General features: G+C 33.6%; 4 protein-coding genes across 5 annotated transcripts; 2 read left to right on the top strand and 2 right to left on the bottom strand.

Moving 5' to 3' along the window:
• Positions 1-15,920: 15,920 nt before the first annotated feature.
• On the top strand, positions 15,921-18,033 carry LOC111012980 (auxin-responsive protein IAA4). The gene is made up of 4 exons (XM_022287290.2): positions 15,921-16,262; positions 16,372-16,577; positions 16,693-16,792; positions 17,552-18,033. Exons 1-4 carry the CDS (start codon positions 16,075-16,077, stop codon positions 17,628-17,630), a joined length of 573 nt encoding a protein of 190 aa, XP_022142982.1. The 5' UTR covers positions 15,921-16,074; the 3' UTR covers positions 17,631-18,033.
• A 2,374-nt stretch (positions 18,034-20,407) lies between these two features.
• SWP (RNA polymerase II transcription mediator) lies at positions 20,408-40,749 on the top strand. Its single transcript, XM_022287549.2, has 8 exons — positions 20,408-20,818; positions 26,953-28,017; positions 28,776-28,873; positions 34,703-34,877; positions 35,006-36,023; positions 36,147-37,153; positions 37,685-38,766; positions 39,403-40,749. The coding sequence occupies exons 1-8, from the start codon at positions 20,606-20,608 to the stop codon at positions 40,205-40,207; spliced, it is 5,463 nt and encodes a 1,820-aa protein (XP_022143241.1). The 5' UTR covers positions 20,408-20,605; the 3' UTR covers positions 40,208-40,749.
• Positions 40,750-41,292: 543 nt separating this feature from the next.
• LOC111013109 (Tetratricopeptide repeat (TPR)-like superfamily protein) lies at positions 41,293-43,949 on the bottom strand. The gene has a single exon (XM_022287482.2). The coding sequence runs from the start codon at positions 43,647-43,649 to the stop codon at positions 41,694-41,696; it is 1,956 nt and encodes a 651-aa protein (XP_022143174.1). The 5' UTR covers positions 43,650-43,949; the 3' UTR covers positions 41,293-41,693.
• Positions 43,950-44,588: 639 nt separating this feature from the next.
• On the bottom strand, positions 44,589-48,720 carry BZO2H3 (bZIP transcription factor family protein). Of its 2 annotated transcripts, none has more exons than XM_022287485.2 (6): positions 48,214-48,720; positions 46,571-46,649; positions 46,157-46,337; positions 45,601-45,676; positions 45,379-45,504; positions 44,589-45,183 (listed from the first exon to the last, which is right to left on the bottom strand). In XM_022287485.2, the coding sequence occupies exons 1-6, from the start codon at positions 48,649-48,651 to the stop codon at positions 44,800-44,802; spliced, it is 1,284 nt and encodes a 427-aa protein (XP_022143177.1). In that variant the 5' UTR covers positions 48,652-48,720; the 3' UTR covers positions 44,589-44,799. The 2 variants fall into 2 exon arrangements, with proteins under 2 accessions (XP_022143177.1, XP_022143176.1); XM_022287484.2 differs by having other exon boundaries at positions 46,157-46,379; positions 48,214-48,719.
• Between the last annotated feature and the right edge of the window lie 5,847 nt (positions 48,721-54,567).

The following is a 54,567-nucleotide window of genomic DNA, read 5'->3' as shown; positions in this document are numbered from 1 at the left end:
AACCGTCAACCAATTCTCAGTCCTAATTAATATGTTTGGACCTTGAGTATGCTACATAGAGTACATACCACTCAAAATAAAAATAGATTTTGTTAATTGGTGGGTCAAATTTTATTCATGAACGGATATAATTTTAGTTGTATTTTTTTAATACAACAACATGTGTAGATGTACTTCAAACTCAATAAAAGTAAAATTGAGAATTTTATAAAATTAAGGATTAAATTAAAAATTGACTCATATATTAAACATTATCTTACTTAGCCTAAAAAATATTAGCTCGTTGCGACTCAAATAAAAAATTATCATGCACGGTAACAATGGTAATAGCATAAGAAAAATTAAAACTAAGAATAGGTTAAAATTTTGCACAAAAAAAAAATGATGTTAAGTTCAAAATTAGAAAGTTAGCCCTCCATTCTTCCATATGCAACAAAAAATAATGCTATTTTTCAAAATTTTTACTTTTTTCTTCTGGACCAAAAAGTTTTTCAAAAAAAAAAAGGGAATGTGTGCTTGTGTATGTTGTGCTCTCGCCTCACGCGAATCGCATGATTGCGTCAGAGATATTTTGGACGGCGGAGATGATGCCACGTGAGCAGTTTGTTGGATTGGAGAGTTTGGGGGCTTTTTGGGAAATGATGTCACGAGTGACGTCGTTTTGGGGAATGATTGTGGGGAAGACAATAGCAAAGGCCTGTTGGAAACTCCCCTTTCTAGATTTGTTTGTTAATCTCCAACACTGTATTATTTGTCTATTATTTTCATTGCCGTTTAAGATTTTTAAATTAAAAATTAATTAATTAATTCGTAGTTTTAGTATTTACTAATTGAGATATTTTAATTTAAGATTCTTGACAAGAAATTTCATAAACTCGAAATAAATGAACTATTTGTATTTTAGGTATGAGTGTTATAATCTCTAATATACAATCTAATAGTGTTTACTCAAACACAAATTTTGATTTGAGGGCTGACTTGTTGTTGAATGAATAAGATTGACATATTCGACTTCTTGCTTGTTAAATACTTCGATTATGTAGTTTGATGAAGTTATTTGACTTGCAGCTATACGAGGTTCTCTAGCTATGCAGCTTGATAGAGTATTTGACTTGTAGCTTGTGGATGATTCTTGTAGATGATTCTGAATACTTGTAGATGTTTCTAAATACTCTGATGACTCTAAATCTTTTGAATGACCCAAATGTTGTCACTCCCTCTATTCATAGTCTTAGTGAGTTTTATATGAACCTTCTTCTCGTGGGTTTAATGAGTTTAGGATCAACCTCTACATGAACCGATCTAATTAGCCGATGCTATTATAGGTCATAAAAAAGACACATGCCATAAAATATAAAATTTAATTTTATATATATATATATAAAGTATAAAGACTAAAACAAAGTATTAAAAAAATATCTTTAAAAGTTGGAGGACGGAAGAAAAAAAGGAGGGAAATCAATTTTTACCTTAAACGTTATCGAAGTTATATCAATCTTCACCATTTCATCAAATTGGGCTATAAACTTGAACTTAGATGAGTATTACAATTTTTACCATTTATTCCATTTTTGCTAATTCGTCCACTAATTTAAAAAATAATAATAATAATAAAAGACTCCAAAAAAAAACCAACTAATAATCAAATTTCGCACAAAATTAAGCTGATTAGTGGACAAAATAGATTAATAAATAGCTCTATCAAAACTTGCAGCTTTAAACAAAAAAAAATCATTCCAAAAGAAAAACATTTGAAAGTTTACAGGATAAAAATTGCCCCACTTTTTAGAATTAGATGAAAATTGCAACACTTATACAACTTTGAAATTAAATCGGATGAAATAGTAAGTTTGTAGTAAAAATTTGATCCTTTCTCAAAGAAAAACATTTGAAAGATAAAAAATAATGTGTAAATAAATGCCCATTACATATTAATAAAGAAAGAAAAAGTAATTAAAAATGTTGGGAATTTGGGTTTTTTTTTTTTTTTTTTTTGTTAAATAATGAGAAGATATTGATGATATGATAAGTAGGCATTGGGGTTCCTTTAAAGAAGAGAGGATAAGGTTTAAAAATGTTTGGGGGAAGAAGAAGAAGAAGATGATGATGGGATAACCTCTGCAAATCCACAAGCTGCCATTACCATCTTGTCAATTCTTTTACTCTCACCCACCATTAATGGTCACCATTCAAGGAACCTAAATCTCTCTCTTTAAATAAAGATATTCCATTTAACAAGCATGGGTCCATCTCCCTTTTCCCTCTCCACAAAATGGGAAAAAATATATCTTAATTTCACATATCAAAATTTTTCCTTTTTAGGTGTAATACGATCAAAATTACACATCAACGGGATGATCAAGAGAAAATCATTGACGTACATAAGTAAATGATAACATCTCTATTGACATGAAATGATATTTTGAGTGAAACTAAAAGTAAAGTTGAAAGTCATGCCCTAACTAACATAATTAACTATATCGAATCATTAGGCATCGAACAAATAAATTGTGGGTCTTGGAAGATATATAATCATGGTGTGATTTGTGGTTGAGCTTTATCAAACAGGCGGTAGATTCTAGGGAGGAGGAGAATTGGACCGAGAAATGATTATTTGAGGAGACGATGTTCAAGGAAGGAAATGTTAGTAATGCGGCCAAAGTCCATTCACATAAGACATTTTTTTGTTTGAAACTAAAAATAAAATCATGAGCGTTAATGTGTAAACATAACTATATTATCATCTTGACGATCAATCACCCTTGTTGAACTAAAAAAAATATTTCAATGCCACATCAAATACTCATTGATAGATGGAAGGTTTTTAAAAAAAAAAATAAAGTTTTAATACCTTGACCAATTAAATTTTACTTTTTTTTTTTTATTATGCTCAAGTTCCCACTAGAGACAATAGTTAAAAGTTTTAAAAGAAAAAAAATTGAAAATATCGAAAATATTGGAGACTGGTTTTTAAATTTAACCATATATGACTAGTAATTCCCAAGGATGGATAAATTAAAATGAAAACTTCAAATCAATTTAATATTTGCTAGATTAGTGAACAGAAGTAGGTAATAAAAGGAAACATTCGTAAATATAAAAATAACTTAATTTTTAAATAAACATGTTCATTCTCATCAAATGAAAATAGGGAAATTGGGATTTTTGATCCCTTTCAATAACCACTTTGGACTTTTGATCCCCTTTTGATTTTTACCTATTTAATGACCCTTCCACCTCAGATTTCTGATTCATCCCCTTATTTTGCTTTGTAAAATTACCAAGTTACCCTCAATTTAAAAAAAGAAATCAAACCCAGTCCTCCCCTCCTTTCCCTCACTGTCTCGGTCGTTCCCCTCCCTCATCCACTATCTTGTTGTCCATCCCAGTCTTCATCCCGGTCTCTCCCTCACAACCAGAAAGTTCATCTCCGTCGTTTCTTCTTCGTCTCCCTCACTTCGTCTCTATCAGAGCTTTCCCCCTTCCCTAATTGAGGTAATTTTTCTTTCGAACTCGCGATCTTATTGTGAATGATTTTCTACCTTTTTTTTCTTCGTTCTTTGCGTGGGTGTGAATGATTTCAACCTTCGGCTCTATTTGAAGTAGCCAAGGTTATTATGAAGTTTGATTTATTGTTGCTTCCATTGTTTTGTTTTAATTTTTGACTTTCTGGATACCCCGAGATGGTATCCATAAAGACCATCCTTCTGGAATCCATCTCGGGCCTCATCCCGGTTCGAAATAGACCGGGATGAAGACCGAGATGGTATCCAGAAAGACCATCCTTCTGGAATCCATCTTGGGACTCATCCCGGTTCGAAATGGACCGGGACGAGGCCCGAGATGGAATCCAGAAAGTCCATCCTTCTGGAATGGACTTTCAGGGTTTCATCCTGGTCCTAAATCCACCGGGCTTAAAGCCGAGATGGAACCCTGAAAGTCAAAAATTAAAACAAAACAATGGAAGCAACAATAAATCAAACTTCATAATAACCTTGGCTACTTCAGATAGAGCCGAAGGTTGAAATCATTCACAATAAGATCGCGAGTTCGAAAGAAAAATTACCTCAATTAGGGAAGGGGGAAAGCTCTGATAGAGACGAAGTGAGGGAGACGAAGAAGAAACGACGGAGATGAACTTTCTGGTTGTGAGGGAGAGACCGGGATGAAGACTGGGATGGACAATGAGATAGTGAATGAGGGAGGGGAAGGACCGAGACAGGGAGGGAAAGGAGGGGAGGGCTGGGTTTGATTTCTTTTTTTAAATTGAGGGTAACTTGGTAATTTTACAAAGCAAAATAAGGGAAGGGGTCAGAAATCTGAGCTGGAAGGGTCATAAATAGGTAAAAGTCAAAAGGGGGTCAAAAGTCCAAAGTGGTTATTGAAAGGGGTCAAAAATCCCAATTTCCCATGAAAATAACGGAGAAGAATTATTTTTCATCGTCTAATTTTTTTAATGTTTTACAATATTGTATCTTTATTCTAATTTTGCAATTCTCCTGATTAATTATGTGTGGGGCCATCCCTATAAGAATAATTATCAACTCACCTATAATTTTTTTTCTATTTCAAATTGAATTATTGTCTTCATCAACATGAACCTTATTAATATTACTCATTACATTCTCACAAATCATAGGGCTAATAAATGAATTTTTGAAATAATTAATATTGTAAACCTTAAATTATAAATTTGTTATAATAGAAATTCCCTCAAATTGTAGTAGGTGTTCTTTGAAGGTGCCTTAATAATTATGGGACAAATGCTTCTACTTTAATTTAATTTAATTATGTTTTATAATTATAGTACATTTAATGAATGTGTCCTTCGTCATATGAATTGAATTAATTTATCTTTTTTTTACTAAAATTGTTCAACATTTTCACAGTCTCCCTTTTAACCAAATAAAAAATATATATAATGATAATAAAATTTAATCTAGTCCCGTGTATACATAACATAAACACGTCTTCTGTTTATATAAAATAAAAACCAAAAAAAAATCTTTTTTTTCTTTACATAATTAATTAATATTTCAATCTATACTAAAATATATATACATGTGTGTCAAAGTCTAAGCATTGTTGAACTTGTTAAGACATTAATGGTATCCCTAATATTGGAAGTTCGAGTTTCTATCCATCTCACTAAAAAGAAATAAGAAAAATTAGGTATTGAGTTCTTAGAAGATGTGAATTTTTGTTAAATGATTAATGAAAAATTAATCGTAAATAATTAAAAAAAAATTATGCAAAGACATCTACTCAAATGGTTAAGACAAGACATGTATTGCATGAAAAAAATGTCATGTATTCGAACATTCACCCTACATTTTATTGTACTAATCAAATAAAATAGAATATTTGAACGGAGTGTATCAAAATAAAATTTTAAATTAAATATAAGTGTAATAAACAAACAGGACATTATTTCTCAACAAAAAAAAATTATTATTGTTGTTGTTTAAAAAAAACAAAGAGTTTCACCTTGGGAAACACAATTCTCAATTATTGATATTAGCACGAATTAAAAAAAATTTAAATAGGAATGCAGATTAAATTGTGTATATATATATATATATATATATATATATATATATTCATCTAAATAATATTTTTATTAAAAAGTAATATAAATAACATTTTTTGTTAACTAAATATCAAAATGATTTTGGAAAATTTACTTTTAATTGGTAAAAATGACTTTTTACCATTCTAAAAATATTATGCTAATTAAACTCATTAGTAAAGCACTTGAGCAATGTTTGGTAATTACTAAAATCATCTTTTATATATATAAGAACGAGAATATAATAGACTTTGAGACTTCATAAATTATAGTAAAATTTTAATATTATCTTCAAAGAAAATTTTGAATTTTTTAAAAATCATTTCTAAATTTAATTATCTAAGTTCAAATTCAATTTTATTCTATAAACTAAACTACCTCGTATTTGTATTTTGTTTTTTTAATATTACCTTTAAGTTTCAAATGTTTTGTTGTAGTGCTCAATTTTCAAACATTTTATTTTAGCCATTGTTGGGGCATATATATATGTGTCTAATGCTACAAATTAGGAAATTTCAAAGATATATTATGTACAATAGAACTTATGCATTGGAAATAATTTACTTGGTGAACTTTACTCTTCATTTAATTTTAAACTCTAGATTTTTTTTTAAATATGTACGTGCCAGAGAACTCAACAATAAGGTCGATTTGATAATTGTAATTTACATGGTGTACTTTCCTCTTAATTTCATTTTAAACTCTAGATTTTTTTTTTTAAATACGTGCAAGAGAACCCACACTAGGGTTGGGAACCTAAACCTATACTTTTTTAATATTTAATTTTAAAAGTTAAAATCAGTAAAGATGTTTTTTTTTCTCTTTTCTCTTCTCAATAAAAAATTACCAAATATTGTTCTGATTATTTTCATTTTATATCGAAAACATGGAAAAACGTTACCAACCAAACTCTAAGAAAATCGAAAATTACTTATAACTACATCAAGGTCAAATCGAGAAAGAAGACTCATTTCCAAGTCTCAAATCCTTCTATAAGAGACACTTTTCTCCAGTGCATGCGTTAGCGAGTTCTTTCCTCTTTTCGTACGCAGTAAATATTCCACTTTCAAATTATGAGATACAAATCTTATCTCCTAGCTAGAGAGATGAACAATTCAACATCTTCAAACTTTCAAATATTTTATCTTAACAAACCTGTATACCATGTCGTGACACAACGTACAATACCACATACCTAGGAATCTTCCAAGATATTTACACACGATGGGACTTAAAATTAGTTATATAACCGACACAATATAAAATAAAATTATAAATACCATTTTTCTTCAAAAGTAAAAATAAATTTAACCATACGGTTATATTATTAACGGTCAGTCTCACCGACTTAAGGCTGTTGGATCCTGGAAAATTCATTCATTAAATGACATGTCGGTTAGTGGGACCCACCTTATAGTCAAAAGTCAAACTTCGGAGACATTCGTGCGAAACAGATGCAAGATCGGGAATCTAAATGGAACGCAACCATTTATTTTTTCAATATTTTATCCAATGTATTTAGTTTTTATTAAAATATTATTTTTGTCTCTATAATTTTACTTTGATCCATGATTTTCAAAATATTCTAAAAAAAAAATATAATTAATCATTAAATAGAAGTAGGCACTTGGGCAATAGAAGACAAATTTTTCTCTTCAAGAAGGCCACTGAGGCAGAGGGAAAACTTGGATGACCAACAAAAGAATAACGCAATGTAAGACTTTTTTTTTTTTTTCAAGAAAATCCACCACTTGATTCAGTTCACGGCTTTCAAAATGTTCATTTTAGTCTATATATTTTTGAAAATTGACCATTTTAGTCATTTAATTTTATTTTCAATCTTTTTTTTTCTATTATAATTTCAACACGATACTATCCAGTATATTTCTTAAAATATAACAATGATTTTATATTAAAGAGTTTCAGAAGTTGGGTATTGAAATTTTGAAAGAAAAAAGTACAAAATGATGGCTTTTTAAAAAGTTGATCAAAATGAATATTTATAATGTAATCCAATTGATTGATTACCATATTAATTAACCAGAATCGGTCCTAATTATAAATCACCCAAAAAAAAGCGTAACATTTTATAATTACTATACCCATTGCGAATTTTTCTACAATTAACAAAATCAACCAATTATTTAAATCAATAAGAATTTTTTTTTTAATGTCTACAATAATAATAATGGGGATACCAAAATTATCCAAACAAAGAGTGGGTTGGACATGTTGGCATGTCACCTAGTTTTGGATCCAACTAAAAAAAATTAAGATAGGGGACAATGCCCATGTGAACCATTAATGAAAATGCATGTATGAATTTAGGAAAAAAAATTATTTGGTTATATACATTAAATATGTATTGACATTGAACTTTCATTTCAAAATGAACATGATACTAAATATGTGAAAGATGTTTTGATTTGTTCAAATGATAGAAAATTCCTTCGTGCTTTTGGCAATTAATTAGATCCAACTGTTGTTCTCAATATGTGTACTTTTCTCATCACATCAATTGAGTCTCAATTAATTTAATCATTCTTTTTAAAATAGGTTAAAAAATTTTGATGGTATTAGTGTGTCACTAATTTGTCACGTCATGTTAAATCAACCAACAATATTTACCAATACCATGCCGGTTATGTTATAATTTTTATTTTTTTTTATAAAACACTAATGGTATAAACTAAATAAAATCATAAATCAAAATTCAAAGAATGATTTATGCTTTGTTTGATAACGATTTCGTTTTTTGTTTTATGTTCTAAGAAAATTAAGTTCAGAAACGTTACTGATGTTATTTGTTTTTTGTTATATTGTTTTTATAAATGTTTTCAAAATATATGCTAAATTTTGAAAATAAAGTAAGTAGTTCCCAAAACTTTGTTTTGTTTTTTCTTTTCTTAATGAAATTTAAATATACTAGTGTATTACCACGTGCAATGCACGTATAAATTTTTTTTAATTATAAGGTAACTTAAATTTTATATAATTTCACGTAAAATATTTTAGTATAATTATTTTTAAAAATAATTAAGATTAATTTATATATATATTTATTATTATTGACAGCTAATTACTAATAATAAAATGTGTTATTTATAATTATTTTTTAAATATACTATTTATAATTAATTGTTAATGATATATTTTGTAAATAAATAAATTAAAAGTAAAGGAAAAAATTATATATTAATAAAAAAGTAAATAGGTATTTTAATATTTTTATTTTTGAATTATTTGGTCCTTTATTTTATTTTTTTAATATTTTGTTTGTTTATTAAATATTTGTTTATGGCTGACATTTTGTTATATATGTTGAATTTTTTAGCTAAATATAAATTATTTTATTGATTTAATTTTATATTATAATTAAAATTATTAAAGAAAAATTCTTCAAATTATTATTAGAAAATAAAATGACCAAGAGTTTTATATTCCACCTTTTACGATTCTATACAAATTATTGTTTATAATTAATTTATTAATTAAACATTTTTTTTATATATTGACTTCTATGATTGTTTTCTTTTTCAACAATAGGAACATGAGCTTGTAATTATCTATATTTTAAACAAATATTCTAAATAAAATTGCTAAAAAAAACATTCCAAATAAAAAAATACACTAAACAATAAAAAACATTAGTAACAAAAAAAAAATCCAAATCCTAAACTAAATAAAATTGTTAAAAAAAGAAACATTCCAAATAAAAAACACACTAATTAGAAAAATAACAATAGTAACAAAAAAAATCCAAGTACTTACTATACACTCATCTTTTAGAGTAAATATGCTCAGATTGCTTGATAGATACTATTATTCAACTTTGTAAAATTATGGAATGGTAATGTCACAAACCTAGTATTTGAGATATGTAGATTCAACATATGCCTCTCTTGCAACTTGATGAATATGTCACAAATATCTCAAGATGTTTTCAAGATTGAATCATCTTTGAGAGATGTTTCAAGGAACTAAGAATAAAAAAGTATTGAAACTTGTGAAAAACATGTAGAAGAAATCCTATTTTTATAATAGTAGAGGATAAAATGTTACAAAAGCTTTTCAAATTCTAAAACTCTTGAAATTCTAGTATGAATTTTAATTAAAGAGAAAATTAATTTTACGTTGTTGGAAAACTTTTTGCATTCTAACCTTTTATATTCCATGCATTTATAGTATTGATAATTAATAATTAATTTAATATTTGTAATAATATATTAATGGCGTAATTTGTAAATTTGTAAATTTAGTAAATGGCAAAAGTGTCAAAAAATGTTTTTCCTACATCCTACCTTTTTAATATAGTATAGATTTCAATAAATGCAAAAAACCCACCAACGAAATTATACAAAACTTTATTCTAAAAAAGAGAACACCCAAAAACGAAATAGTTATCAAACGATTCTAAAATTATACCATTATCTTTAATAATACGCGTACAAATTATTCTATTTGATTTTTAGCAATCTAGCTCCATTCTCAATATAGATGTCATCTTATTCATTTCACTGAGATATAATTTTATGTGTTAAAAAAAAGTGTTTCATAAGACCTATTCATTTGTTAAATTCAAATACATATTCTACACAAAAAAAAATTTTAACCTTACGACCTATCAAAACTATAGAAGGGCAAACATCCTCTAAATAGTAATATTAAATCGACTCGACATCATGTGAAAATTGACATGAGAATTGAGACATCGTATAAATTCGTATATATGAAATTAAAATTGAGGTGGGCACCATGTCAATTCCCACACGATGGAACTTTTTTTTTTTTTTTTTTGGTAAAGGACATGATGGAAAATTTACCTAGTACTATAGTAGTACAAATTGTTATTATTTTATTTAAAAAATACAAATTGTTATTATCTATATTCTACAATAACATGACTAATTAACTTATTATTGTACGACCCACTACAGCTTTTGAATTGATATGACTAAATATAAGTGACAGAAATATGATGTTTATCTCTTTCTTTCTTTATTTTTAGTTAAAAAATTACGTGGATGAGCGTTGAGGTTATCTTTTGATCGATAATACATGTCTTAATCAATTGAACTAAATTTAATTTGGTAATTAACACTGTATTGTAACTTTTTTAGCCACGACAACAACATATCAATTTATTTGTTACTATTCAATTTAATAATTGGTTTGTTAACATCATATTATGGTTGCTAAATTTTCATATTTATACCTTGCTTCTTATTCTTTTAGATATTATTTAATGGTCTTCCCTAAAAAATTTTAAAATCTCGTTTATGATTTATAAATTCTTTACAAAAATCAATATTAAGTCATCTCACTGCTATAATTTTTAGTCTCAATCATCTATCTTTGTTTTGCCAAAGAAATAATAATAATAAAGGATGGATTAACCAAAGATTTGAAATATAAGGTTAAATTTAAAAATTAGTCTATAAATATTGACGATCATGTTTAGTAAATCCAATCGTCAAGACTTGATAATTAGTCTATAACGATGATGATGATGTTATGGTTATGTTATGTTATGTTATGTTATGTTATGTTATGGTGGATGGGATGTGTTTAGGATGGCAGACAAAGAAGTGTATTATTCTCCAATTAAATTTACTTAGCAAAATATAAAAAGCATCGGTGGGACCCAATGCCAGGTAAGCAACCAATGCCAACTCACAGATGCCATCCTTCGTGTGGTGGGACCCGGTGGACGAAAAGGGCCCACACTTTTGATAGAAATTATTTATTTTTATTTTTATTTTTTTTGGGAGAATTGAGAAGTGAGATGAGAGACACCACACGTATGGGAATTTAATGGTGTGATGGTTACGGGGGTATAACTTTTGGGTCACGGTCACCCGCGGGTGATCCAAACCACTGTTAATTTAATTCTGATAGTTATTTCTCTTTCCCCCGTCGTTTTCCTTCCTCGACGGACCCCTCTTCCGTACTGTACTCTTTCACAAAAAATTTTTCCCAATCCACTGTCGTTTTGCTCTCTCTCTCTCTCTCTCCTCTCAATTTCTTTAATACTTATTTACTGGGGAATTATGATTTTGGGTTAGTTTCACTTTTGTTTAAGCCAAAAACTCAATCGAAATAGAAATATTATTTATGTGATTTTAGTTTCCTATATATTTTGTAGAATTATAATAAAATTTTTATTATATGTTATTTTCAAAATTTCTATTATTTAGATCATAAATATTTCTAGTACAACACGTGGAGTTGTGATTCGAACTCACAACTTATTGGTTGAAAATAGGTGTCTTACCCAGTTGGATTATGTTTAAGTTGACAACAAAATTCGAATTTTGAATTGTGATAAAGATGGAAATAGATTCTTCATTTTCTAAAGTTACTTCCACACTTAGAACTTGAATTTGAATAAGTGGTAAAATTAATATATTTAAAAAAAACTTATAAAAACAAATAAATCAAGCAAAATCTAACAAACAAACCAATTAGAATATCAAGCTAAAAAATGCTCAAATCCAATCACAAAAATACTCCATCATAGTAAAAAAAATCAATAGTAAAAAATTAAAACAAAAAGCTCAAACTCGACAACATAATTTTAAACCTTATTTATAAAGTATCCCACAAAACCAAAAGAATTAGTACCCACAAAAAGACGTACACTTAACATATTGACAATATAACTCAATTAGTGAACACATTATTCTAACGTTTCTTAAAGGTGTTCGCCTCCACTCCCTTTTAAACTCAAGAAAAAAGAAATTGATTGGTACCGTTAATTTTACCGTTTATTAAAGTTTAGAAAGTTAAAAGTTAAAAGTAAGGAGGTGAAAAGAATGAAAATTTTCCGCTTAAATAAATATTATGGAGGTTGGAGAGGGCCCACGTGGTTGGGGGTGTATGGGCTGAATTATTGTGTAAAAAAAGGTCTAATAATGTTGTGGGCCCTTTATGTTCCATTCTTGTTTGGCCCATTACCCGCACGCCCTCCATTTTAAATATAAATTTGAAAAGAAAAAAAAATAGAAATTATCTTATCAAATGAGCTTTTGCATTAAAAAATTTTATTTTTTCTTCAAAACAAATTATTTTTGAAAATGACACCTAAGTCCCAAAAAACTTACTCTTTTGAAATAAAATATTTTCAATTAAAATGTAAGGTAACATAAAGAATCATTTTCAATTTTTCATTTTAATCTATCATTCAAACCCTTTCATGTCATTCTTTTTTACTTTACTCTTTCTAGAAACATTCTTGAAATCTTAGTAAAAATTTTAAAATAACAATTATAAACAATTAATTTTAGAAACTACTCTTTAAAATTTTATTATAACTTTTTTGAGAAAAAAGTAAAGAAATTGTTGGCGAGTAAACTTAATTTTTAAAAACAAAACAATTCAAAGTAGAATTTTTAATATCTTTCTGTAACAAAATAAAATCGTAATCAAATCAGGCTATGATTGTCGTTTTAAAATTCATAATTATTTTCATAATAATAATAACGATAATTATTGTCGAAAAAGAAAACAACAAGAATTATAATTTATCATAGAGAATACTGGAAAACAAATGTTATTAATAATTAGTACTAAATATCCGGCTTAAATTTTGCAGCAATTATAGGGAAAAAGAGTAATGTTTTGATTCCATGGGCATTGACAATATTTAATTAGTTATACATAAATAACAAAATATAATATATGATATATTAATTTTGTTGTTTTCATCGAATTTTTAATCAGAATATTGACGTTTCATGATAGAATCATGATGAAATTGAAGATTTATCCTATATATTCACTATTTTTCATATATCAAACTTTTCTATAATAGTATGAGATTAGGATTAGAACTAGATTAAAAAAAACTTTACTTTAAAAATGTAATTATAATCAATGACTTTTAGTTATTTTCACTATGAAATCAAATTTTGGGTGCTGCCCTTTCAAATTATGAAAAGCCATTTTTATTATTTATACAATGCAATTGTAGCATGAGTTAGGTTAACTTACTTTTTTTTGTCTAAATTATGTCATATAGCCATATCAATATGTTTGCAAAAAAAAAAAAAAAAAGAAGTTTAAAATTTAAAGTATATTATTAGTAATTTAGAATTAAATTAATTAGATTGACATACATTATTTTTTTTAGACAGATAAATTAAATATTGTTAATCTTTAAGTTCTTAAATTTAGAGTGAAATGAAATGATTCTCACCCCTCCCCTCACATTACTAATATTAAGCCAACGATATATACATAAATAAATAGTTATGTACACAAATAATACTTCGGTTAAAGTTAAAAAAAAACGGTCGAGCATAATTCAGTGCTAATTGACGTATACCAGTAAATATTTTTAGTTTACAATTTTCCCCTTCGTAAATAAAATTACCAATTTGACCCCGAGGAAAAAAGAACTACAATTACCTAATCTAATTTAAAAGATTAAAGAGAGAGATGAACCATACCAAATAACTTTGTCAAGACAACAATAACAAATACCTAAATCCTAAAAAAGTGACTCAACCCTTGGAAAGTGAGTGAGAGAAATTTTGTGAATAAGACATCTTATTGTTTTTGTTTAAATTAAAAAAATTAAAAAGTGATAGCGGGGACAAAATCAAAATATCCGAACCTTAAAAATAAGAGAATATCCAAATAACAAGTTAACAATTACTAAAACATACATGGGACATAGTTCAACTTGTCGAGTTATAAGTAACTTTCTTTAGCCAACCTAATCATAAGTTCAACCGGTTCAGACATATATCTTCGATCAAAAGGTCGTCAGTTCGAATCTCTCCATCTCCACACGTTGTACTACAAAAAGAAGTAACTTTCTTTACATATTATAAATTCGAATCTCACATCTTATTTAAATTATGATATTTCAACAAAAAAAAATCTAATAAAACGAGAAAGAGAAGTATGAGTAACTTTTCTTATAGACCATAAGTCCGAATCTCAACTCTCACCCTACGAGAGGGAATAACACTATCTACGAAACATCAAGAGATGTGAGAGAGAGAAAAAATAGTCCAATGAACCACCGTAACACAACTACATCTTAATAACCATACGACGTAGATTCAAAATCTGTCTGCCCTTAATAGTCGGTACTCGGGCGGAGTTTTTAATAGGGTGAAAGTGAGCACATGGGAAGACTGCCCCCAACCCCAAACCACCACAGCATGCAGTTTTTGAAAAGTTTTGAAGGGCAATATACCATTACCAGTACCACCCACCATGCTTGTCTCACCCAAAAAGAGCACCCCATGTGGGGCCAACCCCAACATCCAACGGCTGCAAATGCATCACCTTTTAGTTGCCACCACCAATCTCCATCCTCAGCCGTCTGATTAAAAGAAAGAGCCTTTAATTTTTGCCCTTCAAATTCAAAGACAGCCTCCTTTTATTTTGTGTAGCTCATTACCCAAACACCCTTACCTGCCCATGCCCCCACCCTCCCACCAATTTGATTCCCCCTGCCCTCCCCATGTTCCCTCCCCCACTCTCCTTGGGGCCCCACACTCCTCTATTCTTTTTATAATTCAACTTTCGGGTCCGTGGTGATTCAACGGGGGTCGAACAGTAGGGTCGTGTTAATTCTTTTGGTTGATCATATCCTTATAGTTTGATTTCTATCTAGTCTGTATTAATCGCTCACGTATTGGATCTAGCGACTGATCAAATTACTATCATACATTCAATAACTTTAAACCTACACGTGAGTTATGGAAGGTTTAGAATTTACCATAGTGTAAGAACTTTTTAAGTTTTCGGATCTAGCCCAATGGTAAATTTGACTTGAAAGGAATAAAAATGACATGTTTTGAAAGTAAATAAGAAATGAATGAAGATTTGTTTTATTTTGAATATCGAACTCTAATCTTATAAAATTTAAAGTTTTTCTTACTTGTTCTTAAAGAAACAGGAAGGGAATTAAAGTTGTTTTATTTCCACTCTCAAAAATCTAACAAAAATTTAAATTGGGATCGTTTACATATATAAGAAATTTGAAGCTAAATTCATTATAATAACCAAAATAACTTTTTTTTATCAAGAATCCAAAGACAATCAAAATAAAATGGTCAAAAGTTAAAATTAAAACACAACACTACAAAATTTAGGTATGAAAATAAAATAATACGACTTAATAATCAAATAAAATTCGAATCTGAAAGGAAAAGAAAACTATAATTTGTGTACAATTATTAAGAAAACTTCATAATTGTTTTGAGAATTAAATCTAAAATAATGATATATTATAATGTGGAGAGCGTGGAAAGCACGCGCCAGGGAGGGAAGTGGGAAGCGATGGCACTTTCTATTCGATCGGCTTCTATAAAATACCTTTGAGCGTTATTTGGGACAACACGCATTTCATTTCATTTCTCTTCCCACTTTCCACTTTCCACTCCGATTCTGCACTTTCTGTTTGGTTCCCGAGAAAATCCATCACAGAAACCCACAGAAAAATCCCATCTCCAGAAACCCATTTCATTTCAGATTAAAAAAAAAACATGGCGTTCCAGAAAGATCTCAACTTGGACGCAACCGAGCTCCGGTTGGGCCTGCCGGGAACATCGCCGGACGATCAAACTTCTCCGATCACCCGAATCTGCACCAACAAAAGATCTCTCCCGTCCGACGACCATAAACCGCCGGAACCCAAAAGAGAAAACAACAACTCCGATCCCCCTCCGACCAAGTAAGAAAACAAATTAACAAAAACAAACAAAAAAAACCCCCATTTAATTAATCTCTCTTATTTGAAAAAAAAACATTTTTAATAACATATGATATGTTTATATATTCAGGGCTCAGGTTGTGGGGTGGCCGCCGGTGAGATCTTACCGGAAGAATTGTTTTCAGACGGCGAAGAAGAAGGATGAGGCGGCGGCGGCGATGTTCGTAAAAGTGAGCATGGATGGAGCTCCTTTTCTGAGGAAAGTTGATCTCAAGATCTATGAAGGATATCCTGAGCTTCTTCAAGCTTTGGAGAACATGTTCAAGTTCTCTTTAGGTAAGTTTTGTTTTTTTTTTGTTTTTTTGTTTTTTTTTTGTTCTTTAGATCTTGAGATCTGTCTTTTAGGATGAAAATATTAACAAGTTCTTGTAATTTTTGAATGTTTTTGCAGGGAAGTTTTGTGAGAGAGAGGGCTACAATGGGTCGGAATTTGTTCCAACTTATGAAGATAAAGATGGCGATTGGATGCTCGTCGGAGATGTTCCATGGGAGTAAGTTTCATATTTAAGCTCTCATGCAAGAAAATTAGATTAAGAAAGAAAAAAAACATTAAACCCTATAAAATCTGCAAAAGTTTATGTTTTGATTTTTAATACCTTCCTTAACAAATCTCTTAACTATAAAAATAGTCAAAGCTAGCATAGCAATAATTAACGTATATATCTAACTTAAAGGACGTGAGTTCGATCCCTCGCTACAAAAAAAATAGTAAAAATAGATCTCTGGAAGTTTTAAAATTAAGTTAAATGTTGGATAAAACTTAGATGGTAAAGTTTTCACGGACAGTTAAAAAACTAACAACTATTTATTTTATTTTCTCTGTGATGATCCCTCGTCCCAAGTGTTGTACTAAAAAACGGTAAAAATAGATCTATATGGAAGTTTTAAAATTGGGTTAAACGTTGGATAAAACTTAGTTGGTAAAGTTTTATTTATCTTATTTTCTTTGTGATGATTGGTGGGCCATCATTGAAATTGACCTTTCATTACTTTTCGAAAAAGCCTTCTGTTTTTTTTTTCATTTATCTTGTTGTCAAATATTTAATAGTGTTGTAAACGGTGGTATGTCTTCACTGGTCAGTATTTACTTTAAATGAGTTCGCCATCTCCAATTGAGAAAAATTTTGAAATTTTTTTTTAATATTATATTTTTTCCCTCCAATAACTATATAAGAGTTATATATTCTCATAACATAAATTTGCATGCAAACTCTCTCTATGTTCTAATGAAAGGCGTGGGGTTTTTGCAGAATGTTCATAAACTCATGCAAGAAGCTTCGGATCATGAAAGGATCAGAAGCCAAAGGCTTGGGCTGTGGAACACCGTGAAGAAGACAAAGAAGACGACGACGAAGATATGAAAGAGATCAAGAGAGAGATCTTCAGAAACTGTGAAAAAAGTTGATTATTCCTCAAAGGGCAGCCATGGATTTCTTCGCCGGAGCTCTCTCCGCCGCCCGCCCTCTCGTCCGATGATCGGACCAAATTCCTCCTGTAAATTCAATGAGAGAGAGATGTATAGCTTTTGAGAGAGAGGGAAAAAGAACTCAAAAGAATAAGGGACAAGATCAATTTGTGTGTTTGATGATTATTCATAATTAAATTCTTTGTGGGATGATAATTCAAATATAGTATATTGGGAATTATATGTAACCCCAAAGAATTTGTATATGTGAGATATATATGATCACCACTTACAAAAGAAGGGTTTTATTTTCCTTCCTTTTTGAAATATTTTTCTTGTTTGGTCATTTTTTGTTTTTAGTTTCTCTACCCTTTGCAATGAAATTATGTTTTTTTCTTTAATAATTATTCTTATCTTTGTTAATAATTAAGTCGGAAAATCCAGGGAAGACGATTGGAACCCATGTTTTGTTAGTTGGGATATATGTCCAATTAGTTGAGCTAAGCTCAACTTGACTTTATCTAAATCCGTTCTACGGTACCAATATAATCTTATATCTCAATATGCTTTCTTAAAAATAAAATTATATTTTTTAAAACTACTTTCTTTTTTGTTTTAAAATTTGATTGGGATTTTAAGAAAACGTTTTGATCAGGGTAGATTCCATAATAAATTAAATTAAAAAAAAACTTATTTTAAAAATAGATAATAAAAAATAAAATGATTATTAAATGGTCTCTACAAAATAACTTCTAAAAATTGGTGAATTAGGTCAAAATTCAAAATATTTAGGTGAAAACAAGAAATAAATAAATAAATAAATAAATATATTTATTTATTATATGATCTAAATTTGTAGTGCTCAATTATGTAAGTTTTGATCAATTTTTTGTTCTGACTTTATTCAACCAAAATTTTGAGTATTGTGGATCATGACATCTTCGTACACAAACATGACGTATGTTAGTCTACTCGAGAATGATAATGATGTAGCCTAATGTTTAAATTTTAAATGGAATATTATCAAAATAATATGAAAATAGAGGAGGGTAGACCTTAATCCAACAAAATACTTAAAAACAACTAAAACTTATAAAATCACTTATGTATTCACGAAAAGTTACCAGCTTAATAATGATCTCCCATATTTACTGTAGTTATATTATTGTAAGTTAAATTATAATTTCCAACAAAGTCAAAATTAAATTGAAATACACAAGTACTTTTCTAAAGGTATTTTTAAAGTGTTTTTTAATTATAAATTAATTTTTTTAATGTAACCAAACTAGAATTTTAAAGTATTTTTTAATGAATCACTAGAAAAGCATAGTGTCTTCTCAACAAAGTTGTTTATTAAGAGAGTATATATTTTAAATGGGTTACTTTTTGAAGTTATACAAAAACTCATATTTATTATTGTATTTTTTTTTATCTTACTAAAAAATTAAGCCCAATTGATATGGAATAAAAATATTATGTTGATGCATGATAAATTGATAATTATGTCAAAATACACGAAGAAATTGTATCTTGATTTAATTTTGCAATGTATGAAATCAACTATAATTGATAAATAAAAATAGTTAAAAAAATAAAATAGAAATTAATATTTTAAAATAGTGTTAAGAGAGACGAAATCTTTTATAATGGTTGGAATGAAACTATTGTCGTGAATATAATTTTTAATTAGGTTGAGTGGTCTTTTAATTATCTTTGAAAACTTTATTTTATTATAAGTGCTAATGTATTTTTTTATTTTTATGTTTACTTGTTTGCTTTTGGGACTAGGTATATAGATATTTTCTACATATCTCCATCTGATTGTTTAGTTGAATTCTTAACAATTTATAAATTGGTTCTAGATAATTTTTTTTATTAAGCCATATTAATTAGTTTCACCACCTTTTTTTATTATATGACTAAATCTAATAAAATACAAAGGGGTAAAAAAAAAAGCCAAAGAATTTCAAGATAACATATTTTGACCCTATCATTATTGTAGATATTTTCTAACAACTAAATTGTTATAGGTGAAATATCGTACTAGATTTACCATAAAGAAGCGACATGGATCGAGTCACCTAAATCAAACTGTTATGCAATGGAAAATCGATAAAAGGCCAAGCTGAGGAACGAGGAAAGCGACCGGCAGAGAACCAACCGGGACGAGCCATGGCCCAACTCGTGATTCTCCCGCCTTCGATAAAAAATGCTCCTCGGGGCTTGCAACTTTAAATTAGGGCTCCGCTACGGAAGCTTATGGAATCATTCTCATGGCTATAAGTAGCAGTGAAGTCCAACCCTGAAAATGCAAGTGACATTTCTAGTTCACTATTCTTTCAACTTTCCCTTGCTAACTTTCCCCGGATGTGTGCGAGGAGGAGAACCAACTTGAGGAGACTCCTTATAGCACTACTAAACGTCAGAACACCGATCTAAATCCTACATCAATATAAATATTATAAGATCACAAAAACTAATCCCATCATTCCTAGGTTAAAAAAAATCATGAAAGTTATAAAAGAACATCCTCACTACAACTTGGATTAAGAAAAAAAAAGAAAGAAAAATCCCACAAACGTTGACCATGAAAATGCCACGTGGACAAAAATCAGCAGTGGGACCCATTAGGCGGCCTCCAAAACAAAAACCATAAGGAATCGTAAAGCAAAACACACTCTTTTCATCCATAAAAAAAAAAAATTAAAAAAATAAACCTACAAAAACGAAGCTGAGAGAAAGAAAGCTTTTTTGGTGATAAAACTGTGGATTTTCCCAACTGTGGTGTTCGTTCCTGAAATTTACCTGTCCGAAACCCTAGCTTCCATGATTTCTGCATTATAGATCTCCCACTTCCTCCTCGCCCAGAAGTTGGGAGAGAGAACGAGCCTCTACAACCATGGCAGCAGAGCTAGGGCAACAGACGGTGGAGTTCTCCGCCCTCGTCTCCCGGGCTGCCGAGGATTCCTTCCTTTCCCTCAAAGACCTCGTCCACAACTCCAAGTCCTCCGACCTATCCGATTCCGAGAAGAAGATTAACATCCTCAAGTATGTTGTCAAGACCCAGCAGAGGATGCTCCGCCTTAATGCCCTTGCTAAGTGGTGCCAACAGGTTCGTGTTCTTCTCCTCTTTTCCCTCTTAACTTTCAATTCTATGTGCTGCTGCCTAGTTAGTGTTCACGGAATTTAGCGTTTGCACGTCAGGATGGTGTTTGTCTAGTTCGTATTCTAATTTCAGCATTTGAGTGGTGGTTCCTTAGGATAGGGCTGGGCCTTGTGTTTCTTATTTGAAAAATTGGATCCGGAATATTATGAAGTGGGTTCAGTTTTAGTTTTCCATTTTGCACAACTGTTTGTTTTGTATCTAACTTGAATTGGATTATTTGTTGGTCTTGGTAGTGATATTTGTTAACTGTGATTTAGTCCCCTTCGTCCCCTTTTCATATTCGAAGTTTGGAGCATGGAAGAATGGGCACTTGTTTAGCAGTTTGAATCTCAAGGCGGTAGGAAGGCTAGATGAGGAGGGATATGATAATTTGAGGTTTAGTTTTCAGGAGATTATTGTTTTTAAAACTGATTTTGAAAGGCTCGTGATCATGTTGATGAGGTTATTCGGATGAGGTTTTGTAGACTGTATAAGTGGATGATATGGGTTGGGAAATTGCCTAAAATTCACAAATTTTCTCTATCTTATTCTATTGCAAGCCAAGGAGAAGGTTTCTCTCTCTACTGTGTGAGGAAAGGTAACCACCTTTCTCTGTTCTTGTTTATCTTGGTTGCCAAAGCAGACTGATTGATAGAGGGGTGGGAAGAGGGTGTATTGAGGATGTTAGTCGCAAGGATATTCACCTCACTTAATTACCATTTGCAGATGACATCATGGGTAATGAGGAGTCTTTTTGTAATCTGAAGAGGCTTTTGATGATTCTTAAGGCATTATCTGAGGAATCATCTTGTCGGGACGTGGGATCAAACCAACACAATCAAGATCTGTTGGCTTCGGATGGTTTGATAATTAAGTTTGTTGAATTAAGTTTATTTATTTGATAAAAAGCCATTCCATTCACCAAGGATCAGATAGGAAGACTGGAAGAGGAAGATTGGTTTTCTCCAAGTAGCTAAGAAGGTTACAACAAAGGTCCAATTGACAAGGACAAAAAAAAAAAAAACTTTAATTACAAAGTCGACTATAATTACAACGTCCTTTGGACAGGACACTCCAACTAAAAGCTAGAAATCTAGTGAGATCCCGAAGTTACCGGAACTTCTTTTCTTACTTCAAATGTTTTTATATTTTTGTCTACCTAAATTTCCCAAGAAGGGCCTTCACAACATTGATCTATAGAACTTTAGCTTATCTTTGAAGAATGCCCACATGAAGGTTGAATGATGTGTTAGAGCCTTCTTTTTTATAACTTGGAGAGAACGAAACAACCGAACTTTCAACGACAAAGACCTCCCCTTTGATAGGGTTTTTGATTCTTCAGTCTTCACTGTTATCATTTGGAGTAAAAGTCCTCCTCTTTTTCAACATTATTCCTACACCTCCCTTTTTTACAATTGGAAGTGCTTCATGTAACCCTCTTTGGGTCTTTGTTATCTCTTTTGTAATTTCATATTATTAATGAAATTGTTTCTTTCACAAAAAAAAAAAAGGTTGAATGATGTGTTGCTTACTGTCCATGTGAAAACACCAACAAACCCAAGGGAATCCAACAACTCATGGAAGCAGCTAGTGCTGAATGAGATCATGTGTCCTTGATCCTCTAGAATATATTTACACGTAAAACACTAGCTTGGAGATAAAAAGATATCAACAGTGTTGACTTCCCTAGTGCTATTGTCCATAAAAAAATATTCTTTGAAATTTTAGGTATTGAATAGCACAAAACCTAGCAAACCCAAGGGAATCCAACAACTCATGGAAGCAGCTAGTGCTGAATGAGATCATGTGTCCTCAATCCTCTAGAATATATTTACACGTAAAACACTAGCTTTGAGATAGCTTTATATTGGAAAATCAAACTGGAAAAAATTATCCATTCTTAAATTTCATCTTCCATGAGATTTCTTTTTAAATTTAGCCTCCAATTTTTTCCACCAGTCATCCATTACTTGCAAATAGGAGGGATGTTGAATCCATAAATTATTGATTCCAAATTGGACCTTAATTCAAAGCTCCCATTTCTGGAATAATTGGGAAGTGATTTAAAGTATCTCTACACCCTCCAGAAACTATCGAGTCCTTGAAGTTACATTCCAAGAATTAGAAACAAAAAATTTGTACACCAGAGAGTAGACTGTAGATTCTCTAAGGCCGATGTTAATTTTTTATGTAATAGAAGAATTGCTGCCAATCAGTATTGGGTTTTTTGTTACTTTGTCAGTTTACATCAGACTAGTTGATTTAGATAGGTTGGTGGTTATTTCAGATTGGAAGGCATGTAAGTAGTTCAGTTCCGAGTGTGGGCCTTTTCGTCCCTCGACCCTTAGGCTGTTCCTTTTCCCTTTGATTATACATCTTTCTGTTTCTTATAAAAGAAAAGGATAGGTTGGTGGTAAAGTCAATTTATTTTTCTCAATTATCAACTTCTTTTTGGTTTTCTTCCTTTTTACATTGACATGGTCGGTTTGATGTCGTCATTTATAATTGATGGGACCCAATTGATTGCACCTTGTTATTTGGGCTTAGAATTAATGGATAGAAATCCACCATTTTAGACAAAAAAAATAAAAAAACTATGTCATTTAGTTGTTCAAAGGTGGTGTAGGTGGATTTTCCATTCCTTTTCATCTATTAATGAAAAGTTCGTACCTTGTTAAAAAAAGGTGGTGTAGGTGGAGGGGTGTATTATTTCAAACTTGTGCTTGAGTTACGCTGGTGCTAAAGGAGGGAGAGTTTCTCATGTTTAAGCAATACTATGCAATATCCTCATTAGTTCTCCCTTTCCAATTAAATTCCCAGCATACAATTGCTAGGATTGAGAGGTTATCGTGAAATTTCCTTCGAGTAAGTGTGGAAGAAGGTGTTGAAATTTCCTCTGAGAGACTACCATGAAATTTCCCCGGTTCAGCGAATGCTCAGATTCTAGTGGCTCGTTTTGAACATCTTTTTTGTAAAGTTCTGGTTTATCTTCATCTCTCTCCAAAACAGCTTTTATAGGCCTAAATTACAATTCTTCGGAGGTTATGCCTAAAGACATAACTCTGCCCCAGATGCAAAATGGAGATTATGCCCTTTAACTACCTAGGCTTCCCTTTGGGAGGTAATCAAAAGGCGGCTTGTTTTTGGGATCCTTTGATAGATAAGCTGAGAGTTAAGTTAGATAAATGCAGAAGCCTTCTTCTCTTGAAAGGGGGTCAGACCGGTAGGTTAATTCTGTCTCAATCGGTTCTAAATTGCCTTTCGCTTTATTGGCTTTCCTTACTAATGGGCAAAGTCACCACCAGTTTGGACAAGATGGTAAGTAAATTCATATGGAATGGAGGCGTTTGTCACCATGGGTGCAACCTGGTTAGTTGGGATATTTATTCACTTCCTACTTCCTAATGAGGCTAATGAGGCTTGGGTGTGGGGATTTTCAACAAAGAAATTGTGCTTTGCTCACTAAATGGCTTTGGAGGTTTGCTAACGTGGAAAAAGCTATATGGAGAAAGGGTTTTCTTTTTTTTTTGGGTGAAACGAAACGATATTATGATATAATGAATAAGGAGAGGAGAATACAAAAAGGGGAGAGAGCCCCATATGGTTCACAAAAAAGCTCTCCAGTTGGCTATCAAGGAGGCAAAACTATAAGAATGAAAAGGGGGAGCATTTACACCAAGAAATAAAAAAAAAAAAACGATAGATTCAAATGTGGCTTGTGGAGAGCGTTCCTTTGCTTGAAAGATACGACGATTCCTTTCATTCCAAATAGACCTAAGCAAAGCCCTAATGAAGTGGATCCATAGACTGGCTTTCTCATTCTTGAATGGATGGCTAAGGAGGGTCGAAGCTAGAAGTTGTGACATGTCTGTGGGGAGGGCTACCGACCAACCAAAGAGGGGCAAGAATTTGTTCCAAAGAACTGTGGCATAGGGACAAGTGAGAAAGGCATGCCCAATGGGTTCACTGTGAAGCTTGCAAAGAGGACACCAATGAGGAGATAAGGCCATATAAGGCATTCTTCGCTGTAATTGGTCGTGCGTGTTTAGAGCATGTAGGCTGGCTTCCAATAAGAAAAATTTCCTTAGAAGGGCCTTGATGAGAGAGCTTGTGGTAAAAGAACCATGGGGTGTTCCATTCTCCACATAATGGTATCCCTGTTCGATGTTGGTCTTTGAGAGGAGAGGCAGTGTAATAGGGCTGTCAATTCAACTATCTCTGCATCCTTTAAGTTTCTCCAAAAGCAAATATCCCATGAGTTGGTTTTCGAAGACCAGAATTCCTTAATATAGTCAAGCTTCCTGTTGTGGAGGGCAAAAAGAAGGGGGTGGGTGCGGCATAAAGGCTCATCATTGAGCCAATTATCTTTCCAAAACAAAGGGGTGGATCCGTCCCCCAACCGGAAGGCTATTCTGTCCAAGATTAGGGAGTTGTGCTTAGCTATGCTCTATGGAGAAAGGTTGTTGCATCTATATATGCTAAAGGCCTGATGGGACTGACTCCCAACCCGATCAAGGGTAGCTCTAAAGGCAAATCGTGGATGGAAATTTTTAAAATTTTAAGCTCAGGGCTGGTTTCTTAAACTTCTCCACGTTTAAATCCGGCAATGGGGAAAGAATTTATTCTTGGGAGGATATTTTGGAGGGGGATAAGTCCTTTGCAACCTTGTTTCTTGATATTTATGTGATCTCAACTGCAAAAGGTGCTCCATTAGCTACTTGCTGGAATCCAACCACCTACACTTGGGACTTAGGTGTTTGCAGAGTTATTTTTGATTGGGAGATCAATTTTTGATTGGGAGATCAACAACTGGATTTGTTTCATGCCAAGAATTGATCTATTGCAGTCGAAGCTTGGGGGAAGACAAAATGAGATGGGCTATTGTACCAAGTGACTCCTTCGCTTGTAAGTCCAATGTTAGGATCCCAAATATGAGAACCTAACTGGATAACTATATTGCAAATCCAAAGGGAAATTACAACGCCAATAGCCTTTTGAGAGGACTATCTCTCTCTCGAAGAACTCTCTCAAGTTCCTTACCAAAATACTATTCTCCAAGATATCCTTCTCCTCTCCCTACTACCCTTATTTATAACAACTCACCCTAACTAATTACACTCTTAATTACCATACTACCCCTTCATACTAACAAACCAATATTCCCCTATACCCCCAATAGGACTCTCACATTCAACTTCCTTAATAGTTTCTCTCCAAACAAAAGAGTGCAGTCTCCTTTAATCAAGACCATCTGGAAATTCCAATTTCCCAAGAAGTTGAAGTTTTTTCTTTGGATACTTAGCTAAAATGCTTAAATACGTATGAGAAGCTCCGAAGAAAATTCACCAACTGGTCGTTATCTCCTCCTATATGTAGATTATGTTATGGTAGTGTGAAGACCCTAGATCATCTCTTTCTTTGTTATCCTTTTGTTAGAAAATAGTGGTATCATATTCTTCAGAATTTTGATCTTTCGATTTGCCTCCCAAATCGAGTAGATAGTTGGCTTAGTGGAAGTTTGGTGGGTATAAAGTTAAAAAAACAAAGCAAAGGGTCTTTGAAGACGAGTAAAATTTGGCTAGAATGCTTTGAGATAGCCAAATTTAAGGCTTCCCAATGGTGTAATGGTGTTCATTATGAAAATCATTTGAGGATTATTCTCCTAGTGCCATTTGCATGATTTGAGACGTTTTTATTCATTTGCCATAACTTATTTTCGTACTTTTTATTTCTTTGTTTTACTTTCTCTTTCACTCTTTTGAGAGTTTGTATCTCTGAACATTATTGTTAAATAAAAAGTTTGTATATTCTTAAAAAAAAGGATTTCTTACAAGAAGATAAAAAAAAAAAACCTGTGGCTCAATTTGCACTCAGGTATGTGGTGGAGCACTAGTAACGTTCATTGAAGAATAAATTATGGAAGTAGACATGAGTTGATTCTCTTGGTTTTTAACATTTTGATGTTTGTCTTTTCTCCCTTCATCAATTATCAATTAATTTTAAAATGAAGCTCCCAGTTAATAATATGGGTAATGGATGTATTTCTCCTCGTTCTTATATTTTGTCTTCTCTTGTTTGATTGTCTACCTCCTTGCTTGCAGGTTCCGTTGATTCAATATTGTCAGCAACTTGCATCAACTTTATCGAGTCATGATACATGTTTTACACAAGCTGCAGATTCTTTATTCTTCATGCATGAGGGGCTACAGCAAGCTCGTGCACCTATCTATGATGTTCCATCTGCCACTGAAATTCTTCTTACAGGCACCTATGAGCGTCTACCAAAATGTGTAGAAGACATAAGTATTCAGGGAACACTTACCGAAGATCAACAAAAGAATGCGTTAAAAAAGTTGGAGATACTAGTACGGTCTAAGTTACTGGAAGTTACACTTCCTAAAGAAATTTCTGAAGTAAAAGTCACTGATGGTACAGCACTACTTCGTGTAGATGGGGAATTTAAGGTTTTAGTTACTCTAGGCTACAGAGGGCACTTGTCACTGTGGAGAATACTGCATTTAGAGCTGCTAGTTGGGGAGAGAAGGGGACCTGTGAAACTGGAAGAATTGCATCGTCATGCTCTTGGAGATGATTTAGAACGCAGAATGGCTTCCGCTGAAAATCCGTTCTCCACATTGTATTCAATTTTGCATGAACTTTGCATCTCGCTTGTTATGGACACTGTCTTAAAGCAAGTACATTCTCTTAGACAAGGAAGATGGAGAGATGCTATTCGGTTTGAGCTCATATCTGAGGGTATTACTGGCAGTTCTGCACAATTGAACCAAGATGGAGAAACTGACTTATCTAGTCTACGAACCCCTGGGTTAAAAATCATGTATTGGTTGGATTTTGATAAAAACACCGGTAGTTCTGATCCAGGATCATGTCCCTTCATAAAAATTGAACCTGGACCAGATATGCAGATAAAGTGCATCCACATTGCATTTGTCATAGATCCCTTAACCAACAAGGAAGCTGAATTTTCTCTCGACCAAAGTTGCATTGATGTTGAAAAGTTGTTATTGAGGGCTATATGTTGTAATAAATATACTAGGCTTCTTGAAATTCAAAAAGAATTGAAGAAAAATGTTCAAATTTGTCGAGCGGCAGATGATGTTGTCCTTCAACATAATGTTGACGAGCCTGACGTCGACCATAAAAAGGTGGTTGTTTGTTTATGATGATTTCTTTTCTTCATACTCATATAATATTTAACTGTGTCAAGTGCAGGAAATGTTGAAAAAAAACTTGTTGGCCTGTCTAGTATAGTTTACTTTACTACTCTCCCACTGATTTACATTTGAAGGGTGCTTTGTTTGAATACCACTTCCTTTCCTCATCAGCTATCTGTATGGGATGTTATTTTGTATCTGTCTGAATTAAGGCTCAGGTATATTAATCATTTGATGAGAACAATTAATTTGTTATAGAGTGAGAACTACATGATTGAGGAAGAATTGGTGAAGGGTTTGCATTCGGTGTGTGCATAAGGTTGATGTATACTTGTCGTTTTTATTGTTGTTATAATTGTGAGAATTTTCTGGTTTTCTTTCTCATTCCCATCTTTTGTTGAGGTATAATCTTTAGAGGATATATGTTTTTTTGATTGTTGGAAAAATAAATTGTTTCATGAAGAAATTTCATTTTGTGGATCAGTTCTCTTTGTTCTTTCTTAATTCCCGTATCCCTTATTTTATTCTACTTATTTTTGCAAGTGAAAGATATGGTTTACTCATGTCACATGTGTAAATTATGGTTATCTTCAATTAGGAGACCGTGTAGCCTTTTCATTATTTTCTCTTTCTTGCTGGTAGTAGGAATTTGTTATTTATCTAATTTTGCAGCATCAAAGAACATGCAATGACATTGAACTTCTGTTCCTCTTTCTTTACTTTTGTTCTAACGGCTATTTTTCTTTCAGAAGGATAAAATTCATGATCCCACTGTATATGAAGGACAAGAAATATTGCGTGTGCGTGCCTATGGCTCATCATTTTTCACCCTTGGAATAAACACAAGGTATCCTTCTTTCGAGATGATATTAAGTAAGAAATAGTTGCTACACTATATTAGGAGTTGGACAGATTTTTAGTTACGATTAAATAAGAAAATTTATAGCATGCCTGAATCAGTTTCGACTGAAATGTTCAATATAATACGTTTGAAATTGTTATACTGATTCTTATCTAAAAAAGCGATTATGATACTGATATCATGGTAAACTACGTTAATTCTTTGTCCAAGTGAATTTTGAAATATGACGTGGCAGTTAGGGGTGTTCAAGTAACTCGACATCTCAAAAAAAGGGAAAACCCAACCCAAACCATAAGGGTTGGGTTGGATTAGATAATTTATAGGTTTGGGTTGGGTTATTTTTTTACAAAATGGAATTTTGGTTCAATTCGCGGGTTCTAAAAAATTAGGGTTGGTTTAACATGAATCGAACCGTTTTTAATATATTAAATAATTTTTTTTAAAAACTTGGTAAGTATGTGGTCTAGGCTGCACTTAACACCACCCGCTCTACATGTTTCGTGCCTTTGCCTTTTTGCTTTCTTCAAACTTTGCTCCACTCCGTTTCGAGACAAAGGACGTTTTCTTTGGCAAGCGTGATTTCTGGCTACTCTATGGGGTATTTGGCAGGAGAGAAACAATATAATTTTTAGGGGGGTGGAGAGATATGTGGATTATGTGTGAGATCTTATTAGATTTAACACTTTTCTATGAGGATCGGTCACTTAGGCTTTTTGTAATTATCAGTTAGGAGTCATTCTTTTGGATTGGAGCCCATTTCTTTAGGGGTTTCCTTTTGCTGGGCTGTTTTTTGTATGCCCTCTTTTTGTAGTCTTTATTCATTTATCTCAATGAAAGTGCAGTTGCTTATAAAAAAAAAAAAACTTTGCTCCATCCCTGCCACATGGTTCGTGCCTTTGCCTTTCTCCAAACTTCTTTCACACATGCCCCGAGGGTAGGATTTCAAGTCTCTTTCTCTCTCTTCTCCTTCTCCCAATTTTCCGTTTCTTCTTCTGCACTACTGTTGCCTATATCTTTTTCTCTCTTCTCCTTCTCTCAATCTTCAGCCACCTCCATCTCCCATTCTCCCCTCAATCTCCAGTTTCCAACGCCTCACTCTAGATTTACATTCCCTTGGCATCTTCACTTCAGATCTCTGATTCACACTCCACATCTTTGCTTGTCGTTGTTCCATCTCATTGCTTGTTTTGTGGCCCTGCTTTGTCCCACCATCGGTGTCTGGCATGCCGCGTGGGCCTTCAATTTTTTCTACATGTTCTGGAAATTTACCAAAATTTTGCAACTTGACGACTCAATCCAACCCAACCCGAACATATAGGGTTGGGTTGGGTTGGTTAGGATGGTTGGATTTTGGTTCCTTCGGGTTAGAGAACCGACCGACCCAAATTTTTTGGTTGGTCCATAAAATGTCTTCAACTTGTGTACAACCCTAGTGGCAGTTAAATGTTGACTAGGCCTTCGCTGACATGTACAAATTTAAATATTTGGCAAAATTTAATAATTTTATATTAAAATTTTATTGTGTGGCATTTTTCTTTCCACTTTCTCTCGCCCATTGACTTCTCCTCCGTCTACTTTCTCACTCCCTTTCCTTGCCATTTGTTCCCCTTCCCTCCCCGTTTTCCCTATGTGGATGGTTGGCTTTTCTTAAAGAAAACTCAAGGGTTCTGCTTTACCATGGCCCTTAAACCCATATATTTTGTTCTGCCATTTACCATGATTATTGAGAAACCCAAATTCAAAAGACTTCCAAAGAAGTCCGATCTCGTCCATCCCGTGCCTTGTCCTACATAGTTGCTAAATTTGTCCATAGCTTTTGTTGTCCTATTGAACACTTGATTGTCAAAATTTGTCGTTTCCCGTGCCTTTACCGAAATTGGTATTTTTTGGGTTTAGAAGTTCAAATTTGTCGTGAATTGAGATTGGGTGCATGGATTGGTTCTAGAACTTGCGTGATTTACCTTCGACTTTGACTAGGTATTCGAGATGTGCACAAAGAGACAAATAGGCATGTATAAAATAGTTTGGATTTGGGTTATCTGGGCTTCGTGAGTATGAGAGAGATGAAGATGGTTTGTTGTACATCAATGGCGTTTCAAAAGTTTAGATTTTGGATTGGGTTTAATGAATGCAATAAAGAGAGACAAAGATGGTGCTTCAATGGCGTTGGGAAGGTTCATATATTTTGGATTTGGATTTTTTGGCATTCTGAACGTGAGGCAAGGAGATGATGGTGGTCTAATGTGCATCAATGGCACCGGGAAGAGAGACAGAGTGTCACTTATAAAATTTAATGGACCAAATATAAATCAAATCCAAACCTCAAGCCCAAAAGTGTAATTTACCTAAAATTTATCACGTTGATGGTTAAAGTAAGTGAAGTCAAGGAATTGGAAGAGTTTTTTTGTAGAACTTCTTTTCTATAAATACAGTCATGGCTATACAAACTTTTTTTTTTTTTTTTTTATGAGAAACATAAGAGAATATATTAAAAAAACACCCTCAAAAAAGGGGGGAAGAACAGCCTAAGGGCGGAGGGTAGAGAGAACCCTCCCCCAAAAAGAGCTATACAATCACATATTTCCAATCTTGTATAATCAAAAGGAGACTGTAGTTACAAAAAACCTTCTCGTGGATTGTTGCCCACCAAGAAGCCGTATGCTTAATATTCACACAAAAAGAATCTACCGAGGCCATTAAAATTGTCTGAGAATTTGATTAATTCAACATTATAAAGAATAGTTGCATAATATTTATTTGATTTTTTTTTTTTTGGGATAAGAAACACTTTTATTAGAAGAACAAAAGAACAGGAACAGCCTAAAGGACGGGGGCCAAGACAGCCCCTTCCAAAAAAGAATCTAATCACAAAAAACTCTCAAATTTTGTAAAATCAGAGAGAGGCTGTAATTACAGAAGAATTTCGAATTTCTAATGCACCACTAAGAAGCTAAAACCTGCACACTATTACAAAAAGAATCCCAAGACTTAGGTTTATCTTCGAAGGAGTGATCATTCCTTTCCATCCAAACATTCCAAAGAAAAGCTCTGAAAGCGCATCTCCACAAAACTCTAGCCTTTCCATTGAAATGCCAACCGTGAAAACATTCTAATAACCAGCTCTCCACGTCTTGAGGCATGCATAATTGGATAGCAAAGAACAGCATCCTTTTCCTTAAATTTCTATCTTTCAAAGCTAAACATGGCGACAGAATCCGTTTTTGGACAGACAGATGGATGGGGAACACTACTCTTGCCCATGACTTTCCTGAAATTTTCGCTTTATCTTTGAAAAAGGAGGCCACGATTGCTGATTGTTGGAAAGAAGAACAACTAGCTTGGGACCTAGGCACAAGAAGGGGTCTGCTTGATAGCGAAGTTAGGGGCTGGATTGATATTATGAGCAGGTTGGACACCATTCGAATTGGAGAAGGAGTTGACAAAGTGGTTTGGTCTCCTGATTCCTCTGGTGTTTACACGGTTAAATCGGGGTTAAAAATTTTGTGTGAAGACTCCCCATTTATGAACTCCCCTTTAACTTCTCTTCTTTGGAAATTCTCTGTTCCAAAGAAGGTGAAAGTTCTCCTTTGGACCTTAGCCAACCGTGCTGTAAACACAGCAGATAGACTCCAGCGAAGATGCCCAAATTGGGCTCTTTCTCCTTCCGTTTGTGTTCTTTGCAATCAGAATGAGGAAACCATGGACCATATTTTCCTTCACTGTAATTTTGCCCTTCGTGGGTGGTTCTTTCTGCTGCAAATCTTTGGGTATTCAACTTGCATGCCTCAGAATATTGATAGGTGGTTGAATGAAGCTCTTCGGGGGTGGCATTTTAAAGGGAAAGCAAAAATTCTATGGAATTGTGCTGCTAGAGCCCTTATTTGGAACCTCTGGATGGAAAGAAATAATAGAATTTTTGAAGATAAGTCCTCTACGTTAGAAATTTTTTGTAATACAGTACAGTTACACACTTCTTGGTGGTGTTCTAGGCATAGAAAATTCTTTTGTAATTACAGCCTCTCGTCGATTATGCAAGATTGGAGTGCTTTACTTCATTAGTTTTCTGGGAGGGGGAGCCCTCTTCCCCCTGCCCTTAGGCTGTATTTTGTCTTTCCTTTTTTCTATAAATTAAGTTTCTTATAAAAAAAAAAATAATTGGATGTCAAAACATTGAAATAGAAGCTGCCAACCTTTTAAAACAAAAGGGCAGTGAAGAAACAAATGATCCAAAGTCTCTGCTCCTTTCCAGCAAAGACAGCAAACCGACGGAGACAAAGACCACTTCGGGCATTTTCTTTGAAGTTTCTCATGGGTGTTTAGCGCTTGGTGAGCCAAAGACCATAGGGAAACCTTTACTTTCTTCGGGATAGGGTCCTTCCAAATGAAAGTTATCAGGGAGGACTTTAATTTGGGAGGGGTTTCTCTTAATTTCATATAGGCTGAATTCGTGGTGAAACGACCATTCTGCTCCAGCGGCCAGACAACAGCATTTGATTCTTCGTCTAACACGAAAACCTCCAAACGTTGAACCATTCTCATCCAGCATTCCAATTCTCTATCAAATAAACCTCTTCGAAAGCCTAGATCCCATGTTTTATACGCGTTACTGCAGCAATCTGCCACCACTGCTTCTTTTTTAAGGGAAATGGCATATGGCATACAAGTCTGGGAAATCTTCTGCTAAGGTTGCCTCTCCGTTCCATTTATCAAGCCAAAATCTGATCCTGCTACCTTTCCCTATTTTGAAGGCCAACTGATTAATAAAGAAAGGGGAAGTTTTAGCAATGTCAAACCAAGGTCTACCTCTCGATTTACCTTTGGGATCTTTAGGCAACCACCCATGAGGATCAACTCCATAAATGCTAGAGATGACCTTCCTCCATAAAGCTTCACTTTCTTGGGAAAACCTCCATAACCATTTCATCAACAAAGTCGTGTTTTTATGGAGGAAACCACCAAAGCCGAGACCTCGCAAGCTTAAAGGCAAAGAAGAAACATCTCATCTGATCAGATTTCTACAGTAGTGATTATCTCCTCCTTCCCAAAAGAAATCTCTGACAAGTTTATCAAGGTTTTTTATAATCGTAATTGGGGCTTTCAGCAGCGAAAAGTAGAAATTAGGAATACTATTGAGCACAGATTGGGCCAAAGTTAGCCTTCCACCTTTGGATATAGTCAATCTCTTCCAATTGGAAAGCTTGGCTTTAACCTTTTCCACCAACGGTCTCCAAAAGGCTACTGCCCTATGATTGTCGCCTAGAGGAAGACCCAAATGACGAAAAGGAAGAGCTTCAGTCGAACAACCAATACCATCTGCTTTTTTAACCAGAGTGGACCTTTTTATGTTCAAACCTATCAAGGAAGTTTTAGCCAAGTTGATACGCAGCCCCGAGCCTTGAATGAAGATTGTGATGATATCCCACCAACGGTCTAAATTGCCTTTAAAAGCTGGACAAAAGATGATTGTGTCATCCACATATTGAAGATGAGAAACCACAATCTTATCTCTACCTACATCGAAATCTCTGATAATTCTTTTCTCGCAGCAATAGTTAACTAACCGGCTAAAGGAGTCTCCTATGAGAGTAAAGAGGAAAGGGGGGGGGGGGGTAATATTTATTTGAGTTAACCATAATTTTAAACTACTTCCTAAATTGTTGAGATAAATTATGAATGTGAAGTACATAAAGTGGGATTAACGCAATTCAACAGTTATTAAAACAAAGGATTTCAAGATATTTCGGTAGAATGTTGCCCTTTTTTTTAATATTATATATTTTCTTTGTTTCTTTTAACTAACTGTTCTGTTTGTAGGAATGGCCGTTTTCTTCTTCAGTCTTCACACAATATACTTGCACCCGCATCACTGAAAGATTGTGAGGAAGCTTTAAATCAAGGAAGTATGACAGCAGCTGATGTTTTTATAAGGCTGAGAAGCAAAAGCATTCTGTATTTATTTGCATCCATTAGTAGGTTTTGGGGCCTTGAGGTATGGTTGTGCGTTTTATATTCTTTCTGAAGCTGAATATGATGTGATAGATTTTGATTGCTACTATTTATATATTCTAATTGTTACATCGAGCACAGTTTTTCAATTAAAACCTTAAACATTTGCAGGTATATGAAAATGGTTTTTCTGCAGTTCGATTGCCGAAGAACATTTCAAATGGTTCATCCATGTTACTGATGGGATTTCCAGATTGTGGGAATTCATACTTTTTGCTAATGCAGCTTGACAAGGATTTCAAGCCCCAGTTTAAACTGCTGGAGACAAGGCCTGATCCTTCTGGGAAAGCCCATGGACTTGGTGACATAAATAATGTGATACGCATGAAGATAATTGACATTGATCGGATACAGATACTTGAAGACGAGCTGAACTTAAGTTTGCTTGACTGGGGAAAGCTATTGCCCCTTTTACCAAATTCTGGCAATAATCAAACTTCTGAAAATAGTCTTCTTTCTGATATTAGTCTTGATGGTGCTCTGCAGATTGCTGGATATCCCTCATCCAGTTTTTCATCTGTTGTTGATGATGTATTTGAGTTGGAGAAGGGACCTCCCCCTGTACCTGCTTTTTCTGTTTCAAGTCTATCTCAATCTTTCAATTCATCTGCATCTCATTATAGTTCTCTCTCTAATATTCATAATATTAAAGGAGTTCCTTCTCCAAAGTGGGAAGTTGGTATACAGCCATCCCAGGGTAACAATGTTGCAAAACTTTCAAATATTCCCTCGCACAGCAATGGTTCCCTGTATTCATCTAGCAATTTAAAGGGTGCAGTTCATTCCACATCTCTGGGTTCTCTTGCTTCTGGTCCTGGACGGGGTGCTGCAACCAGACGACTTTCAAATTCAAAATCTGAACAGGATTTAACCTCCCTTAGATTCCCAAATCCTGTTGAGGTTAGTTCTTATACTACATTGGACGATGATAATATAAGTATGCCAAATGATACATCAAAGGATGGGGTGTACGCAAATAGGTCATCTCGGCTATTATCTCCATCTCAACATGCTGGTCCTCGAATCTCTGCTAGTATAAAACCTAATGGATCCAGAAGTTCACCAACTGCAGCTCCAACAGGATCTTTGAGGCCTTCAGGATCATGCTCGTCTGCGTCAACTCCCGTATGTAAGATACTTTCTCTGAGTTTCTATGTTATTGGTTAACTGCGTGTAATTTAACAATTGAAGTTCTGAACTTAGAAAAGATAAAGGTTGTACTTTCACTAACTTGAGAGATGTACTTTTTCAGCCCAGAATCAGGATTCTTGCTCTAGTCCTGTGTATGATAGCAGTCTAAAAAATGATAATTCTCGGAAGCGTACTGCTTCAGATATGCTGAACTTAATCCCATCACTTAAAGGTATTGATGTCTATAATGGAATCCCTAAGAGAAGAAAGGTGTCGGAGTCGGCTATATTTAGTCAACCCTCATCCCAGTTGCTTACATCAAAAGAAATGGTTCCCAGAACTCTATACTGTTATGGTAACCTTATTGCTGAAGCCAACAAAGGCATTGCACCTTCGAGTACATATGTCTCTGCTCTGCTTCATGTAATAAGGCATTGTTCACTATGTATCAAACATGCCAGACTTACCAGCCAGATGGATGCACTGGACATTCCATATGTCGAAGAAGTTGGTCTAAGAAATGCATCAACAAATATATGGTTCGGGCTTCCATTTGCCAGAGGTGATTCATGGCAACACATATGTTTGCGACTTGGAAGACCAGGAACCATGTGCTGGGATGTCAAGATACATGACCAGCACTTCAGAGATTTGTGGGAGCTTCAGAAGAAAAGCAGTACTGCTCCGTGGGGCTCCGACGTTCGAATAGCAAATACATCTGACAAAGATTCTCATATTCGTTATGATCCAGAAGGTGTTGTTCTCAGTTATCAATCAGTAGAGGCAGATAGCATAGAAAGGTTGGTGGCAGATATACGAAGACTCTCCAATGCAAGAATGTTTGCCATTGGGATGCGGAGACTGCTTGGGGTTAGAACAGATGAGAAGCCAGAAGAGAGTGGTATGACCTCAGATGTTAAGGCACCAGTTGCAAAAGGTGCACCTGATGCAGTGGATAAGTTATCCGAACAGATGAGGAGGGTATTTAGAATTGAGGCAGTTGGATTTATGAGCTTGTGGTTTAGCTTTGGTTCTAGTGTGCTGGCACGTTTTGTTGTAGAGTGGGAAGCGGGTAAAGAGGGTTGCACTATGCATGTTTCCCCCGATCAACTTTGGCCTCATACGAAGGTTTGTTTATTTCATTTATTGTTATTTATTTTATCATATTGTGTTTATTTTCTGTTATCTTTTTAGCATTTCTTTCATAATTTATGTAACAAGTATTTTACCATTCCCGTAATACCAATCTCTCCCCTTCTCTCTCATAGTGAGGGTGAACTCATTTGCTTGTCTGTCTCACAATTGATATAGCTGGTCTGTAAATTTTATAATGCTTTTAGTTTATGGTTTTTGTAACTCTTGCTTCTAATAAATTTGCTTGCAATGAATGTCTTATTGACAAACCTAAAAATTTGGCCATCTAAGAAAATATTAACCTTTTTTAAGATGGGAAAGCCATGTATATTTATCTTCTTTTAGGACTTTGCATTTACAAAACGCTCCAACAGATCTAAATCCCGCATACATCTGAATACTGATGATGCATGTGCTATTGTCATGTTTTATGCGAGTGTCGTTAGGATATGAGTTCAAATTACGCCAAGATCTATTTTCAGTTTTCATAATAAGTTAATGTGAATAAATTTCTGGTGTGTACAGTTTCTTGAAGATTTTATAAATGGAGCTGAAGTTGCATCCCTTCTGGATTGCATTCGTCTTACTGCTGGACCACTACATGCTCTTGCAGCAGCAACCCGACCTGCACGAGCTGGTCCTGTTCCAACGCTTCCTGGCATAGCTGCTGCTCCCTCTTCCCTTCCGAAACATGGAGGATATACACCAACCCAGAGCGTTTTACCTAGCAGTACACTCACAAATGCTGGCCAGATTACCAATGGCCCAGTGGGGAACACTGTTTCTTCAAATGTTGCTGGCCCTCCTGCAAATCATAGCTTTCATGGGGCTGCAATGTTAGCTGCTGCTGGGCGTGGTGGGCCTGGAATTGCTCCTAGTTCATTGTTGCCAATAGATGTTTCTGTTGTGTTACGTGGTCCATATTGGATAAGGATAATATATAGGAAACACTTTGCAGTTGATATGCGCTGCTTTGCAGGAGATCAGGTGTGGTTGCAACCAGCAACGCCTGCCAAGGTCAACCCTTCAATTGGAGGGTCATTACCATGCCCACAGTTCCGGCCATTTATTATGGAGCATGTTGCCCAAGAATTAAATGGCTTAGAACCAAACTTCCCAGGTGTTCAACAAACTGTTGGACTGTCAGCCCCAAACAATCAGAATCCAAATTCGAGTTCACAGATGACAGCTGCAAATGGAAATAGACTTAGTCTTCCTGGTTCTCCTGCTATGTCTAGGGGAGGCAATCAGGTGGCTAACATAAATCGTGTAGGTAATGCTCTGTCTGGATCCCCAAATTTGGCTTCTGTGAGTTCGGGATTGCCATTACGGAGATCGCCAGGAACAGGTGTCCCTGCACACGTGAGAGGTGAATTAAATACAGCTATTATTGGACTTGGAGATGATGGGGGGTATGGAGGAGGTTGGGTTCCCCTTGTTGCTCTTAAGAAAGTTTTGAGAGGTATTCTCAAGTACCTTGGAGTCCTTTGGCTATTCGCCCAGCTTCCAGATCTTCTGAAAGAGATCCTAGGTTCAATTTTGAGGGACAATGAAGGTGCATTGCTGAATTTGGATCCTGAGCAGCCTGCCTTGCGTTTCTTTGTGGGGTAAGTGTTGTACTTTTAATTGTGTGAAATACCTGGTTGCATATGGCTGATTATGGTTGTTCTAATTGATAATTGATAATTGTGATTGTTCATGTTATTTGAAATTCCATTTAAAGATTTAATGGGTTGGCCATATAAAAATGCCTTTGTTTTCATCATAAAAAATCTTTGTGGAGACGTCTTAGACAGCTCCATATTCTTGCTAGTTTATATTTTTTTAGTGAATTTATTTCGTTGTTTTTTTTATTTCAATATTTCCATAAATTTGGATAATTGCTTGAGAGGGATAAATTTAATTCACACACCCGCTCCTTTATTTCATTAACAAAAATAAATTTCTGCAACACTAAACCCCACAATTTTCTGCTAAAGACACGTTCATTATATCCATGTTGTAATTGCCACAGGCTTTGTTTTTGTGCTAACTTCTGATGGAATTTCACAAGGGACAGTATTGTAAAACTCATTTCAGTGTTTTTTTTGTTAATGAAATATAGGAGATTACAACATGAAAAAGCATCTATAACCATAGAACATTGGGACATAAGTTACTTTTGGATTGCCAATAATTTCATTGCAGATCTATTTATTCTACATCTCGAGTTATTCATTTCATCCAATTTCATATTTATGTAGGGGGTATGTATTTGCTGTAAGCGTCCATAGGGTTCAACTGCTTCTCCAAGTGCTTAGTGTGAAGCGTTTCCATCATCAACAGCAGCAGCAACAGCAGCCAAACTCCACTACAGCACAAGAGGAATTGACACAATCAGAAATTGGTGAAATATGCGATTATTTTAGCCGTCGTGTTGCATCTGAGCCTTATGATGCTTCTCGTGTTGCGTCTTTCATCACTCTTCTCACCTTGCCAATATCAGTTCTAAGGGAATTTTTGAAATTGATAGCATGGAAAAAGGGAGTGGCCCAGGCACAGGGTGGAGATATTGCTCCTGCACAAAAACCCCGCATCGAATTGTGTCTTGAAAATCATTCCGGGTTGAGTATAGATGAGAACTCTGAAAGGTCGACATCCAAAAGCAATATCCATTATGATCGACAACACAATTCCGTCGATTTTGCTTTGACAGTTGTACTTGATCCTGCTCATATACCTCACATGAACGCAGCGGGAGGTGCGGCTTGGTTGCCATACTGCGTCTCAGTGAAGTTGAAATATTCCTTTGGTGAAAACCCAGTTGTCCGTTTTTTGGGTATGGAAGGAAGCCATGGGGGTCGAGCGTGCTGGTTGCGCATCGATGACTGGGAAAAATGTAAACAGAGGGTGGTTCGAACTGTTGAAGTGAGTGGGAATTCAACTGGAGATGTTAGCCAAGGAAGGTTGAGAATCGTAGCAGATAGTGTTCAAAGGACGTTACACTTGTGCCTTCAAGGACTGAGAGAGGGTAGTGAGATAGCTGCAATTGCAGGCTTGACGTCGTGATGAGCAAAACGTACCAGACTTCCATGTCAACGTTACTCGGTATGTGAGAATCAGTATGCATAATTTTCACATTGCCTATGCCCTTTTCCATTTACAAGCTCCAAAATCTTGTTCGAGGAGAAAGCGTGCAATGACGGAAAAGGAAGCATTTCGTCAGGACAACGATAACAGTTGTGAGATACAGTTGGGAGGGACTTGTAACATAAGACTTCAATGGAGATTTGGCTACACATCTGGGGCAAGTTTTGATCTAATTATCTGATTTAGAATTTCAGATCTATGCTAGTTTGAATTGGTTCCAGATCAAAACAATGATATTAAGGCCTTATGATATGTTTGGAACATTGGAAAATCAATTTTTTGGCTCTGATTTTGTAAATATCACACTAATCAGGCAACTACCATGTAAATTTATTATGTCACACTTGTACACCTCCATAGCCACTTTGCCTCAGCTGCTTCAGTCCAATTCCCCTAGAAGAGAGTTTCCCCCATGTTATATAAACTACTCATTTTTTTAATCTAATATTAAAGTTGTGGAAGATGCCATTAGCTCCTCCTACTTCATTATTCCTTTGACAATTTCTTCTTTTATTGATGTATCTTTTTTTTCACATGGCAGTTGTAGAGCATAACAAGTTACATGAACTTCATTTGTATTTGGTTGTGTGATGTTTGGCTATATGGCTGAATCTGAAACAACTGTTTGTTTTCTTCTTAACAATTAGAAAAGATAGTAAACAACCTTTGTACTTCACTAATTTTAAGCACAGATCTTATACCAAAATTTTGAAATCATCTCCCTACTTGTTTATTGTTAATCTCTTGTGGGTACAAATTAAGTATTGTCAATCTCTTGTGGGTACAAATTTTTGGTTCTATACTATCATTGAAGTAACTAATTTAATCCTACAATAATTTAGTCTCGTAACAATTTAACTGTTGTAGTTTAAAGTTTGTACCGCTTTAATTCCTATTGTTAAAATTTTTTAAAATTCCTTATATGTAGATGACCACATGTGTTTATAAATTGTATATACTAAATTGTTATATAATAAGAATTGACACTAAATTTTATAGTAGGAATTAAATTGTTATAATTTCTAAATTAAATGGACAAAATTGTTACATACTAAAGGTAAAGTTCAAATCTCTTCTTCACATGTTTGTTGAACCCTCAAAATAAAAAACCATAAAAATTTTGTAGCTACAGAATCCTTCTATAGCACGAAGTATTAGTCCAAGTGAGGTGGAGTAACCCTTCAAAGAGTGGCTCTTTTGAGCACAGTAGTATACAAACCATAAGGTTTCTTGGCGAGAGAGGGGTGGCTAGCTGTTAACTTAGAGGAGGATAGTTCCAAAGATAGAATTCTAGCTGAGACCGATTCTTTGATTGTCAAGGAAACTTATACGATATTAAATCTCATATAGGCATTCATCAGGGTCTAACCCCGACTTTCATAGAGTTCTCCAAACCTTACAAATTTCAACTTGAAGTCAAGCATGCTTGTGATAGAACATCAGCTCCCAACCTCATTTCACTTGTTAGAAAGCTCAGCATTGAGCAGATGTCCATCCATCTTGGATGCTGCTTATTTGCAGCCGTAAATTCATGGGCAATCCCATCGACCGCCACACTACTACAGCCTGCAATCTTTTTCACTCCTTTACTGTTCATCACTTCTCTAATGTTGTCGGAATAGCTCCACCTCCCACACGTCGCATATATGTTTGATAACAAAATGTATCCGCCCTCTTTCTCGGGCTCTAACTTGAGCAGCTCTGTCAAAGCTCTCTCTGCTAGTTTCATATTCCCTTGTGTCCTACATGCACTCAATACTGCACCCCAGACAGATTGACTAGGTTCCATAGGCATATTTTCAATCACATCAATAGCATCCAACAGCCTACCCGACCGACATAAGAGATCGACCAAACATCCATAATGTTCAACTCCCGGTTCAATACTGTATACTTTCTTCATGTTGTGAAATATTTTGAGCCCTTCATCAACAAATCCACTATGGCTGCAAGCTGTGAGAACTGAAATGAATGTTACGTCGTTAGGCTTTGTTTCGGGTTGCATATTGGAGAATAGTTCCAAAGCTTTTCTTCCATACCCATGAAAGGCCAATCCAGTGATCATTGTTGTCCATGTTGTAACATCTTTTTTAGAAATTTGCTTGAACACAATGGAAGCTCTTTCGATGCTTCCACACTTGCAGTACATATCAATCAATGTCGAACCCAGAAATGCATCTATTATTGTCTGCATTTTCACTGCTAATCCATGGATCCATCTCCCCTGATCTAAAGCTCCAATTTCTGCTACAGCAGAGATCAAGTTAACCATCGTTACCTCGTCGGGTTTAACATTCTCGGCAAACGTATGAGTAAACAAAATTTTAACCATCACATAATCACCCTTCTGCACGTAACCTGAAATTAAAGAGTTCCAGGAGACAATATCTCTTGTAGGAAGTTGGTTAAAAACGTCGCAGGCAAGTTCCAATTCACCTACCTTGGCATATCCTGCAATCATCGTGTTCCACGAAACCGTATCCTTCTCCAACTGAACATCAAACACTCGTCGGGCCAGCTTCAATTCATTGCATTTCACATACATATCCAGAAGGGCATTGTATAATATCAAGTTTGAAGGACCACTGGACTTCTCAATCTGAGCATGAACAGATTTTCCCAACTTCGCCTCTCCCAACTGCCCGCACGACAAGAGAAGGCCTAACATGGTGATATCATCAGGTTCAAGACCATAAGACCCCATATGATGGAACAGTTCCAAAGCCCCCAAACTGTCTCCCATTTTACCAAAACCAACGATCATGATATTGTAGGAGACGACATCCCGATTCAACATTTCATCAAACACCTGGCGAGCAGGGCCAAAACATCCATTGTCTATATACCTTTTGATAAGTGAGTTTTGCAGGTATTCTTCCTCTGGCAGCAGACCAACAATAAAGGCATGGCAATGAATCTGTTTAACTTCAGCAACACATTTGGTAGTCTGAAGAAGGTAAAGAAAAGTTTGCCTATCTGGGCAAGTGCCACTTTGGAGCATGGAACCATAAATGCCAAAGGCCTTCTCAGTTGAAAACGACAATCCTAAGATCATGGTGTTGTATATATAAAGATTGGGAAAAGGAGTGAAGTGATAAAACAAAAGTATTGCCAAGTCCAGATTCTCAGGATGTGAAACAGCTGAGAAAAAGAGAAGCCTACTCATGGGAAATGTTTGACCCATCAGATTGTTTCTCATCATATGCCCCAAAATCTGCTTAAATTGGAATCTCGAATTGCACTTTTCAAGAAAAACAAGAGATGGGTGATTAAGTTTAAGAGCCACAGTCGGGTCCCAATTGATTTTTCTACTTGTTGAAGCTGAACTAAGAAGGCGAATGCCTCGCCCATAGCGGTACATAAGTGAAAGTCCAGAAGAAAACTCAAATGCTTTCTACAAATCATTAGGGATTGAAATAATATATCAATTGGAGAAGAAAAATACCCGCCACTGACTTCGAATATTCTCGTAATACTTCAATTCCATGCACTAGCGCTTAAGCGTGTATTCCTAATGCAGAGCCTTTTCGCAGCCCGATTCTTGAGTTGGTCGCCATTGGAGGGCATATTTCACAAATTAGGAACTCCATTCTTGTTCCACAGCCATGTTCATGGCTATTTGTACGGATACAACAGAAATTGGAGGGAAGAAGTAAATAAAAGGTCTGTGCATTATTTATTTATTATTATTTAAAAGAAGTTTAAATGCTTTTTTGTTCATTTTGGTTACTTACAAAATCTTTATTTTTTCTTCATTTTGTTTCGATGCTCTAAAAAAAAATAGCTATTTTGGTCGTCCGTTTTCATTTTTATCTAATTTATTTCGATCAAAGTTTTAGCAACACCTCACTCACAAAACAAACCAAAATAAATCATAGTAGAAAGTAAATAACAAAAATAATATTTAAATGTATAAAAAATGACAAAATACTCATAACAGTCCATCATCTTTTAGGTAATTTTTGAAGTCATTAATCTTATAAAATTCTCGACTATATCCTTAATGTATTTGATTTTTGTTTTAATTCGGTCATTTTTTTTTTTGACAAAATTTAACAATTTCATTAGTTTCTTTCACTAATATGGGATGTCGTGACCATTAACCTTTAATTCAAACTCGTCCACTTCCTTGCCCCATTTGCATGTGTTTCATCTACGTTTGTTTTAGCATAATTTTAAAGTTCAATGATGTAATTAAAGCTTTTCATAGTATCGGGACCCGACCCAATATAAACAACGCTAAATCAATCTTTTAAGTTGATACAAAAAAACATATTTAAGGGGAAAATACAAGAGTGCATAATTCAATCATTGATAATTACCTGTTTGATTCATGATAAATGGGAGGAGGCCACAGAATTAACAGTACAAATGGTCAATACCAATGTCGTTAGCATGAAGAAGTAAGAATCTTTTGCAACAATCACCAGAACTAAAGCTCTCATTTTCAACTCATGAGGTAAAAAATCTTTCATATGTGCAAGGGCCATCTCCAGTTCTTGCCTGTTTATCTACTGCTCTCCATTTGCTTGGGCTCCACAGATCCGCTTTTGCAGATGCTCCAAGCTAGCCACTCGCTGCAGAGACTTGGATCTTCCAATCTTGTTCCCCGACACGGCTGGCGGTACCGTAGATGGAGAACTCTGCTGCCCACTGTCTACTTGTGAAATGCCAGCCAATCCATTGTTGACTCTTATGTCACGTGCGCCCACGGGGTTGTTTGATGCAGGTTGATATATGCGACATGGATCGTCTTGCACGGGAACAGCAGCATCTGTTGATGTCTCGGATCGGCTACCATTGAACGAAGAGATGTCGATAGAGGAAATCGAAGACATGGCATGGAACATTGGGTTACCAGTAACTTGCTTGACAGTCTCCTCAGCCATCTTCACCTGCCAAGTTGGAAATGGTATCAACTCTTTGAAAGACGAATCAAGGCCTTCTGTGTTTAACAAAGATTGCATCTTGAGCATTTTCTCTTTTCCAAAATGAGAGGAAAAGTACATTACATTTTTAGCGAAGCTTGTAAGCAAAAAAAAATTTGTAATGCATTAGGAAAATTTAGAACCAACTGATTGTCATTGTACCTTTGCTCTTAATGTTTCGACATTAGCTTTTAGAACCCGGTTATCGACGCTGGCGTCATTGTACTTTTGGCTTATATCGGCAAGGCGCTTCAACAGGGTAGAATTCTCAACTCTTAATTGAGCAACCTAGGTTTAGTAAAGAAAAAGAACCACTATTTATCAGTTCAGCAGATCATAAAAGAGGTACAAGGCTTTGAACAACTGACACAACTGAAGCAAAACCTGTGTCTCAAGTTCAGTTAAATGTGCTTGCTTTCTTCTCCTTGATCGTCGAGCCGATTCTCGGTTTGAAAGCATTCTGAAAAAACCAGATTTCCAAGAACAATGAGAGATATCTAATGAGAAATAAAACTTGTAGTGTAAAAAAACTCCATAACTAAGCTGCACTATGTTCTAATCTCAATTGCAACTATCATGCAACTAAAATAACCACTTCATTGCAAAAAAATTACCACTTTGAGGTCCCATAACATGTACAAAAGGCATATACCATGGACAATTTTAAAGCATGCAAAAGGCAGAATCTGAACGAAAAATTCTGATATCCAAAAGAACAAATTAGGACAGCAGAAGAAACATTGCACATAGAAAGCTTAATCAGATATGAATTAAAATTTATTTGTACCACCACCGTTCACACAATGCATTTGCAGTAAAACTGGTTTGTTATTATATGAAGATATAAACCATAAAGATTGTCAATAAACACAAAAAGTGAGGACAGACTCCAAAAATCCAATACTTCCAATCCTTGAATTAGAACCTGGCAGAAAGTTACCTCCTTACACGTTTTACATCCGCAGGGTCCTTATTCTCAGTTGTCTCAGTTTCTCCCTCAATCTCCTCATCATCTGACTGATCTCTCGATGATCCACTAGTAGCTGACCGAGCTCGAACCTCAGAAATTTTTGGCACCAAGGGTGAGGAAGTAACTCCAAGGACTCCATTTATATCCTTATCTGGTGACCTTAATGAATTATTCTCAGCTCCTATATTAGAAGCTATGGAATGGCAAGATATGGATAAAAATTAAAATCTAGAATTCAGCAGTTCATTTAACTAACTACTGGCATGAAGAGAGAGCTAAACGACATTGACAATCAATATAAACTACATAAAGAAAGGCAAAAAGATATAATTACATCTCTGCATTATTTGTGAGAAACGAATATACACATGCAGTAATCCCAACCTTGAATTCCCAACGTAGTAGATGCTTGTGATCCACAGTCAGCTGAGGTGGACGAAGTTTGAGACTTTGTAAAGGATCCCTGTTCATACAGAAACAAAAGTTCAACAACTTTACCAAGAAAAAAAGTCCTAAGTTCTCTCCAGCTCAATTAAAAGAAGGAAAGAGACTAGTTTTCTACTTTCCAGCAGTTAATATTACTTTTTCAGACAGGCTAGTTTTCTACAGTCGTATTAATGTATTATAAATGTATGAAATTAAGATCAAGATGACTAAGAGTCAGCCCTTGTAATAGGCTAGAGGAGTACAGGTAGCTAAAATAGACAACGAAGAAAGTAGTTTGAAAAAACATTGGAATTGAGCGTCCAATGAAAGCATTTGGCAAACCCTATCTTAAAACCTCAAGTGGCCCAAAGTAGCAAGTTGGAGATTCAAAAGTCATTGAGGTTATAGATTCAAACTCTGGTGGCACCTTCATAAAATATTAAATATTCTATAAGTTCCACGATGATAAATGTTGTAAGGTCCTCTAGTGTTCCACTTGAATTAGTCAAGGAGCACGTAAACTCATAGCCATAGTTATCAAATATCTCAAACCTCCTCCTTATCTCCCCTAGCATCATTCAAAATTAATCTCTTCCTAGTTTTTCGAACTTGTAAGATCGCAGCCGCTGCACTCCTCCACATTGTTTTCAGCTTGTCATACCAACTCCTAATGCTACAAGTACTGTAAGCTGTAAGTTGTAAACTCCAGCTCAAACTACTATGGGGTGAAAATTTTAGATATCATGAAGGACACCACAAAGGATGAGATTCAATATTTTCAAGTCAATTGTCAATGAATTGCACTGGAAATCTACGCCAGGCTCTTCATCACCAAAATCAAAGAAGGCGAGTTTGAGCTGTAGCCCGTAATTGAACTAAAATTCTGAAATTTACTTCAAAGGAAAACCTTCGTACTAGTACACACAAGCCTAGAGCTTCAAAAAGAAGTTAAACCCTTCCACGTTCTAAGTAATCTCATCGTAAAGATGACCAGTCAATTTTTCCTACGCAGGTAAACTTGAATATCTTCTATATGCCCTTTTATTCGTCCCTAAAGACTCTGCAGATAAGCAATTACTCGATTCGAAGTTTTGAACCTCAACAATAAATCTGTTCCAACGGAAGAAAATTTTCCATAAGAAGAGGGGTTGAGGAAAGGGGGAGGGGAAGACATATCCATCAACATCAATAAAGAAAAAATGCCTCGTTTTAACATATGGAGAAGTTAAAACGAAATATAAGAAAATACTTGAAACCCAACAAAATAATTGATGAAAAATTCCACCTCCAACTATCTCACCATAGCAATCTAGCTCATTAGAACTAACTCCCTTTCTCCACGAAAAATAAAAATGTGAATAAAACCATATGGAGACAGCCACAGGGAAAAGAACTTCAGCTTCAATAAAGCAATCCCCTTGCCGATCAGTACTTACTGAACAGGCAAAACAGTCAAAAACCGCTTCCCAGATATCAAAATCATTGTTCATATTTCCAATATTTTGTTAACTCTTTCTGAAAATTACCTAATGAACAAAACAGAGAAGAAATCTACAACCACCAAAACAAAGAAGAAGAAACAGATAGAGGCAAAAGTTTACCCTCTTCAAGGCGACCGCAGCACAAGCGAGATGAAGCTTACTCTTAAGGAAAGCCTGGTATTCCTCAGAATCGATCGGAATATTCGGCGGTGCAGCGGCGCCATTATCGGCCGTCGTCGTGGGAGCAGCATTGGTATAAATGCTGCCGCTATTACAATTACTAATACGATCGTGATTAGCATTGAGTTTTTGAGATTGATTGAGGGCAGAGTCCTTGATCTCGATGACTTCGCCATGGTCTGGAGCAGAAGAATGAGGTGGTGAGGCGGAGGTCTCTTGAAGGAACCGCTGGAAGGCCCACTCCGATGCGCTACGGTTCATTTTGGAGCCTACATCGGCCGCCATGGCCGGTGGCCGTGACGGCGGCGGAGGAGCGGCGGCCGTTTGCGACGACCAGTACTGGTCAGAAATTTCACCCACTGAAAATACCCTATCCATTTTCTCTCTCCTCTCTCTTCAATTGTCCTTCTTGTCTTGTCGACTTGTTTGCAAATTTGATGCGTGGGGATCCTTAACTCGATGTAGGGGTTTTTCGTCATTTAAAAATTCAACTTGGACTCGGTAAGGGTATTTTTGGAAATTAAATTGTTTGTCCGACCTTATTCGAACTGATGACTTCTTGGTTAGTGATCTCATATTGACGACTTTCATCAAGTTGAGCCCTGTCACGTTGCAATTTTTTTTTTTTGACTTCTGCATCGTTTGCCCACTAATTTTATTAAAAAAATTACGATTAAAATCTCTCAAATTCATTAGCTTTTATGGATATGAATCTTTGACTACGTTGGATCAATATAAAGCTTGAAGATAAAATAAAATTTTCAATCCACGAAAATTCAAATATTAGTGTCGTCTGTCTAAAGTATTGTTCATATTCTATATTTTTGTTCATTTGATGGATAAGAAACTATTTTTTGAACGATAATTCATACAAAAGTCTTGTATAGAATATAAAATTTGTAACACTTATTCAAATTTAAGATAAATATTACAACAACACTTATCTAAGTCCTCATAAAAAAAATAATAAATAAATAAATAACTCATCTTAGTCTAAATATTGAATATTGGTAACATGGGTGCATGACATTTACTTTATTTAAAGTTTGAAGTTAAAATTTCATTCCTCGATGTGAAATGATATTAAATATTTTACTATTCACCTCTTCATTTTTATTTTATTAACTAAAATAGCGTTAACTTTTTTTTGAGTTAAACCAAAAAAGTAGAAGTAATATAATGAATTTTTTTTAGTACAACAATTTACAGATACGAATAATAGAACTTTTGACCTCAAAGAAAGGAATATGTGTTAATTATTGCTGAACTCATGTCGGTGATGGAAACTTGAATATTAAGAAAGATAATAAGGATATATATATATATATATATATATATATATATAAATTATTCAAGCAATTAGAAAAAAAAAGTCGATGTGGATAATGTAAAATACAAGGGGGATAAAAAGGCCAAGATTTTTATGTTATTTAATTATTTAAAAGAGATGGTGGAATGACCAAAAAGCCACAAGCAAAAGACAAAGGATAATATCATTTTGTGGTGAATATGGAAATTTGCAAACACTTTTTGAATTGAAGAGAGAGAGAGAAAGGCCAAGTGGGTTCCAATGGTTGGCTTTCCAATGATACGGTACGGCGGCTCCAAATGGATAACCACAACTTTGAGGCCCATGTAAAACCATGGCCCACCCCTATGTGGGCCCACATTCTTTATGTATATATGAGATTTAATAATTTTCTTTATCAAATCCTGTCGTTAAAATTAAATAAATAAATGATGATATGGTAGGTTAAAGTATTTTTTTAGATTAAAATATCATTTCCGTGGTTGTATTTTTAAAATGTCTATTTTAACTTATGTAATTTCAAATTTTGTCTATTTTAGTTTCGATGCTTTCGAAACATTTGTTTTGATCCTTATACTTGTAAAAGGTGATCATCTTGGACTTTTCTTTATATTATTTTTTCGATCACAATTTCGACACGACACGACAATACACTTATTGTATTTTTTGAAATTTAATCATAATTTTAAATAAAGAGTTTTCATTGTGTATAGAATTTATGTTAAAATTTTACAAACATTGACTAAAATGATCATTTTTTAAAAGTAGAAGGATCAAAATGAACATTTTAAAAGTAGGAAGACTAAAATAAACCAAAACTGAAAGTACTTGGACCAAAATAAACTAAAGCTGAAAGTATAAAGATCAAAATAGTGTTTTTAATTTTTTTTTATAAGATGATCTTTTTTTAATGTTAAACATTTTCTTCACCCTACTTCATTAAATAAAATTTAGTAGGGTTAGGTTGGATTTTTAATCGAGTATGATTATTATTTTTTTGTTCGAAATTATATGTAGGCTGATATGGATATTTCATGTGAAAATAACAATATTATAGAAATGCCAAATCACCATTTTGTTTTGTTTTTGTTTTTTTATACAATGTCTACAATGTTATTGAGTAGATAGATGGTCGGAAAATTTTGATACATTGATTTTAAAATATTAGAGATAAATTTCAAAAATAGTGTAAATTTTAGGTTAAAAAATATATATATTAAGCATATTAAAAAAGGAATCTTTTTAATATCTTGTTAGCTAGGCTTTTGCCCCCCACTTGTGCGATGAAAAGGAAGGCAAAATTGGAGATATTTCTAGAAGGCTCATCATTATCAACTTGCTTTTGTATGGAAAAGAATGATTCAATTTTGTGTAATTTTATATTTTCTTCCAAACAATACAACATTAATTAAATTGTTACTTATTTAATCCAAAAAAAATCCACAATTGATAAATAATATAAATATATGTTATTTGAAGAATTTATTTAAAGTTGTAAACGTTTCTATACCATTTTGAACGTAATAAATATCTTACCTATATTAGATTGAAGAAGACGTGACTGGTAAGTTTCATTTAATTTTTATTATGATTTCATAAGTCAACAGAGAATTTAAATTTTGTGGGGTGAAAATAATGACTCATTTGGATTGGATTGAATTGAAACGTTATGGACATAATCTAATTAAATGAATAACTATATCATATTTATCAATTCGAACATTACCAATACCGTTCTAAAAGTCGATGGTTCGATCTCTCACTTCCACCACTGTTGAAAGAAAAAAAGAACTACATCATATTTTAATAGCTTAATAGACGTTTGATTTTTTATTTTTTATTTTTCAGATATTGCAAAGACACAAAAAGTGCTTAAAAAGAAAACCAAAATATTATTTTATTTTATCACTTTACAAAATTTTGAAATGACCAAAAAGCCATATCCAAAAGAGAGGGAAAAAAAAGGATAATATCATATCATTTTGTGGTGTTCTTTTTGAATCGAAGAGAGAGAGAGGCCAAGTGGGTTTCAATGATACGTACGGTGACTCGAAATGGATAAGACGCAACTTTGAGGCCCACATAAAAATTTGGCCCACATTATGGCCCATGTTCTCTTCTCGTTTATTTGCTGAATATTTTTATATAATTTGTTTCCAAATTTTCAAATTTTTTCTAAACAGTATTATAATTTTTAATCAAATTCTTATTAATAATATTATTGAAGTTTAATAAAAAAATAAAAAATAAATAATATGGCACATAAAAGTATGATTTTTGATGTGAAATATTAAACTAATCATTCTTGCTTAAACAAATTTAGTTGATACTAATATAAACATATTATCCAAACCGTTAAGATATAACTTTAGCTCCTTGAAGGTTATAGGTTTAAATTCCCTACTGAACTAAAAGATAAAAAAAGTAGGCCAAATTTGATTTTGTTGATTTTTCAACATTTAAAATACTTCAATTCATTTTAAAATGCAACCTCATCCATCATTTATTCTAATTTTAAAAATTTTAGACCATAATTGAAATTTATTTTTATACTTTCATCTGATAAAATTGAAATTTTCAAAGCATTAGAAACAAATTTATAAAAAAGATATAAATTTGATGGACCAAAATGATTTATTTAGGTCTTGTTTTTAAATTATTATTATTATCGTTATTTTATATTTTTCATGTCTCTAGTTTTATTTATTATTATTATTATCTTCTTATATCTTTTCATGTCTCTACTTTCTAGGCTTTTGTTCCTCCCACTTGTGCAATGAAAAGGAACGCAAAAATGGAAATCTTTCTAAAAGGCCAAAGATCACCATCATCTTAGCTTTGCATGGAAAATAATTATTCAAAAACTTTGTGTAATTTTTATATTTTCTTCAAATAATATGATATGAATTTTATTCTCATTAAAGCATACAAAAATATATACATATATTATTTTGAGGTATTTATTTTAATGGTGTACAAATTTACTAGAACACATTTACACCCCTAATGACTTTAATACATATGTTCAATTTGAACCTACGACTCATATTATAAAGATATAGATATTTAGATTGAAATGTTAAACTTGGAAGTTAGACATTAAATTATAAATTTAGTCCATAAAATTTTGGACATTGTATCTATCGTTAGCACTATTAATAATTAGTCTTTTCAACTATCTACTACATCGATACTTCATGTAATGGAGCGTGATGCGACGTAATTTAAATATGTCTGTATAGAGTAGAGATGTTTGCAACTTTCTTCTCAAAAAAAAAAAAGTCTAAATATACAAATGGTTCCAATTGCTTTAGTCAATTCTCAAATCTTGGTTCTAAATTTTTAAAAATTCTCAATTTTACTTTGTACTAAAAATTATCAATCAAATCTTCCAATACAAATTTTATTAAAATTTGTTAACAAAAAGTTGGTAAATCGTTAAATTATTATTTTATCAACATATTTAAACACGTGAACATACCGCTCATGTGTTATTTTGACACATGAAACTCAACCCATCCACCTGCAAAATATATCGATTAACAAACATATATATGTATATATATATATGCTCCTGCGTCTAAATAAGTTAACAAAATAATATTAAGTTAATCACCCATTAATTTTAGGTTAACAATTCTTAATAAATTTTCAAAGTAAAAACCTATTGAAATTTTTTTAATATATTGAGAGTATAATTGAGAATTAAAAATTTGAGAAGAAATTAAAATTTTAATATATTGAGAGCATTATTTCAAATTTGAATTTTGCCATTTGATTGATTATTCTCAATCACATAGTATTAAAACTAAATTCCAACTCATTAATACACATGCCCACGAGTTAATCCCTCTTAAAAGTATTTTTTTATATATAAATTTTAGTTCAACAACAACATGCTTCGTATCAAAGTCTACAAATAAATGATCTAAATTGATCTACATATACAAAAAGTGTAAGGGTGAGAATTCAAACTTTCGACCTTTTTAATCTACATATATCTTAATCAACTGAGCTATATGATTTGGTTCATCCATCCTAAAGTAGGTTAAAAAAAAAAAATTCTTTTTAAATTGTATTTCCTTTTTCTATTTCTAAACACTCTTAAAATAGCTTTCCCTTAACATGGAAGATGTCTAAAAAAAGAAAATCCTCCACATTATATTGTATTTTTTGTCGAGTTTCTTGTCTTAATTTCTATGTTCCTATCTCATGTTTTTGATGGAGTAGAAATTTTACTACCGATCATGTTAAAAATTTCATATAGCTATTGTTTTTTTAAAAATTTCTTCTCTCCCTTCTTTTATATATATATCCCTACTCGTCAAAAATATAGTGGTTGTCGACTCATCGGTAAAAAATTGACCAACCAAGAAGTAAATTATATTTTAAGGCGTTATATTTAAATCATAATAAATCCAAAGGTTTCATGTCTTGTAGAACAACTATGCATGAAATTAAGAAATTACAAATGTAGTCTTCATTTCTTAATTTGATGGGGTAGATCTCACATTTATTTTTTGTATTTCAAATGTTTAAAATTATTACCCATTTGTTTTACAAGTTTTGAATTACTTTAGATATATTTATGAGGATGTAGAGGTTATGTTTGTTAGTTCAATTTCAATATTTTGAAATTTGAGTAATTCATGAATAATTGCATGAAAGATATTTAGATGTTGACTGGTGAGCTACTTCTATGTATGTGTTAGATGAGTTTGATAGTGTATGATATATTTTTTTTAATGATACTGACAATTTGACATAGTTGAAAATCAAACTTAAAGAATATATAAAACAATAATTTAATCCAATCATAAACTTTATGTTGACAAATTTAAGTAAGGGCCTAGTAGAGAATTTTTAATATTTTGAGGGTAATTTTTTTTCCTAAAAATTAAGGATAAAAAAACTTCAAAGATTATGGATTATTGGATATGTTTAGCCCAAAAAGAAATCGTACTTTTCCGAGTTTGAAAATCTAT

Source organism: Momordica charantia, assembly GCF_013281855.1.
Source record: "Momordica charantia cultivar OHB3-1 chromosome 8 unlocalized genomic scaffold, Mcharantia_2.0 BLBB01000008.1, whole genome shotgun sequence".
Classification (NCBI taxonomy): domain Eukaryota; kingdom Viridiplantae; phylum Streptophyta; class Magnoliopsida; order Cucurbitales; family Cucurbitaceae; genus Momordica; species Momordica charantia.
Note: the sequence above shows the minus strand (reverse complement) of the source record. Positions and strands in the feature narration are given on the sequence as shown.

Excerpts from the sequence above, each read along its gene's own strand:
- LOC111013109 (XM_022287482.2), bottom strand. The coding sequence starts at position 43,649 with ATGTACCGCTATGGGCGAGGCATTCGCCTTCTTAGTTCAGCTTCAACA.
- SWP (XM_022287549.2), top strand. The coding sequence starts at position 20,606 with ATGGCAGCAGAGCTAGGGCAACAGACGGTGGAGTTCTCCGCCCTCGTC. Across the intron at positions 20,819-26,952 it reads TTGCTAAGTGGTGCCAACAG|GTTCCGTTGATTCAATATTG; the intron begins GTTCGTGTTCTT and ends CCTTGCTTGCAG. Across the intron at positions 34,878-35,005 it reads GTAGGTTTTGGGGCCTTGAG|GTATATGAAAATGGTTTTTC; the intron begins GTATGGTTGTGC and ends AAACATTTGCAG.
- LOC111012980 (XM_022287290.2), top strand. The coding sequence starts at position 16,075 with ATGGCGTTCCAGAAAGATCTCAACTTGGACGCAACCGAGCTCCGGTTG. Across the intron at positions 16,263-16,371 it reads TCCGATCCCCCTCCGACCAA|GGCTCAGGTTGTGGGGTGGC; the intron begins GTAAGAAAACAA and ends TTATATATTCAG. Across the intron at positions 16,793-17,551 it reads GTCGGAGATGTTCCATGGGA|AATGTTCATAAACTCATGCA; the intron begins GTAAGTTTCATA and ends GGGTTTTTGCAG.
- BZO2H3 (XM_022287484.2), bottom strand. The coding sequence starts at position 48,651 with ATGGATAGGGTATTTTCAGTGGGTGAAATTTCTGACCAGTACTGGTCG. Across the intron at positions 46,650-48,213 it reads CTGCGGTCGCCTTGAAGAGG|GGATCCTTTACAAAGTCTCA; the intron begins GTAAACTTTTGC and ends CTGTATGAACAG. Across the intron at positions 46,380-46,570 it reads TACTACGTTGGGAATTCAAG|CTTCTAATATAGGAGCTGAG; the intron begins GTTGGGATTACT and ends GCCATTCCATAG.